Source organism: Benincasa hispida, chromosome 10 (genome assembly GCF_009727055.1).
Source record: "Benincasa hispida cultivar B227 chromosome 10, ASM972705v1, whole genome shotgun sequence".
NCBI classification, from domain to species: Eukaryota; Viridiplantae; Streptophyta; class Magnoliopsida; order Cucurbitales; family Cucurbitaceae; genus Benincasa; species Benincasa hispida.
The window spans coordinates 7,472,872-7,544,960 of NC_052358.1; the positions used below are offsets into that span (position 1 = coordinate 7,472,872).

The 72,089-nt window shown below is 31.9% G+C and overlaps 3 protein-coding genes and 1 pseudogene across 3 annotated transcripts in view; 3 read left to right on the forward strand and 1 right to left on the reverse strand.

Moving 5' to 3' along the window:
• Positions 1-1,094: 1,094 nt before the first annotated feature.
• LOC120088905 lies at positions 1,095-7,293 on the reverse strand (annotated as a pseudogene).
• A 19,499-nt stretch (positions 7,294-26,792) lies between these two features.
• Positions 26,793-29,549, forward strand: LOC120088634 (IRK-interacting protein). Its single transcript, XM_039046051.1, has 2 exons — positions 26,793-27,325; positions 27,759-29,549. The coding sequence occupies exons 1-2, from the start codon at positions 27,110-27,112 to the stop codon at positions 29,274-29,276; spliced, it is 1,734 nt and encodes a 577-aa protein (XP_038901979.1). The 5' UTR covers positions 26,793-27,109; the 3' UTR covers positions 29,277-29,549.
• A 36,193-nt stretch (positions 29,550-65,742) lies between these two features.
• LOC120088082 (DNA ligase 1-like) lies at positions 65,743-69,909 on the forward strand. The gene is made up of 3 exons (XM_039045129.1): positions 65,743-66,282; positions 66,385-67,120; positions 67,796-69,909. The coding sequence occupies exons 1-3, from the start codon at positions 65,957-65,959 to the stop codon at positions 68,747-68,749; spliced, it is 2,016 nt and encodes a 671-aa protein (XP_038901057.1). The 5' UTR covers positions 65,743-65,956; the 3' UTR covers positions 68,750-69,909.
• Positions 69,910-71,076: 1,167 nt separating this feature from the next.
• Positions 71,077-72,089, forward strand: part of LOC120088081 (G-type lectin S-receptor-like serine/threonine-protein kinase LECRK3) — a 2,894-nt gene continuing 1,881 nt past the window's right edge. Inside the window, exon 1 of the mRNA XM_039045128.1 lies at positions 71,077-72,089. This exon is cut by the window's right edge and continues 1,881 nt beyond it. Within this exon, the coding sequence (XP_038901056.1) occupies positions 71,349-72,089 (741 nt within the window). The 5' untranslated portion in view covers positions 71,077-71,348.

The window sequence follows — 72,089 nt, forward strand, 5'->3', positions numbered from 1 at the left end:
AACCTACAAATAGGCATAACTTGAACGATGTTCCAATTTCTTAGGATTTTGTACTAACACATGTGCTGGGCAACCCCAAATTCTAAAGTGACGTAAACTACTTTTACGCCCTTTCCATGGCTCATAAGGTGTTTCTGAAATACTTTTAGAGGGAACATTGTTCAAAATATGGACAGCAAATTCAATTGCATATCCTCAAAAGAAATCAGGCAATTGAACATAACTCATCATAGAGTGAACCATATCTAATAAGGTTCGGTTTCTTCTTTCTGATACACTGTTCTGCTGAGGCATACTAGGTGTAGAGAGTTGTGACTGGATCCCGTTTTCTATCAAATAGTCTTAGAATCGTATGTCCATATACTCTTCACCTCGATCTGATCGAAGTGTCTTTATTGTTTTACCTAATTCATTCTCAACTTCAGCCTTATATTCTTTGAACTTTTCAAGAGAATCAGACTTGTGATGAAACAGATAAACATGACCATACCTTGAATAATCATTAATAAAACTGATGAAATATTCATACCCACCTTGAGCCTTGACATTCATTGGTCCACAAAGGTCCGAATGTACGAGCTTTAAGGGTACTTCGGCTCTGAGACCTTTTCCTTTTCCAGTAAAAGATCTCACTAGAAGAAATTCGGGCTTTAATGTCGGTTGGCAACCGACATTAAAGATAGTGTTATTAAAGCCCTTTAATGTCGGTTGCAACCGACATTAAAACCTGTTTTTTTTTTTTTTTTTTAATTCTTAATGGACATTGAAGTCCGAATCTATCCATTTTATCAATTATTGTCCGTTTTTTAAAGTTCCCTTGCCAAATTCATTTTTTCGATTAAAAAATATAACATGACACATTATCATCGAACGCTATGACTATGACATATTATTCATGTATGGATTGTAAATCTATTACATTTAATCCGCAAATTCTGCTATAGAATTATAATTTAAAAGGCGTACAATAATTCAAGCCTTGAAAACACAAATTACAAGTAATACAAAAATTATGATTTTACAAAGGCAACAAAATCTTCCGTGTAAAGGCAACACAATTTTATTTATCTACAAATTTGGGAGGGTTTAAAAGATTAAGAGGTGTAATATACGTTGTTGAGATGGACTTCATTATCAGGGTTCTTCATCTTCAGCTCATCCAACAACTACAGAAGGATTGGAAAGATTTAGAATTTAACTTCAACTTAAAAAGTAAAGTTACTACACACAGTAAAAGTTAGCAGTAGACCTCGGCCAGGCGCATGGAGGGTCCTCCAAGTTGCATTTTCTCCATAATAATGTTACAAGTTGCCGATAATAAACTCTCCCTTCGCATCCTTTCGCTTGCCGATACTTCCGTGGTAATCAAATCCATGTCGATAATTCCTGAAAGTTTATTGCAAAGAAGCAAAATTAAAGTTAGGATATGAGTCAAGAAAACACACATCACAACACACAAGAACAATATCAAGTTCTAAAACAAAATTCTCTTAAACCTAACTTCTAGCAGAGAGCCATACCTTGAACATATAAATTTATACAACACAAATTAAGCACATACCTTCAAACGATGTTTTCCAAGAGGAGGCCGTAATTCTCCATATGTTATAGGTAATACTTTATCATCAGATGACAAGTTTAAGAGTTTTAACAAATCACCTGTAAGACAAGTGCTATCAGAAACTAATAGAAGAATTTTACTTCCCACAAGTAAATCAAATATTTGCAATTATGGAGACCAAGCTGATGTATTCATAGTGCTACTCACAATGCTGCTTTCCTGTTGTGTACATGCATGCCAAATCAATGGGCTAGATGTATAAGAGAAACCACAAAGCGCACACACCTATCAATATCAGAACAATAATGATTAAATATTTCTTTGAAACTTTGATGATTATTGACCTAATATTGATAGTTGTATGCCTTCTATGGTTTCTTTTATACATCTAGCCAAGTGTGAACTAAGGCACCATCAAATAAATGAAACTAGCATTATACACTAACCAAGTTTAGGGAGCATTGCACCAACAGTCTCTGGATCAACAAGAACTGGACATTCATACATATGTTGATTTCGGAAAGAGTGAAACAAAGGAGAATACACTGATGATCTTTTTGGATCTAACAAAGAAATGCATAAACAAAGTGAATGCACAAGGCCAGACTTTGAATGTGAATCTTCCAAAGCATGATCAAATATCCTTGCAACAAAACTGCATAAAAAGTGATTGATAAGTCAAAACAATGATGACTTATCTACATACTACCATAAAAACTGAAAAATAAAGAAGCGGTTCTTGGTCAACCTGGAGCTAGATAGTTTGGCAATAAGAACAGATGGGGCATTATGGGTTATAACACATAATGTTTCTGCTGCATTTGCATGAACCTTAGGCAGACTCTGATCCGAGGAGAAAAATTAATATTATAACCATAATCACATTTATATAAACATATAAAAGGCCAAATATTAATGAAACTTCAATTTGTCACGCACACATGGACTCAGCTTATCAACAATCATTTCCAGCATATCACTCTCAGACAACCATTGCATCACATCAATAAAATTTGGATAGACGTGATCATCAACACCAACAAGTCGCACCAAAACCTACAGAGAAAACTCCATTTCTTATTAGAGTGCAAACTAAGCAGCATTTAAAGTATTTTTTTATAGGGAAGCCTTCAAAGGCCCACATTACCTCCATAATAGATGTAATTCCAATTAAATCAACTAATTGGCACAGTACATCTCTATGAGCCTGCAAAAGGGGGAATGCATGAGATGGCAGTTTAATTGCTAAACCGTAGAACAAAGAAGTCTCAAAGAAAATTTTTGACTAAAACGCAGCTGTATGTTGGTAAGATTATAGCATCCTACAACCATCAACCTCAGTAAGCTGTAAACATTATTTGATGTTATCTTTTATAGATTGACATACCTAGACATAGTGCATAAGTGGAACTGTCTTCCGTATCATGAGGCATATGATTACCTAATTTATTTGAAAATAAACAACCTTTTATTAAAATAGTGAGAAGTTACAAGATACAAAACTACTCCCTTCAGGAAAATGTAAAGTTCCCCCAACCCAATCCAAACCAAAAAAAAAAAAAAAAAAAAAAAAAAAATCCATGTGATAACCTAGAACTTAAAACAAAATTTAAGAGAATGAGATTAATTCATTTATACAATAAAATTTAAAGGTACCTTGCTGAAATAACCAGCTAACAAAGCACTATGAGGTCGGTCTGGTTTCAAGAAGGAGAAAATCATGTCCATTAGTTGTAGTCAAAAGTAAAGATTATGATGTTATTGTTTATGTTAAACACAACAATTATATCATCAATTAGATAATCAACACAACAAAAGCAAAAAACATAAAAGAACTATGAGCATGTACCTTTTGCTCCTCTACCAGAGTCTTCGAGATAACATCAATTTCACAAGTAAAGATCTCATAAGCAATAAATAGGAACCTAATTCACAATTAGTAATCAATAAAACAGTTCGAATGCATAGTGTACAAAGAAAAATCTGAGTGGTGCATGCAGTGTTAGGGTAAATAATTAGAAAAAAATATTACTTGAATGCCCATTTGCTTTCAGCATCCTCTGGAGGTTTTTCAACAATGTAGCGCAACAGTTGTTCCACCTGGGCTCTGTCCTGTAGACTGAAGGGAAAAAGAATTGTCCGTTAAAATATATGGGTGAATCATAAAGACCTATTCCTGCTCATATTAATCATACATGATACAATTCTAACACCCAAGCTCATAAGACGAGGACATTGAACAATATTGAAATAGACCATATATGATAGCAAAAAGAATCAGATCAGTAGTAATAGACAAGCAAATGATATAATGGAGAAAGTGTCCTACAAGTTAACTAAACGACTGTTGAGGGCTTTACATTATTGGATTATTTCTTCTTCGTCAAGAAGCTCTTCCAATGAGAAATTCTCTGTCTAAAATTGATTCCACCTGAAAGTGAAACAAATTAAAAAAATTAGGCATTGCAAGTATGCATTTGCAGGAACATCAGTCCTTTTTTTAAGGCTTTGACATTTACTTCAATTTACATGCCTCTCTTGAATTTTAAGAAACACCATACAATAGAAAGAATTTATAAGCCTACAATGCAACACTTTCCCAAGGAACATTGGAAACCTATTCAATATCAATCTTTTAAAAGACTATAGTAACTTATTCCCTAAGGCTTGTCTCAAGACAAGGCTCTAGATTTACGCCTCCTTTGACTATAAGAGCCTCACACCTCTCATGAAAGGTTTGAGAGGCTTACGCCTCCACAAAAACGCATTAAGACATAAAGTCTCCACACGCATGTAATGTAGAAGAATAATATGAATATGCCTCCTTAAAAAATATAAAAGTTTGAGTTAACAATTTGAACTATTACTACATTAGTTATTGAGACTTTAAAAGAATTGAAGACAAAATTTATAGCATAAGTCAATCTTATTAATAGTGGTGAGGTTATAGGTATCCTCTTACAAGTTATAATTTTTGAAGTGGCTCGGGGGTGATTCTTTTATACTTTAAGTGGCTGTTGAGTTTGGGAATACTTAGTCATGCCAATTTCGAATTTGTAAAATGTTTATAATTTTGAGGCTTAATCCTTATACACTTCATCTATTTGAGAGGAAAAGCTTCAAGGCTACCTTTAGACTTTTAAAAGGTTGTTCATAATGTGGAGGTACTAAGGTAACATTATATGCTGAGGAACCAAGCAGGTTATATTTTATTCATTCATCCTTCCAAACCAAAGAACTGGTTGCATTTGATTGATATTCTTGTGTCCATTTCTAACATGATATCAGCTAAGAAACGGAGAGAGAGCAAGGAGACATGATAATGCTATTTTGTTTTCAAAAATAAATATTGTGTTCCCCAAACCATGGGCAGACTTTATCATAATTCAAAAAATTAGCAGAACTGCTATTCAATTCAAGAAGTATCCATACAATCATACACCCTAACTTCGGAATTTCTTTGGAAACAGAGTGTAGATGAACATAACAAGTTAACTCTTCATCGGTTAGACTTAAACTAAATAAAAAAGTTAGCGAACGTGCTATATAAATCAAGAAGTATCTACACAATCATGCAGTGTAACTCTAGAATTACTTTGGGAACCAAACGCAGAACATAACAAGTCAACTCTTCAGCACCTGACCCAATCAAGAAAACTTCAAAGGGAAAAAATGGAACTAACGACGAATGCTGACATGTTTCAAATTCTGGAACAGTTTAAAGGGACAAAACAAAAAAGAGACACCTACATGGAGCAACACCGTTTTTCATTTCGCAACACATAATATGTGCATGTAACAAGAATTAAAAACAACAAAGATGACAAGCAATAAAACCTGCTGGCAGTCCAACTCAATCAGTCCAGACTGCAAACAAATTTCTAAAAAGGTATAACTGGATTGATAAAACCCAGATTTAATTAGGGAGCTAGAACAAAAGAAAATGGCCAATGAATTAAATTGAAAACAAAGTAATTGCTCGCGGTAGAAAACAATATGCGTCAACAAAAACAAAAGCATAAATCCATCGCCAAATGATTCAACATAAAACCAAGCTTACTTGTACACAACTTTACTTCCAATAAAGTCAACAGCAGGTTGAGAACAAAATATATGTATTCTTACTTCTCTCACGGACACGGAAGAGAACTGGATCGACGACGTGAAAGAGATCGACGGACACAGACGAGTGACGACGTGAAGGAGATCGACGGACACGGAAAGAAGATCGACGGTGAGCGAAGAAAGATGAAGAACGAGCGACGGCGAGCGAAGAAAGATAAAAGAGATCGACGGCGAGTGAAGAAAGGTGAAGGAGATCCGGCGAGGGAAGAATGGTGAACGGCGCGACACAGAGATAGGATTTGGGCGTAGAAGGACGCGATAAATTAGGGATATATTATTTAATAAAATAAGAAAAAAAAAACATTACACCTAAAACCGACATTAAAGCCCATCTTCAATGTCGGTTTAAAACCGACATTAAAGATCTATTTTTTTTGAAACCGACATTATACATTCGATTTCACTTTTTCCAACCGACATTAAAGCCCGAATTTCTTCTAGTGTCTCTTGGTCATCTTTCCTTCAAGACAGGATTCACATGGAGGTAAAGAGTTATCTTCTAACTGACTTAAAAGTCCACTCTTGACCAATCTCCCAATCCTATTGAGATTTATGTGACCAAGTCTTAGGTGCCATAGATAGGAGTTGGAAGAAAACCTTTGTTTTTTATTCTGAGTTTCTAATGTTCTAAACATTTCAGTATTTAAAAAGAAATTTGCTCTAGTTGGTCTTAACTTATATAATTTGTCTTCAAGTGTAGCAGAATAAATTTGAATACCTTTACAAAAAATGAATGCTTCATTTATATTAAAAGATATTGTATACAATTGTTCTATAATACAAGCGATAGATATCAAGTTCCTCTTTATAAGAGGTGCATATAAAACACTTTTAAGTACTAGATATCTACCTTAAAAAAACAACTTCAGATCTCCCACTGCTTCAGCTAAGACAACCTCTCATGTTCCAACTTTGAGGGTCATCTCACCTTCTTCAAGCTTTTTCCAAGAACTAGTTTCCTGAAACGAGAAACAAATATGATTAGTGGCTCATGAATCTAGTATCTAGGTTGAAGTATCATATTCCACTAAACATGTTTCAACGACCAGTAAATCATATTTACCTTGTGCCGTTTTCTCATCTTTCTTCTCTGCAAGGTACTTTGGTCAATTTCTCTTCCAATACCCATTTTGATTACAATGGAAACATTTTCCTTTATCTGTATCCTTCTTTCCCTTTTTTATCTTGGGAGCCTGGCCTTTTCCCTTCTTTTTCATTTGAGCTTTAGAGGGTCCAGCTTTATTTTTAGAGGACGATCATCTTATAAATCTTTTCCTAGTGGTAGCAACATTTGCTTCCACTTCCTTCCCTTTACCTAAAGTAAGGTTTTGGAATCGTTAGAGCTCGTTAAGAAGGGTAGTGAGGTTAAATTCTATCTTATTTAAAGACGCATTTGTCTTAAAAGGTATAAAACTCTTCGGAAGAGATTGTAAGATAAAGCTAACCTGGTTAGCCTCATCAATGGGTCCGCCATTTACTTCAGCGATATTGAAGTACATCATCATGTCTAGGACATATTCTCTAACAGAGGTCCCCTCCTTCATCCGCTTCGTATAAATGTGCTTAATTGCCTCGTGTCTAAGGGAGCTTGATGGTTGCCCAAACATTTCTCTTAATGAATCTATTATCTCTTTAGCCGTAGCTAAGAATTCATGTTTCTTTGCCAAAACATCAGACATGTTACAAGAATGTAAACACAGGCCTTTTCATTGGCTTTGACCCATCGATCGTATGCTTCCCGAACAGTTTGGTTAGCATTTGAGGCTAGGGTTTGAGGACATTCCTCAGTTAAGACAAATTTTAGATCGTCAACTACCAGTATTGTGTTTAGATTTGATTTCCATGCCGAATAATTATCGCCGTTTAGTTTCTCGGAAGCTAAGAGTTGAATTATTGAGCTATTCATGCTGAAAAAGATAAACATATTCTTTTAGAAAAAACTATAATCACAAAGAAACCAATTTAATTTAACAAAAACTAATAATGTACCCTTCATTATTATATTTTGCAACGATATTTCAAAAGTTTAGAGTAACCTCCACCGAAGGGCAGTCGATTATTCCTCTTTTGAACTAAGACAATCTTCACTAGATGCTAACCCCAAAATAACTCTTTATTCCTATAGCACTTTAGTTATCGCTACTTTGGTCAAGAATATACTAACATCTTAGTAATTCTTGTAAGTGTATCCTTCCTTTTTTGGATTTCAGAAACCAGAATCAACATGCTCCTGAAAGTGGAAAGTCAATATGAAAATTGATCTAAGAGAGCCTATCCAGATTTTGAGTTCGCGATGTTTTGAATCCTATAATACAGCCCTCCGAAGGGAAAGGTCGCTCCAGGGCAGACATGCAAGCGCATTATAGGAATCTCACGGTGCGACCTAATGGAAGAGACCGTGGGATATGTTATTACATACCCCTTACCCACTTACTATGAACTACCCACTTACTATGAACTACTTCCCCTATTCACCTTGGATATTGATCCATGCAAACACTCTCCGAAGGGAGTTCGCTCTAAGCACGACCCAATGCCCTGCATGGACCTCACGATGTGAACTCTTAGGGACGCTAAAGCTAAAAATATGCTACTTCTCTCTAGTTGAAGTGTTCTATAATGGTTTAGGATATAAAAAAAATACTTAGAGATATATTTCGGCTAAAATAAACATATCCTAAGTCTAGGTAATAGATCCATGTATATCTCTTATACTGGATTTTAACCTATGATGTCTAGGTGATAAACAAATTTTATTACCTCACATCTCTCACACATGCTCATTACAATTAGGGTTATTTGTCTTAGATGCCAGTTTGATCTCCAGGTAGGAGGTGTTCCGTAAATTGTCATCTTAAGAACCCCCAACCTTAGACAAGATCTCCCCAGGTAAGTAAATAACTCTTTGTTTAACAAGTAATCGACCTATTCTAACTCTTTAGAAAAGCCGATTGAAATTGCACCAATTTAATCCTAGGTGAGCATGCAACTTTTACCTTTGTTATAGATTTTAAAGTCTAGGTTATTTTATAACAATTACAAAATAGAATTATAACCATTATAACCCTAGAATCATACATCTATAACCTACATTCATACTTAATGATCATGCTTTAATATAACACTTTATATTAAAAAAACTTAACATGCATATTATATACATTATAACAATTATAACATATATCAAATGCATGTACATGTTAACCTATGGTGGGATTTTAAATCTATATGGCATACAACATGCACAACAAGATTTAAAATTTAATTAAAACATACATCAACATGCATAATTAATTAAACACCCTAAAATGGATTGGTTTTGGCTCTTAAATTAAGCTAACAACTAAATTATTACAATAATAATTTGGTGTAGTACAAAAAACCACTCTCGAACCAGCTTCAAACACTCGAACCAACCCAAAAAACAGGTTGAACCAGTCAAACCGGCTCAACTGGACCGATTGGTCAACGTTTGCTGGCGCAGTCAACGGAAGCGGGCGGGTCGACGAAAACGGGCCGGAAAGCTTCGTCGAAAGCGGGCGCACGCGTACGAGAAATCGGGTCGGATCTGGGGGGAAACACAGGCGCGCAGGTGTGAGCAGGCGGGCGGCGAACCAGGTTGGATCTGAGTATGTCTCGGGTCTGGTGGAGCGCGCGGAGCGCGAGAGTCGGATTTGGGCTTCGAGTCGGGTCTGGGAGCACGTCTCTCGGGTCTGGGAGTAACTTCGGATCTGTGAGCCTTTTTTTTTTCCAAATTTGAAGCTGTCCTCTTTCTCGGAACCGAGCAATGACATCCTAATTTCAACTCTAATGACTCTAGAAAATTTACATACCCTTTTTCTACATTAATGCTCATAGATATGTGAGCAATTACAAATTAATACTACAAAAAAAAACTTAATTTAATTGCCAAAATCTAAAAACTATTTTAGTTTCCAATCTCATTTTTATCTAATAAATTGACCCACCACATGCAATTGAGTAAAATTAAAACATGCTCTGATATCACATGATGGAAAAGTAGGCATGCGCAGCGGAATTGAGGATTAATTTTACTCTAATTGCATAAATTAAACATACAACCCTAAATTAGTTAATTGGGGTTTTTTTTAGAAACATTACCTTTGAAGCTCCCGAAACTCATCTATCTCCGCTTGAACACGAACCGGACAACTACTAGAGCTGACCTACTATCCTCTGGACGCAGAACCGGGTTGTGGGACCCCATGGATGAAGAACCCGAGAGAGAAAAAGAGATGGAAATAGTAGAGTGAAATTTGGGTTAGGTTTTGATTTTTTCAGCCCAATTTTTAAAAACTAATTTTTGCAAAATGTCCAAAAGTTTTTAATCCAAAATGACAAGTCCATATTTATAGAAAAGGGTCCTGCAAAATTACATGAAATAACTTCATAAAAACCCAACACCTAGAATCCACTATCTAAGTGGGCTTAATGTCTCCACTATAAGCCAACACCTAGCCTACTATTTTGTTAGTAGAATTATCCAACAAAAGTTTAGATTTTCCTACTAACTTTAGTCAAATGGCAAAATAGTCATTTGGTCAAAGTCAAACTTTGACCTAAAAGTCAACATTTTGACTTTTATGATTTTCCCGTGTTAGACTAATTTTGACCTCCCGAACATGAATTCGCATTAATTTTCTCGAAATTCAAATCACATTTAAATATAAGGTCGGTCAAAGTTTGACTTTTCAAAGTCAAAAGTCAACTCTTTGACTTTTTACATCTTTAACCATTTCCATTATTCTTGAGCTTCCGAATATGAATGTATTCATATTCTTGATATTTAAATCACATTTAAATATTAAAGCTGTATCTCTAAACTGAAAAATCGACCATTATATCACATATACTTGTCGGTTTCTCTCTCTTCACCTAATTCGAACAATTCGAATTATTCTATCATATTGTTCTAAGTTTATTCCATATGAGCTAGTAGGGGAACCTAATGGACCTATAGATCATGGGCTCCAACGATCCGAGATTAGCTGGCTAAACTCTTTAGATGGAGTTAATCAACATTCGTTAACTCACAGGTCATTCCACTATAGTCCAGTAGTTGCACTCCCCTCACTATAGATATATTTGTGTCCATATGATATAACCATGATTAGTAAGCTAATCCTTCACAGGTTTTTTGTAATCTCGGCTAGGTCATAAAAATCGTTTTACCCCCGAGACTACATCTTATTCCTTAAGTTCCACTGATCCTCTAATGAACAATTGGTTTAAAGTCCAATCTATAAACCGAACCCCTCTCGGGCCAATGAAAGGGTGGGGCCCCTTGTTCAAGACCTGGATTCAGTACTAAAGGGAACAACCTATCTACTATCCCTATAACGGGTAGGAGTAAATTCCGTCTTGCACCCAATATTCCCAACTATCCACCTGATCTTACCCCTGAAATGGGAGGCTTATTGGGCCAGCGATAATGAGCTGCCCTCACCTATGCAGATCTAAGGATGATTCCGAGTGAACAGGAGTTCATAGTTAGCTCAGGATTAAGATTAAGTTACCTAGGTCATCATTTAACGAAATAGTCAGTTTTATACATTAAACGACATTTAGAACTTAAATAGTGACTATTTCATGGTTCAGTCTTATGTAAACTCTTTACATAGGATGCCCCATTTTCATGTCTCCACATGAACGGTTTAGGATCACATCGTTTGTACTAATTACAAAATGGGTCGCATCCATAGTGTCCCCTGAATAAGGCACCCAACCTTATTCATATACTATAGACCATTTTGGCTATATATATTTGAACTTAATCCACATTTATGTCATTACATAAACTTCAAACTTAAACTTTATAGCCTCGGAACCTTAGTTTATTGGATTCATGAATATAGAATTTAAATTTACTAAAGATTTTCAATAACAACTTTATTGAACAAGAATATGATATTACAAACTATGAGTTTTAGGACATAAAATCCAACACATTCGAATATAACATTTATATTCTTAAGTAATGTCATGCTCAATGCTTTTCATTTTCAATAAGCAAACATAATATAACTCTTATATTAAGACATCAAAGAAAATCATATAGTAAACATACATTATTTTAATATAACTCTTAGATTAATTAATGAAACTATATAAACATGCATTTAAATATAACCCATATATTAAAATGCATGTGCATGCTTAAAAATTCATACAATCATATAATATAACTCTCATATTATATTAAATATGATGCATGAAACATGTTTATCTTAAGGTTTGGATTTTAAATAATATTATATGACATAAATAAAGGTTTGACTTCCTAAACGTTAATTAAATTAATGTAAGCATTAATTTAATAATGAAAATACAATAAATAATTAATTATTACAAGTTAATAAATAAAAAATGGAAAAAATTGCAAAGAAACTACTAGGAGGCTTCAACCCACAATCTAAAGGTTGCCTAATGCACATGCTAACCATCTGAAGCATCGCAACACTCTAATGCTAATGTTGTGACGTTGCCTTTTAAGTTACTACAACGTAGGGCCACGCTAGAACGTTGCAACGTTGTGGCTGGAGCGTTGGGATGTTGTAAGGTAGAAAGTTTGCTTTGTTTCACCCGTTCATACAATTTGGTCCATTCTTGCTCAAAAAAAAAAAAAAAAAAACACCGAATCGAAGCTAGAACTCCATCACGAACGACCATGACACAGACTCGATTACATGAATTTAAATTCTCAAAACACCAGACAATTATAACNACACCGAATCGAAGCTAGAACTCCATCACGAACGACCATGACACAGACTCGATTACATGAATTTAAATTCTCAAAACACCAGACAATTATAACTTTAAACACTTTAACGTGATAATCTAACACCAATTTCGAAACCATCCAATATGCAAAATCCCATACATTCAAAATACATCATGCACCCATCAAAACTCTGAATTAAAGTTCCAAAAACGAAATTTAGAGATTTAACCTGGCTCTAATACTAATTGAAGGGATTGAAATTTTCGCACCGAAAGCAACTGGATGCATCGATCTCTAGATTTCGTTTTACAAAACATACAAAATTCTAAGTGACAGAAACAATTAATAAACATTATTAATTCAAGCATGCTACTACTGTGAAAATAGAAAAGAGGGATTAAGCAATCACATACCCGTTGAAGACCAATTTTTCACGTTCCTCTTCAAATTGCGTCATCTTCTCCCATCTCACAAACGTTGCAACCGAACACCATCACAGGGTCTTTCCCGTTATTCTCATTGATGAGAATCGTGCAAAGGTGTGGGCTTGCACTTAATTTTGATAAGAGGTAAGGGAAGAAGAGTATTGGGAGATATTTTCTTCTCTGTTAAACTTATATGCATAACATAAAGAGCAAGAGGAGAAAGAGAGGGAATTCCTCTCCAATTTTTTTTTTCTCTAGTTTGTTACGTGAGAGAGAGCTTGAGAAAATAATGGGTGAAGAAGTTATAACTCTCTTTCCTTTAATTTTAATTAAATTAAATTAACCACTTAATATATATACACAAACTATATGAAATATCACATATATCATATATAACCTATAGTTAGTGTTATATCACATATAACATAAAACATATTTTATTATTCTCTCAAATAACCTAAAGTATTAATATGAATCACATTCATATAAATTAATATTTGAATCATATTCAAATAACAACCCCTCTCAATTAATATGAATCATATTCATATCATAACATATAGTTCTAGGTGAATCATAATCACATAATTAATATTTGAATCATGTTCAAATATTTATTTTTCTCGTAAAACTATCTAAATTTAATATGAATCATATTTACATTAAATTTTAACATATAGATTTTATATGAACCATATTCATATAATTAATATTTGAGTCATATTCAAATATTTATTTCTTTCAAAAATTATATAATGTATCAATATATATTATTTAATTGTATCTAATACAATTAATTCCCTTTAATTAATTCAAAAAATTCAAATTAAACCAAAATTAATTTGATTCTCATTAGTTCTCATTGAGCTAACGAGTAGACCTTATGGACCTATAGATTGAAGCTCCAATGATACAAGTTGATTGAACTATTTTCATCAAAATTAATCAACATCATTAACTACCGGTCACTCCACTAAAGACCGAAAATTGATCTCTTCACACTATAGATATATTTTTGTGTCCATTGGATATAACCAATCAACAGTATGTTGACCTTTCACAAATTGCTCGTAAGTACAACTGGGTTAAATTATCGTTTTACCTCTATGGTTACATCTAACTCTTTAAGTATGAATGATCACTCTAATGAATAATTAGTCATAATCCAACTATGAATGAACCCCTCTTGGGCCAGGAGAGTGTGAGGCACCTCATTGTTCAAGTCCCAGAATCAACTCTTTAAGGGAAAAATTTATCTTCTTACCCTAACTATAGAGAAGGAGTGAATTCTTTCTTGTGTAGCTGTGTTCCCAGCTCTCCAATCAGACGAATCTCCAAAATGGTAAGCTTATTGAGTTGGTGAATTTGGCCACTCTCATCCATACAAATCAAAAGATTTCCTTCGTAGGCAAGAATTCACAACTCACTCAGGATTAAGGTTAAGTCACCTATGGTCATCCTAGTGAAATGTAAGTCTCTTCTAGTAATGACGTTATAAATAGAGATTTCACATTTTGTGGTCCGGTCTTTATACAAACTCTTTTGTATAAGATACCCCACGCTCACATGCCTCCACAAGAATGATTAAGATCAAATTATTTATAGTACTTTACAACAATTGTAATAACTACAAAGTGAGTTATATTAGTAATGTTACCAAGATAAGGCACCCAACCTTATCCATATATTACAGACTATTTAAGTTTTCACTTAAATATGATCCACCTTTATATCTCCATATACATGTTTAAGTTACATCAGATAACCTTGGATCTTGGGTTAATGGATTATTGCACAAATAATATAAAACTAATCAACAATTGATTCAACTAATATAAAACTACGAGGCTTTAGGGCATAGACCCCAACACTTTAGATGTTGGTGGAGTTGAGTTGGTATATTTTACCAACTCACCCTAACTCTTCCTTCTTCCAATGCTTTCAATGACTCCACCCATCGGTGATTATCACTGCCACACTCCAGAAACCAATTTTGGACTCCAAAAACCACCTTCGAGGACAACTTCGGTGACTAACTTCGACGACCAATTTCGGGCTTTGGCAACCATCTCCAATGATAATTCCAGTGACCTAACTCCAATGACCACATTCACGCGAGTAACTCTGACGACCAATTTTGGACTTTGGCAACCACCTCTGACAAAAAAACTCCGATGACCAACTTCGACAACCACCTTAACTATAAACTTCGACGAAAATCACCTTCGATGACCACCTTCGAGTGAGCAACTCCGACACCAATTTTGGGCTTTGACAACCACTTTCAACGATAAAAACTCTAGCAACCAATTCTAATACCACCCTCATGCGAGCAACTTTGAGCTTCAACAACCACCTTCGACTAAAACTCTGGCGAAAATCATCTTCAATGATAAACTTCGACGACCACCTTTATGTGACCAATTCCGATGACCAACTTCGGGCTCCGAAAACCACCTCCAACGACAAAATTCGGCTACCAACTTTAATACCACCTTCATGCAACCAACTTCAGACTCCGAAAACCACTTGCAACTACAAACTCTAGTGAAAATCATCTTCAATAATCAATTTCGACAACCACTTTCGACTAATATAAGACCGATGACTGTTAAAGTATGTTGTGGGGTTATTGATTATATAAATAATACTATTTTGTCTACAATACGTGCAATGTTTATACACAGAAATTTGTAAATTATATTTTTATTTAATTGACTCCACATATCAAATGAGTGTTAATAGTATTTAGAAAAGTATGTATATGTAGTTGAATAGTATGGAACACATACAAAAGGGGAAAAAACCATAAAATGAAGATTTTTTTTGGAACATTTTTTGGCAAGAAATAATGAAAAAAGGAGATTTGTTTTCTGATGATCCTCCAAAATATAAAACATCAATAAAAATACAGAGCAAAAACACAGGAAGAAGGAGAAAAAGAAGAAGATAATGATGAAATTATAGAGAAAAGTTAGGAATCAAAAGTTTTGAGTTCTTTTTTGTTTATCATTTTATTTAACTATATTCCTGCAAGAAATATAGTGAGTTAATTATTGTTCATTACCCAAAAAAAGAAAGCAAGAAAGAAAAAGAAAAACTTCAAAAATTAAATGAAAAAAATTGCAACCTATATGTTGAATGAGAAATTTTGGACCGATCGCAAATTCCACTCATTTACTAAATTAATGACGAAATTCCAAATAATTAATTCGAGACTAATTAGAAGTTGACATTTGTCCCAAATTGAAGTTGAAGACATAAATTGGCGAAGTTCGATGATGCCACATGTTTCCTTCGTAACCGTTGGATTTAATAAAATTACTTTGGTCCAATTTGATATTATTATTTGGGCTAAAAGTCCAATTTAGCCCATAAATAGGCTTAATTTGATCAAAATATCAAATAAGGTCCAAATCCTATTAGTCAGGCCCATGGACCGACCAAGCCCAAGACCATGAATTCTAGTAGAGAACTCTATAAATAGAGGAGTTGTCCTCATTTGTGGGGCAATAATTCTATACTCCAGAGAGCTTATAGGGAATTCTTTACAATAAGAAGACTCTTTGACTCCTAAAGCTAACCACACCTGAAGACTGAAATCCTTTGAAGATGCAAGTATTCTAAAGACTAAAATCCTTTGAAGATACAAGCTTTTCTGAAGACTGAAATCCTTTGAAGATACAAATATTTTCTAAATTCAGAGAGCCTAGAGAGAATTCATTAACAAGCACAAGACTCCCAAAACTCCTGAAGCTGCACTCCTAGAAGACAGAAGATCCTTGAAGACCCAAAGACTCTTCCAAGACTTCTACTTCAAGAACGTTTGGTGCTTTTCTTCTTCAAGTCAAGCACATTCGCCCAACTGAGAGAGAATCAGAGGATCAAGTACTAGAGATCGAACCACACCTGAAGCTGACCACACCTGAAGACTGAAGTCCTTTGAAGATGCAAGTGTTCTGAAGACTAAAATCCTTTGAAGATACAAGCCTTCTGAAGACTGAAGTCCTTTGAAGATACAAACATTTTCTACCTTCAGAGAGCCCAGAGAGAATTCATCAACAAGTAGAAGGCTCCCAAGACTCCTGAAGCTGCACTCCTAGAAGACAGAAGATCCTTGAAGACCCAAAGACTCTTCCAAGACTTCTACTTCAAGAACGTTCGGTGCTTTTATTCTTCAAATCAAGCACATTCGCCCAATTAAGAGAGAATCAGAGGATTAAGTACTAGAGATCGAACCACATGAAGCTAACCACACCTGAAGACTGAAGTCCTTTGAAGATGCAAGCATTCTAAAGACTAAAATCCTTTGAAGATACAAGCCTTCTGAAGACTGAAGTCCTTTGAAGATACAAACATTTTCTACATTCAGAGACCCCAGAAATAATTCATCAACAAGCAGAAGACTCCCAAGATTCCTGAAGCTGCACTCCTAGAAGACAGAAGATCCTTGAAGACCCAAAGACTCTTCCAAGACTTCTACTTCAAGAACGTTCGGTGCTTTTCTTTTTCAAGTCAAGCACTTTTCTTTTTCAAGTCAAGCACATTCGCCCAACTGAGAGAGAATCAGAGGATCAAGTACTACAGATCGAACCACATTGCATCAAATCAACTTCAACATCAACACCAACTTAAGTTCAACTCCACGAAACAAGTTTCTTCAGAAGCCTCGTACGAACACTAATCCTCTAATAAGATCAATAAGTCTAAAGGCCGATCATCCAAGAAGATCATCAAGCCCAAAGGCCGATCATCCCAGAAGATCATCAAGCCCAAAGGCCGATCATCCAAGAAGATCATCAAGCCCAAAGGTCGATCATCCAAGAAGATCAACAAGCCCAAAGGCCGATCACCCAAGAAGATCAACAAGCTAAAGGCGATCGCTCAAGAAGATCAACAAGCCCAAAGGCCGATCACCTAAGAAGATCAACTAGCTTAAAGTTTATAGTTTATTTTGAAAGCATCAAAATATTGTGTATTAGAGATTGTACTCACTTTCTAGAAAATTAATACAAATACAAAGTTCAAGTTCCACGAAATAAATTTCTCTTGGAATATCGTGTGAACACTATATTTTATTCAACATAAAGATAGGTAGAATTATTCAATAAACAAATGTAAAAAAATAATCATTATAAAAGCAGATTATTTAGAGTTCAAAGAATTGCACCAAATACCCCAGACATATGAACTCAACTCTGCACCCCAAACACAAACATATGAACTCAGACCAAATAACTCCATACCCTAAACATAGACATATGAACTTCAGACATTATATCTCAACTCAATGCCCCAAACAACCTCTTAATTTGATATGACAATCACACATTTTAAACTTTGAGGGCATTCTGGTCAATTGGCAATTTCAATTGGGTTGAACTTGATAATTTTATCACTTATGCAAACTTTAGAATTGTTGGGTCATGGGCTTAATCTTCATTTCATGTCTACTAATTGCCCTAAAATTTACTTTGAAATTCGCAATGTATCAATTTTAAATGTCCATTTTATTAATTTAATATTTGAAGAAGTCTAGACACGTATAAAAATTGAATGCATACAAGTTGAAAAGGTAAATTGAGACATACTTGGTAAAAAAAATTTTAAAAAAAGTTTAGACAATTATATAGTTAGAGGTATTTATTTAAGTTATATGAAACCCAAATTTATTTTAGGCCTGGCCTAAATTTGTATAATCGCTTTGATTTAGGGCTAGGTTAAGGTGGCCAGTGTCAAACCCCCAAGGAAGTCACATCACATTGCATTCTGCTTTCATTTTTTTTCCTTTGTTTCTTTGTCTCTTTATTTCTCTCTAATAATTAGAAACACCTCAACAAGAAAAATACCCATTGTTTTAAAACAACAAATTTAAGCACCCATAAACATCATGCAAGTGTGTAAACTTTCCATCGTAAAAGAAAACCACTAAATCTTTTATATGAATAATACTTTTAAAAAAATGAAAAAAAAAAAAAAAAACTCTTTTTATGAATAATGTTTGGATTGTAAAAGAAAACTACAAAAGCACAAGTATTTTATATTATACCTTTCAAATTAGGACAAACTGAAAGGAAGGCGATTTGTCTCAAGCTACTGCCTTATTCCGTCTCCAACACAACACAATTAGCCAAAAAAAAGAGTACATCAAGTCGTGGCCAAATCCAAATGTTTAACTAAAACGACAGATTTCTGATATTTGACAATAGCATAGAAACTATAGCAATTTTAATTTAAAACAAACTAACCTCTAGTTTTAAAACTGATATTGCACCTTAATATAATAGGGACCAAATATTTAACTTAGCCTGTTATTATTGTTATTATTATTTTTATTTTGTTAATTGATATACTGTCGGGTATTTTATCAATAATTACCTGAAAGAAGATGGTGTTATAAACACCACCCCCCCCAAACAAAAAAGGTTAGACAATACTTGATTGGTCAACGCTGCTGCATTTTTAGCTTCCTTAATCTACTACATGAATTATATATCCTGAGAGAGAAGCAAAATCTTTAACAAAAGTGGAACTTGGAAGTTAACTTTTATTTAAAATAAAACAAAAAAGTTATAGAGTTTAAATAGAATAACGTGGATTACCACGCGGACTTGGTTTGATTATCGGATACGACAAGTTCAATACAAAAAAATAGTATTACAGAAATCTAATGTCCAAACGAGAGTGAACTCTCTAAAGATATCAACATTATTGGTCCAAAACACATCTTTAGTCATATCATAGCAAATGATAACAAATTATAATTCGTATTAGTAGTGGTGTTCAATTGTTTCTAATGTATGTATATGTGTACTCGTAGAGTGGAGACTAAAGATCACTTATTTTTCTTTATTACATTTTTAGCCAAACTGTCTAAGGGGACTTATGAAGCATAGACATAGATACGAATACGATCAGATACGACGATTCGTCAATTTCTAAAAAACTAAGATACGGATACGTCTAATGATGCATCATTTTTTTTATATAATTTTTAATATATATATATTTATAAAAAACGAGAATATTGATACGTTGAAAATACATTTTGTTTTTCTTTAAAAAAATCTAGGATGTAGATAAATTTAGCATACAAATTAATAATAATAACACAAAATAGAATACAAACACTGAAATACAATACAAAAAAAGCAACATCTAAGATGTTGAAGTACAATAGTTAATAAAATGCATAGAAAAGTGACTCATATTGCAAAGAAAAAGAAGAAGATTAGAGGGAGAAGTATGAAAATAAATGAAGAACTTCTTCATTGAATTGTTGAAGATATCCAAATGGTTTATATTTTGGTGAACTTTGTAGAGACTCAAATGTGAAGATGGAGATTAGATGATTCTAGTCTAGGGTTTGGTCCGTTATTTATTTATTTTCGTTTTAGTTTTGGACTCAAGTAGTGAGTTTTTTAAATAGGTTACCTAGTTTTAGATTGAAAAAGATTGGATGAGTTGCTTGTCTTTTTTCTTTAAAAAAAGTACGCGTAGAAATAAATACATCAAATCGCATATCAGATACGTATCTAAGAAGTATTTGGAAGTATCGATATTTGATACGCGTCTAATACTGATTTTTTGCCTCACATGAAGTATTTGTGCTTCATAGAAGGAGACATTCTCTTGTGGGGTGTGTACTCCATTCAATATGATTACTCATTGAGATATAGAGCTCATTTGGATGTGTCATTTTGATGCAGGTAATCGGTTGAGACATAAAGTTTAGAGATTCGGTTGATGTGTTGTTGTCTATCAATCTATGTGTCCATAAAATTCCGTGCACCATCCTCCCCAATTAGTTAGCAATCACAGATTGTTCGACTTAAGATTTTTCTTTCTTGTTGGCAGTGGCATATGGGGACTTCAATTGTTGAGGGGACTCAAGCTTGGGAGTTATATATGTTTTTTTTGGGGGGGTTTCTTATCTCTCTGAATTTCTTTGGTTGTATGGCTTTAATTGTGCTTGTATTTTATTTGTGTGCATTATTATCGGGGGCAGTTAAGAAGAATGTGGTATTACGTAGGTTTCAAGAAGATAAGGTAAGGATACACAAGTATAAGAAAAGTGGGGTTTTAATTTCCCTTTGAATTATGTGATAAAATATAATAATCAAACTTTGGTTAAAAGGAAGTGAATTAAAAAAAGAAAAAGATATATAAGATAGGGAATGGCCGGAAGGGTAGTAGCAAAATATGAGTATAGATTATTAATAAAGCAAATGAGAATGATTCTCTGCCGGAACCTCCCAAATGTAACAGGACAAAACATTAAAACATGACCTAGCTACGTTCTAGTAAAAAGAAAAGCCCTAGCTACTTTTTACTTTCTAGTTTCAAACTTAAAAAAAAAATGTTTTGTAAATAAAGATGGAAAAGAAAGGCTGCTGCTCGTATTCGGTACCACCAAAATTTTGAAAACGAAAAATGGCAATGAAATAGAAGAAGGGAGATAGATATTAAAAGCTAACACTTTGCATAATCAGTTTTATATTTTCTTTTTGCTTTCTGCAGATATGAGAAGCTTGGTGGTGGGATAAAGTTTTTTAGCTCTGTTTGTGTGGCTGTTTTTATTCCTTTTTGTACATATCAGAAAGAGACTTGGAAGCCTGCCTCTCGAAAAGCAAAAAAAAAAACCCATTTCTTACCTTTCTTAAATCACCGTCTACCCAAAAGCTTAGACTTTGTTCGGTAACCATCTTTAAGTTTTGTTTTGTTTCAAAATTTTTTGTATTTATTTTCTTACAATTTCTGTACCATAAGTATTGTTGGAATATTGTCTTGAATTTGTTATCCGACACTTCAAATGACCAAGTACGAGTCTAGGGGGACACACCCTCATGGAGGCTCGGGGGTGATGCTCCCAAAACCTAAATATTGGGTTTTTATATAATTTCTATTTTTTGGGCTTAGAGTTTAGAGCGGTGTCATATTAAGCCTTCAAGTCTTATTGGCACTTCTATATCTATATTTTATGTCTCTCTTTGTCCGTGGATGTTGTTAACGCATTGTTGGTGAACCACAAAAATATTTATGTTCATTCTTTTTTGTTCTTTATTCCTTACTCTGATATCATATTAAATTAATATTAAATCCAAAAACTTAATATATAATTAAATTTAAAATTTGTGGATTGATGAATGATTTGACGCTCCTTTCTAACTTAATGTGTAAGTAGGGTAGGATTTCCGTACTAAATTTTTTGATATGATATATATTTTTTATAGCTCCTTTTGTTCTAGATTTCCAAAGGAAAAAGAAAGTTATATGATTTTAAAATTGTCTCCACTTTTACCCTATAAAATTTGAAATGCTATATATATGCATGAAAAGTTAATAAAATTGTAAAACATTTACAGTAAGAAAAGATTTGGGTAATCCATCCATGGTTAAGAGAAGTGTACATTTGTGAATTTGAAGGTTGGGATTAATAGGGATATAATTGATAGAAAGTGGAAATTAAAGGGGTTTTAGAGAAAATATTGCAAAAGCTAAGGGGGGGGGACACACTTTTGATTCTTCAAAATATACATATATGATGCTGACTTTCCAATGACATGTTGCAGTGTAGACCACATTATGCAATCATCCATCCTCAAATGCCCAAACCCTAATGTCCTCTCTCTCTAAACTCATACTTTACACCATATGATAAAAATAGTGATTCCCATGTGCTCTTCAAATATATATCATATTTATTACCTTTTCAACATTTCACTAACTTTTAATTTATGTCTATAAAAGCTGAGTGCTGTTTGTGTTACTTATCTTTGACTCCAATTTTCCACCTTACCTTAGCCCATTAATTTTATCAATTCACTACCTTTTTTTTAATATTTAATTCTTTTTTCTTTACTAATATATATATATATATATATATATATAATGTGAATATGGATCATTACGATGTGTTTATATAATAAAAATCATTTTAAGGAAGTCTCGCATGATCATTTTGACTTCAATGCCTTTCTTTTGACTTTTGAGTGAGCTTTAGTTTGGTGGCCTACATCATTAAAAAGAGAGATAATGAATAATGTAATTATTAAAAGTATCTTTTCTCAAAATAAATTATTAATATAACAAATTATGTTTAATAGCTAGCGAAAATTTAAGTACAAAGTTCAGTTAAAATCATAACTAGGGAAGTTTTGATGTCTATTCTCAAATTTATTTTGTCAATCTTCACATCTATATAATAGCATATATTATTTTAGTTTGTTTTTTTGAATTTTGCTACTATAAATAAATTCACTTACAAAAATCCACACATGCAAAAATACAAATAATTAAATTAAATTAAACCGTTATTTTCAAATAAAGGAAAATGAGCAAACTTATTTATAAATATAGTAAAATTAGAATAATTTTAAATGAAATTTAATAGAACAAATTTAAAAATTTATGTCCTGTTTGATAAATATTTCGTTTTTTGTTTTTTATTTTTAAAAATTAAGACTATTTTCTCGCTATTTCTTATCATATTTGCATCTTTTTTAAGTACAATGGTTAAATTTTTAATCAAATTCTAAAAACAAAACTAACTTTTTAAAAGCTAATTCTTTTAGTTTTTAAATTTTGATTGGGTTTTTTAAACCATTAATAAAAAAATAGATTACAAATAAAGAAATTTAGAGAAGAAAGTAGTGTCTATAAACTTTAATTTTTAAAAACAAAAACAAAAATTCAAATAGTTATCAAACGACACTTCAAGGATTAGATTAAAAATTAATTTTTATTATAAGAATATAGTATTATATATATATAATTGAAAACAGTTGTTATAAGTAAAAGAATTAAAATAAATTGAGAAAAGATGGGGGTAGGAAAGTTAAAAAGAGAAATTGATCATGGAAAAAAGAAACCTACCAGATTCACTACCATATTGATATATTGCTAATTTCCTTATAAAAGTCAATAAACAAGCATAGGGGGTGAAAAAATCCAGCTTTAGTTTTTCGGATCCGTTTGATAATCATTTGATTTTTTATTTTATTTTTAAAAATTAAGTTTATTTCATCACATAAAATAACTATTTGAAAGCTTACTTTTCTTTAGTTCTCAAAATTTAGCTTTAGTTTTTTTTTTTTAAACCATTGGTGAAATGTAAATAACAAAACAAGAAATTTGGATGTGGAGATAATATCTATAGACTTAATTTTTAAAAATAAAAACAAAAAATTACTAAACCGAAACATGGATGTGTCACACGGCCCATCTTAACGTCACCCTCCCTAAGACATTAATCAATTAGCAAAATGCATCTGAATTAGCCTTAATTTCATCACAACAAAACAGAAAAGTGTTTGACAAAAATTTGTTGCCCTTTTGAGAGAGTGGTTAGCTTACACATTTGCCTTTCTTTCTTTTTATTCTATAAAATTCATTTCTTTTTTTTTTTTTAAATCAATAAAATTCATTTCTCAACCTAAAGTTTTAGATCAAAACCTTTCTAATTTGCTTTAGAACATGTTTTCCAGTTCTAAAAGGCTGTACTGATCACTGCTCTCTACTTTTCAATTCCTATAATAAATATATTCATGTTATTAATGTTAAGGAATGAATTCATGCTATGTTTTTTTCTTTTTAAAATACTTTCATGCATCTTGGACCCAAAAAAAAAAAAAAAACACAATTCTCAGTATGTCGATGGAAATTTCAGAATAATTATGGAAATTGATTGAAAATTGATATAATTAGTTAATGAAACTTTGATTGTGGCTTAACGAGACTATAATTTATCATTTTTAATCACAATTTCTATAAAATAAGATGACATTTAGATGTTTATTGTAAATTTTTTATGCGAGAGTGGAATTTAAAAATGAAATGGATAATAATTAAAAAATAATTTAAAGTTTAAGATTATTTTGAAGTAAATGATGTGAAAATTATAAAAGTTTTGGATATTTAAAGAAAAAATCATATCAATTCAATTTTGAGGTTAAATGATGTGAAAATTTAATTAAAAAAATTTGAATTAGGTTAAAAATAAGTATATGTTTTTTTTTTTTGTGTGGTTTTTCATGTTCAATTTCTTTATTAATGAAAGTTTTGGGTAGAAAATAAAACTAAAAATTGAGATAAGTTGGAAATTAGAAAAAGTAACACGTGAAAAGGTTTAATAATTTGTTGAAAATGACATTGACGTCTAAAACTAGACTGGTGTGTAATCATGAAATTTTCTCGAAATCTCAAAATTTTGTCGAAATGAGGAGAATAGAAATATTCTCAATATATTCTCAAAATTGGGGATAAAACGAAATTCCTCCAATCAAAATTTTAAGGTCATCCAAATCTCGAAATTCCATTGGAAATTTTAAACCATGATACATAGCAACTATTTTTCTTACTTTTTACAAGTATTTTTGAGTTTTTTCTTGTTGTGCAATTGGAATAGGTTGCAAAAACATGAATGGAATTCAGCATACACCCAAATTTGATTTTTTTTCCTCCGATATATGTAATAAAAATCACCACTAAATTCTATAAGGTATGTTTTTTCTACGCATGTTAATCTAAACAAATTAATTGTTAAGAAAATAATTTTAAAAAAAATATATTTTTGGTTCCAAGATTTTGGATATAGTTTCTATTTCGTTCTTAAGTTTTCAAATATTATATATTTGGTCCGTAAGTTTTGAGTTTTGTTTTAATTTAGTTCATAAATTTCAAAATATTATAATTTTACTTGTGAGATTTGAGTTGTGTTTCAATTTGGCCCCTAGGTTTTATGATTTTACAATTTTAACCTCATTTTTCATTGACAACTCACTTTCAATCATTAACATCAATTTCTATTGATTAATTTAAAATAATTATGAAGTGAAAATTTTAATTTAATCTTAAAAATGATAAACTTAATAAATTATAATTCTTTAATTGATTTTTAATTTATTAAATAAAGCAGTACCGAAAATAGAAAATAAGTATTTCGTGAATAATCAAGGTTAAAAGTGAATCTCGAAACATAGAGAACAAATTGAAAGAAAACTCAAACTTCAAGAGACTAATTAGAAAATAAATCCAAAATTGAAGGACTAAATGTGTAATATTTAAAAATTTAGAGACGAAAGTAAACCCAAAGTTTAGGGATAAAAAATGTATTATTTGTGGATAATAAGGAGAGAGAGAGAGAAAGGTTGATAGGGGAAAGATAAGATGGGGGAGGATTTGGTGGAAGTGGGGTGAGGGTGAGGCTTTTGGAAGGTTTTGAATGCTTTGGTGGTGGTTGCTATGTCCCTCCCATCTCCCTTTCATTTTCTTTCTTCCAACCTTCAATTCTCTCCTTGCAAGACAAATTAATCAATTCTATCATACATGCATAAAACATATTCAACTCAACTCTTATGATCCCATTTACATTATTATTTGTCTCTTCTATTTTGGTTTAGGATATGCTTTGTTTTTAAATCCTATAGAGACCCAAATCATGTTTATATTATGCCTCTTGATCATAGTATAAAAGAAAAGAAGTTGATGGAAAATGATATTTCTCCCCCAAGCGCTTTATGAAATTAGGGGTGTGACAAAGTTTACATGTGTTTAAAAAGTATAATGATGAAACATGAGACATGTTATCATTTAGATGTCTTGTAAAGTGGTTTTTAAGGTATGGGAAAAAATAAATAAATAAATACAACACCCATTTTCATGTTCCTTTTTAGTTCAAAATTACTTCTCGATCATACAATGTATTTTACAAACTAATCTAGCTATGGTAAAAAGTAAAATTTTCACGTGACAGCATATAATTAGGTAAGTTTGTTTTTGAAATGTAATAGTAAGAGAAAATGAATGGGTTTATTTGAAGGGGGAATTTGGTGAAGGGTGTTAAAAAAGTGATGACATGATTCTGCGAGGACAGAGGGCCATATTACACATACGGTTAAAATTAGAAGAACTACTCTGAGCCTTTTTCTTCAAAAATGTTACCCATTTTTCCACCCCACATTCTTCTCTCTCCTTCACATGCTTTCATTCCATTCATTCCCACTCACTACACAGACAAAAACTTCTTTGGATTTTCAGATACCTTCGCTCTTTCTTTCTTTCTTTCAACTATTCTGGTAATCCACCATTCTAAACTTGATATCATCCATGCTTCTGCCAATTCAATCCATGTTTTCTATATCCCTTTCTCGATGTCTCTCTTTGTTCTTTTCACCGTCTAGAAATTGAAAGTTCATATCTTTCTCTTCAATTCTCTTCTACTCTTTTCTGGGTCTATGCCAAACTCTGTTTCTTATGGCTGCCACGAGTGCTACCAAAATGTTTCGCAACGCCGGTGATGTTAGCCGCCAAGAAATTCAGGCCGCCATTGCTAAAGCTGTTGAGCTGAGGGCTCTTCATGCCGCTCTTATGCAAGGAAGTAGCCCTTCTAACCTTCGATTCCCTTCGGCTTCTCCTGTTTCTCATGCTGCTTCTCAATTCTCTGCTCAGGATTACCCTGTTTTCACCCCTGTGAGTTTAAATTCTACCCTTTTTTTGCCATTGATTGTCCTCTTTTTTTTCTTTGTCCTGTTTAATTTTGGTATTTCTTGATTCAAACTATGTATATGAATGTTTGATTATGATTAACGGATCTTATTTGCATCACTGACACGGATGGGCATTTATGGTTAGCATTTAATGGGTTTTTCTCTTGAGTTGAGGACATTTTAGGATCCACCGTCTTTCTCTTTCACATTCTAATATGTCATTTTCTCTTGGTTGGTTTATTTGATTATATTGAAAATTTGGGTATGTTTTTGTGGCTGTGTACGAAGCGATTTAGACTAACAAATATATTTATGAGGGGTTAACTTCAGTCAAAGGTTGAGACAATCTGTTTGGTGAGAGTAATTAAAAACATGGGTTTCTGTGAAATTGGTTGAATTTGAAAGTCTCTTTACAGAGTTATGAAGATGAGCCAACGAATGGATACCATCAAGTTCCGATGAGAATTGGGACTTTTTCAGAAAGCTGGGATGAGTATGGATTAGGAGGAGGAGGAGGAGGAGGAGGAAATGAAGATGAAACAATTTTATCCGATTATAAGAAGGAGATTTCAAAAGGCTTGGCTTCTGACTTTACCAATTTGGAACCCCATATTTGTCCTGCTGAGGATCATAAGCCTCTCACTGGATATGATTTTCAAACATCACCTGCAAATGATTACTTCAAATCATCTAGGAGGAATAGTTTGGGGGACTCGAAATCGGTTTCTTCATGCAACCGATGCAGGCCTGCGATTATTACGAAGGAGAGTGACAATACAGCAAAGAATAGCAGGCTTTCAAACACCATAGTGCCATTGACAGATTCTCACTTGTCTACTCAATCGCAACCAAAAAGTCGGGGAGTGATTTCGAGGTTGTTTCCACGGTTAAAGAAGAAGAATAAGTATGAGAATTCCCCAAACAGGACGGAGTCAGAGGATGTCTCTCAGATATTTAAGGATTTGGGGATAGTGTCAATTGAAACATTGAAGAAAGAATTGATTGATGCGAACGAGACGAGAGATGCTGCATTGATGGAGGTTAGTGAGATGAAGTCGTCTTTAGGTGAGCTGAGGCAGAAGCTGGAGGGCTTGGAGAATTACTGTGAGGAATTGAAGAGAGCTTTGAAACAAGCAACAAATGCAAGAGATCTCCAAACTGCTACCAATTTGCCGAAGAGAATACCATCGAGTGCAGGGACGAACGGAGAGAACCGAATGCCAGTGAGCGAGGAAGTGATGGTGGAAGGCTTCCTGCAGATAGTATCGGAAGCAAGGCTATCGGTAAAACAATTCTGCAAGACACTTGTAAGCCAGATCGAAGAAACTGACAATACCCTCATGGAGAATTTGAATTCAATTCTACAACCTTATAAGTTATCTCTAAATTCCAAGTACTCGAGAGCTGTGCTGTACCATTTGGAAGCTATTATCAATCAGGCACTCTACCAAGATTTTGAGAACTGTGTGTTTCAAAAGAATGGCTCACCTAAGCTGTTAGACCCTCACCAAGATCGCCAAGCACAGTTCTCGTCGTTTGTGGCGTTGCGAAATCTCAGCTGGAATGAAGTGTTAAGGAAGGGAACAAAATACTACAGTGAAGAGTTCAGCAAGTTTTGTGATCAGAAGATGAGCTGCATAATCACAACTCTTAATTGGACGAGACCATGGCCAGAGCAACTGCTTCAAGCCTTCTTTGTAGCAGCTAAATGCATTTGGCTGCTTCACTTGCTCGCCTTCTCGTTTGATCCGCCGCTTAAAATCCTGAGAGTGGAAGAGAACAGAAGCTTCGATTCGAGTTACATGGACGACGTATTTGCAGAGAGGCAGAAAAACGGTCCGAGTCGGGTTAAGATCATGGTGATGCCGGGGTTTTATGTACAAGAAAAAATTTTAAGGTGTAAAGTTGTTTGCAGGTATAAGTCACCTGCTTAAGGTGTTTAGAGATTGTTCTTTAATGTCCTTTGTGAAATTTTTCCAAAGCTATTTAAAATCTTAACTCAAACAGATGTCCATAAGTTTTCTCTTTTCACCACTGCCATTTTGGTTGGGGGTTGTAAGGAGATCTTATATACTTCTTCATATCATGCCATCAAGGTTGTGAAAGTGTATGTAGAAGCAATCAAAGTTCTGTGGATGCTTTGCATTTTTGCAAGGATTGGTAAGCTGTCATATATACATAAGAATAGAGGTAGAAAATCAATCAAATTTTGTGATTCTTTGCTTATATGTTTTTCTAGTACGTTGAGGGATTCGAACCTCTAACATTGAAGTTGATAGCACATATTTTTATGCTAATTGAACTATTCTCACTTTGGCTTTTTGCATATGATCTGAATTACATTTGGGAAATTAGTCTATAATAATGAATGGATATATCAAACTTGTTTAGACTAATTAAACACGAGAGGGAGTTGTTTTAGAGTTGTGTTGAAGTTGAAGAGCCATCTCATAAGGTAACTCTGGCTTGAACCTTATAAGGTGACATTTAATCCAATCCAATGAATCATTGTTAAAATGAGAAAACTCAATTTGGTGGGCTTGCTTGAATTATCTACCAATAAGTGAAAGAGGCCAGAAAGGTTTCTGGAGAAAAGCCCAAGTTTTGAGTTGAATTGGCTAGACTTATGTCCAATTTCTTTGCTTCATACTTGTGATCCAAAAGTCATTTCTCAAGTGGAATTAGAGCTTATGACAGTTTTTAGGGTTTTATTTTGAAAAAATGACAAAATAGATAAATAATAAGATTTATGGCAATTAACATCACATGCATATGACTACAAATTTTCAAATCTCAATTTTACCCTTGTCTAGTTTGTAGCTTTTGTTATTGATGAAACTACAAATACGTGACAAAATCGTAAACAATGACAGAGTTGGTAATTGTTGATGTCTTAATTCTCTACTTTTCTCTCTAATCTATTCATTTGAAAAACTAAAAATAACCACCTTTCTCAATGCAAATTTTATTAGTAATTTAGATTCTATTAACCATTTTTCGAATTAATCTCACTTGAATTAAATATCCATATATTATCAAATTTTCTTTATCTAATCAAATTTTAAATTTATTCAAATGTTTGAGTTATTTTTTCATTGTTTTATACATATTCCTAATAAATTAACAATATATTTTTCCATATTTTTAAGATTTAAATTGTTTTGTATGTGTTATTATATTCAATTGTACATATTTCTTATTTAGTCACTATTTTAGCGGACATTTTGATAGTATCTTACTTTTCCTTGGTTCATATGTTTAAAATATTAAATACATTGTTAGTGTAGGGCTTTATTAATAACCAAGATATAAATAGAGCTTGATTAAAAACTTAGATATAAATATAATGAAATTGGAGAGCTTGATTAATAACCAAATTAATTCTATTATAATCTAACATGTCCAATTCAAAACTAAAAATGAGCGTCATTCCATAATTTTTGCCTTCTTTTGCAATTTAAATTTATTTTTAATATTCACGTTAGAGTTTAATAACTACTCCACGAATTGATTTAAAATAAATCAATATCTTCCTTATTTTTCTCCCCTCATTGATTCAAATTCATTATCTATTTTGATTTGATTTAACCACTTTTTGAATAATTAATCAATTTTTAATTTGTATATCATCATTTTGATTTTAATTTATAATATATCTTTAGAGTTTACATTATTTTATTTGTTTTTTATTATTTTAAATTTGGATTAAATTTTTTATCTTGATTAAGATTTTACTTAATATTTAATATTATTATCCAACACAGTATATTTCATTTAAATTTGATCATTTTTTGTATTTTTTAATCATCTTTTATTCATTATCGTCTTATTATATTATTATAAGATTAATATGTTTTTTTGACAAAATTTGAATTTTATCATTTTTTGTACTTTTTAATCGTCTTTTATTCATTATCATCTTATAATATTGTTATATCATTAATTTGTCTTTATACCTCTACAACTAACTTTCGATTTGTTTAAATGTTTGTTACAAATTCAATTGTTTTTTCATTATTTTATACATATTTGTTATAAAATTATTTGATTATTTTGTTATCACTTTTCCATTCTTTCAATTCTCAGATCTTTCTTTCGATCATTCTCTTTTCCTTCTCAAATCTTTCTTTCGGTCATTCTCGAGGTTAAGAGATCTATAAGCACTACAAAAATGGACCTTTTGCCGACGCTACAAAGTGTGCCTTTGAAAAGCATTCTAAAATGTCGTAAAAAACCGTCGGGATACCTTATCCCGATGGTTTTTCGTCTATACCGACGCTATTTAAGTTCATGGTTTTACATGCATGGCATCAACATAGATTCTCTACGCTAGCGGCATTCATATGTGTCGGTAGATGCTTTCCCAACCCTTACATTTTGTATGCTCGAGATATTTTGTTTTTACAGACGTTGACGTTTTATACATATGCACATACACATGCACACACGCGCACACATGAACAAAAACCACAACCCAGTCCATGTTTAAAACGTAACAAAAACAATTCAAACCTAGTATTCAAAACAATAAAAAAAATTCCCTCCCTTTCAATTTCGATTTAACCTGCCGCCCTTTAAACAATTTTTGCAATTTTTTTCGAAACTGATTCAGGCAATTTTTTTTAATCTCCTTTTCAATTTTGATTTAATCTGCTGCCTCAACACACTCCTTTTTTTTTTTTTTTTTTTAATTTATTTCCTCTCCAGTGCTTTCACAGATTTCAATTCTCTCTTATTTTTTTTATTTCACTCCATCAGTTTCACATATAATTTTTTTCCCAATCAAACACAATTCCACCCAATTCCTTCTCTCTTTTTTTTTTTTTTTTTTTTCTTTTCTCAAAAGAACGACACGGAGAAAAGCTCTAATTAGAAAAATTAGACTCAATAAAGAAGGCAATAGACGAAAAAAAATACAATATATATCCAATCTAGAGTCTAGACTCTAATACCAAATGATATGAAAATCCTAAATTTGAAAATGTAGAACTTAAATGTTGAATCACTAATATCAAATTCTAAAATCCCAATCCAAAGGGGTAGGATTAGATTTGGATTAAATAAAGAAACTAGTTCCTTACTCCAAATTCTAATCCTCCAGCAAGATGATAAGACTTATCTATTCTTGACATGCAACACTAATTAAAAAAAAACTCTGACATCTACTAGAAAAAATTTTATTAAAAAAAAACCCTAAAAATACAAACATCAAAACACCACCCTACAATCTTTTTTCTACTTAATTAAACGGACTTAAAATGTCCATTTTACCCCTAACTAAAAAAAACTAACTCAAACAAAACATATATGGGTCAAATAATGAAAATACCCTAAAATAAATTAATAAAGTTCAACCGTTTTCATCTTGTAGCATCAACTAAAACTAACTATAATGAGAATCCTTCAACTGAGTTCATCTCCTCTTGATTGTGAGAATTCAACACTAATTATAGCTTCTTGACCCTTAAGTGTGTGATTGGTGTTGAAGGTAAGACAATGATGTCCTGGAGGATTCTGGCTAAGTTCAATTAAAGAGGGAAAAAAATATGAATTGTGTTTGAAAAATCATTCTGGAAACAGTTCAATGTTTTTTTTTTACAAATTTTTCTAAAACTAATTTCTAAAATTGCGACCAAATTATTTATAAAAATCAATATTATGTACATTCCTTGTATTGTTTAGTTTAAATTCGTTGCCTTAAAAACAATAATAAATTACTCCTTGTAATATTTCAAATGAGTAATTGTTGAAATATTTTTAAATATGGTAAAATGTCATCATCTATCAATTTCTATATTACTATATTAATTTATAATAAACTAAATATCTTAGTCAACTTTTTTTAGTACAATAATTAAGTTGAAGGATCAAATCTCTGACTTCTATGGTAGAAGATCATGCAAATTACCATTAAGTTCGGTTCAATTTAATATCTTAGTAAACTTTCCTTAGCAATAATTGATGTTATTCCCCTATTTGAGGTCTAAGATTTGATCTTCATCATCACAATTTTTTATTATACTAAAATTGAAAGTTTAAGTTTTTATTGTGGAAATTATATTTGATTGAATAATTTTGTATTAACTTGAAGATTTACCTATATAGAAAGGAAGATAATCGAATTTCTTAATTATAGCCTAAATATATGTATAATACATAAATCAATGGAAACAAGAACTCACAGAGACTCTGAAAATCAATTGATTGAATTAGCTGACTCACTCTGGAAAATCAACTGAATTGGCTGACTAAATTAAACTAATTGGACTGACTAAATGAAACCAAACCAAGTTGAGAAAATTTGACCATGTGTGGCTGTAACGGTTAGAGGTTCACGTATGAAGAATCTGAACAACAAAATTGGAGTGAATTTATGCATAATAGAAAACTTTTAAAGATTGGGCTCTAATACCATGTAGAAACTATATTTAACGGAATAATTTTTTGTATTAACTTGAGATTTAGGATTTAGGATTTTGTATTCATAAATCAAGGCCTAAATATCTCAACATTGATTAAACCCAACTTTTTGAAAAGAAAATATTGCCATAGTGTAATATATATATATATATATATGAAAAAAGTATAGAAATTTATAAGAAACAAAATTCAAATCCATAATTCAAGAATTTATTTGGGTTGCCACTGTAATTTTGAAGAATCAAATAATACTCCGCGTGTGGTAATGTTTCTTCGTTTGCTATATATTTTGTGTACAGACGTACACGAGGTGGGATGGAGAGGGAAACGCTTCTCTCTCCCTGTCCCCTCTTCCATATCAATCTTTATTTCTACGAAATTTTTCGGAGATCAAAGTGGGAATTCTTCGTGAGAAAAATTTTCATTTGGTTCTTTTTAAGATTTTTCTATTTTCTAAACTAGTTCTTAAATTTATTCTCAACCCAATAAAATTTTCTATATTAACGGAGTCATTTTCAATACATTTTATATTCAAATAAAATACCTTAAAATTTTCTAATAATAATAATAATATATGTAAAACAATATAATTAAAATATTTAATCTCATAGTTTTTATAAGTTAAAATTTAAATATTACAATATTATAGTCTAGCTTCAATTTAAATATTACAATATTCATCATATTAAAAATTAAAAAAAAAAATCTTAAATATAAAAATATCCATATCTTAAAAATGTATAAAAATATGAAAAAATTAGGATGAAAATTAGAAAAGAGTTAATTGTTGAAGCTATGGTTTTTCTAATTTCGTGGGATCTTCCGTTACATTGCAATGCAAGCCACCATTCGCTGTTAATAATACTTTTCAATCTGATATTCCATTGAAATCAATTTAATTTAATTTAATATTAGTTATTTTTTATTTTTTAAAATTTAATTTTGGAGTCCACTGTATTTATTTTTCTACTTCAGTTTTCTTCATTTTGTTTGTGAGACCAACCCAATTTGAATTGTTTTTTAATCATCTTGGACAAATATTATCGATGAGGAAATCATCATATTTCTATTTAATTTCAACAATAATTTTACTAAAAACAGAATAAAAAATAGAACGGGTAAAGGCATGGAATCGAAGTTCTTTACCATTGGATTCTTCCTTCGTTCCAATTGGTTTGTTGACTCAGTCCCCATTATGTTAAGGGCCCACCTCTTTCCCATCAAAATGCAAACCGGTTTTGAATTTCATTTCGCAAACAACTCGATCATCCAAAAAATTGATAAATTCAATCCAATTCGTATGATTTGAATTGGGTTATCAACTCATTTGGATTGAGTTGGGTTCAAATAAATAAAAATTTGATGAATTAAGCTGGTTCATGGGTTTACTTAAACCAAACCAACCCGAACAAACCCGAATTTATTATTAATTTTAAAATATTTTTATATTACTTATAACACAATTATTTATACATATATTGATTTTAATTTTATTTAATTTCAATATTTTTTTAATAATTTATTTTTCAACCGTTTTTTTTTCTACTTTTTTCATTATATAAATTGAAATTGAGTAGTTAATCTTAATTCAATATATGAAAATAATTAAATTAGATTTTTACATATTTATGTTTTGCTTCTTTTTTTCGACCTTCCCTCCCTTTCTTAAAAAGAAAACAAGTAAAAAGGGAGAATTTTTTTTTTTTTTTTTGAAAATCCCTTTAATTTTTTTTTTTTTTTGAAGGTATTTTAATTTTTTTGGGATTAACAAGACGAATAGAATCATTTTGAAACAAACATTTAAAAAAATAGCAAACATATTTCAAAATTAGAGAAATAGCAGAATGGACACTGAAAATCCCTCGGGAAGATATATCATTTAAATTTGCTGACAAAGATACAGTTACATTAAATGACACCAGGGACATTTTTGGAAACCTACTAAGGGTACTATCGAAATAAAAGAAATATGAAGCACATGCGGGAGAGGTTGTTTGCTAAAATTCTTAAGAATTCTTTTTATCTTGCCATGTTTCCAAATGCAACCTTAAAAGTTGTTATATGGCAACATTTTTTTTTTTTTGAGTGATAAAGTGCGATGCATAAGAATCTAATCTTAAAAGTTGCTATATGATCAAAATTCCCTTCTTTCCAAATACAACTGTCACATCCGGTCCCAAATTATCCTACCTGAACTTAGGACGGATTGCGACGACAACAAGCCTCAAGCGTGCAGTGGAGTCTATTGTCAAACTGAAACTTACTTGAATTGAATACTTTGTTTACTACATACCACAACCATCTGATTACATTCGCTAATCTCTGTTGAAACTCAAGAACAACTTGGTGGGGAAAACATTTGAATAAAGGTTGAGCTAAAAATGCCCAATGTGTGGTGAGTTTTTAGAAAAATAATTTGAGAAAATCACAATCATGCTAAATAGAGATACAAGTTCCGTAAATTGATTTAAAACATGAGCATTTTCAAGAGAGTTAACATGTATGGAATATCGTAAGCATATTCTTGCAATCATAAGCATAAACTGTAAATCGATGTAAAACATGAACAATTCAGAAGTTTGATAATTATTGCATAAATAAAATCGAGCATTCTATAGTAAATGTAAACGTGAACTTGTAGAGGTCCTTCACCGTTGTCACACCTTGTACCAGATTCCCCTTCTTAACGTAGAACGAAGTGTGAAGACATTTAACATCACTTCTCTCTATGACATCTAACATCCCAACTCTTAACATATCCTGTACTCAAGATCAAACCCAGACTTTCAAACCCAATTTAAAAAATAATCTACGTTCATTGACAAAGTTTAGGAATTTGATTCAGTTTAATTCACAATATTGTTTAAAAAAAATTTACAAACCAACGGTAAGGATTATTTTGAACAAAACCTCCCATGAAATGTAACTCACAAGTTTTAGCTATTCTGGAATACTCTCAAATACATGTATAAACAATATAATAGATGTTTAACAACACTAGTGGCATTTAGAGGCTCAACAAACACTGAGAACTTTGTCGCTACCTGAGGGTGGGGAAAAACATAAAATATTGAAAACATGAGCTAAAACCCAGTGAGTGGTAGTTTAATATAAACATAAGCTATCGCTTTCTAAATCATCAATAAAGTTTATCAAATCATTTAGTAAATCATTGAACAAAGTATAACAGATTCAACAACATCTCAAACACATGCTAGTAAAACAATGGCATGATCAACTCTCATAAGCACATTATAAAGCATTCAGCCGTTATCAGAAAACCACACAAACTCTGTACCAAAATATTGGTTTACAACGGTAGGTTACTCTGGACAAAGAATGCCCCCTGCGGTGTAAACCAAATCACAAGGTCATACGTGCACGCAGAGCTGCCTCAAAGCTAAGCATAGATACACGCCACAGGTCTAGGTTACTCTGGATTCTACTTTGGCCACATTTGAACCCGGTGGTAGCCCCCTGATAGCCTGGGTGGCACTACAGATGCAGGTTCCTTTGGACTTCCTAGTATACTCTAGCCACATCTGACCTTGGTAGCCCTTGATCGCCTGAGCAGTGCTACTGAAACATATTCAAGTAGCATGGAAAAATAACCATCTCTCGGGAACAAGAACCAATAGTTTGAAACCATTTGCATAACCATTCAACAACCTTGATTCCACCATCAAGAGGTTTTCATAAAAATCATACAAATCACAAGTATGTAAACTCCGATTCCAAACTACATTTTGATAAATCAAGATCATATAAAACCATCGAGAGTTTAGAAATCATAATTTAAACATTTTTGAAATGTTAGACAAGTAAAATAGATCATGTCATCACATTTCATAAATCATATCATACTATTATATATAATTAGTTTCTATATCAAAACATTCGAAAGTAAATCACTCGCTGTTAATCGACTCCTCAGATTTTTGGTTCATTTGTCCTGAAATTATATTGATAATCCTCTAATTATCCTTCACATGACCATAATCCAATTATTTGAAAATTATTCTTCAAGTATAACCAATTTCACTTAAACTTTTCCTAAATCCCTAATTTGATCCAAGGTAGAATCTGCTTTGTAATTTGGTCCTTTAATTTCCCTAAAATTAACTCAAGACCTTAAAATTAATCTTCAATAGGAACTAATTCTATTCCAATTTCCCTTAATTTTCTCATTAACTCTAATTAGGGTTTAGTTTAAATTAACTGCATAATCAACTTCAAAGTTGACTTAGTTTCCAATTTCTTCTAATTTCAGGTTTAAGATATCATAACAATATCAATTGGATCCCTAATTATGCTTGAGAACACCTAATTAACCTAAAATTGATTTTCTAGCTTTTAATGATGGACAATAGATGACAGACAGAAGTCAAACATAAAAGTAAACTCTTTCTTCATCCTTCAGCCCAAAAATTTTCGGATTTGACCTCTGTTTTTCCGGTGAGCGTTTCAGACTTAAATTCATCATTTTTCGGCCATTTAAAGCTCAATTAACCTATGAAAACCTTTTACCCATTCTCTTAAGTAACTTACCTCAAAATTTGGACGTCCTAATTGCCCTAGAACTCCCGAATCAACCAATCTTTCCACCGTGCCCCTGTTTTTCCAGCGAGAAGTTGCAGATTTTTTAGAGCTTAAAATAAAACATTCCAGCCAATACGATCAAATAAAAGACAATATAACTCTAGAAGGACCTTAGAAGTAACTTACCCTTAAAGTTGGAGTTTTGAATTAGCTTCTAACTCCACGGATTTTCTAAAAACCCGAGCATCCTCTGTTTTCGCGATAACTCTAGTGCCACTGTTTTTCTTCGTTTCCTTTACTTCTCCAGCAAAATTTCTTCAAATCAAGCCTCTTACGAGCTTCTTCTTTACTTCCTCTTTAATTTGTTGCATTTTGTCCAATTTTCCTTCACAAGAAAGGCCGCAATTCGAAAATTTCTTCCTCCTCTTTTTAAACCGGCCGAACACCCCAACTCTCCAAATCCTTGCTTATTGCCCGATTGCCAGCTCCAGCTTTGGGTTTTTTCATGTATTTGGATGACTCTCCTTTCATCTTTTGGGCACCCAATCAGAAAATTTGAGGAAGACAACCCAATTTGTCCAAATTTCATTCCTTTCATTTTTTCCTTCCTTTCTCTCGGTCCATCCAATTCCCATCCACTTTTCCTTCAATTTCTGGCCCAAATCGAGTCCTACAAGCCAACAACACCTCCAATTCACCATTAAACCCTTGAAATTTCTAAAATTGACGATAAATCAAAAGTATTGATTTTTTTGTTGACTTTGACTGTTGATTGTTGATTTTGACTTATCCGAACATGTCTAATTCATCATTGAATTTACTTTACATGCTTAACTAGGTTCGTTATCCTCAAATTATTCCTCGAATCCTTATTTCTTTTTCCTAAATGAAACAAAAGTCAGTCCAAATATTTTTTATTTTTAATTATAAATCTTAAAGAGAGATCCACGCCAAATTTTATATCAAGTCATCGAGTTCAATCTCAACTATATGCTTCCTAATATTCTAAGAAAGAGTATAAGAAGAGAGGGCTTACAACCATAAACCTATACCCCGACATGGTCATATTAATACGAAGAAACTCAACATATATAATAGAGAAACATGGTCATACTATACACCGAGTAAGCCCAAGATGGATAGCAGAGCAAACATGGTCATACTATTATCTGAGTAATCTCATGGTAAATAGCAGAGAAAACATAGTCATATGTACACACAAAGTAACCCTCAAAAGGCAAACACCCCGACACACAGATGAAAGCCTATGTGTGTGCCAAAGTGGATCTCAAAGACCTCATGTAAATCATGACTACACTATGGAAACACATTCACAGTAGTGTAATGGGAAATCACCATAGATACAACGATTTAGTGGTTTGAAAACCATTTTAATCTTAAACGCATGTATCTGCCTTTTTAAAAATCTTGCTTTTAAAACATATAATCGTGTTGATAGCATGAATTTACTTGAAAATCTTGATAATCATCTTAAAAAATCATAAGATAAATCTTCTAAATCATTTTAAAACATAAAATCATGGAATTGGTAACTTTTTTTGAAATCACTTATGGATGAAATCTCGTAATATTTTGCTAATAATAAAGTATTCCGTAAAATAAACCACTCACCAAACTTTTGACGTGTAAAATTCGGATTTGTACGTGGTTTCAATCCAGCTTCTTCTCCACTTCTGATTTGTAGCTTGCTTGGCCACGGAAGAGATTGGGTTTGAATCTTTCAAATTTTCAAGAGATTTTTATTAGGCAACTTTTTTTCCTTCTTTTTATTACTCCTCCTTCCATTGTTATTATTATTGTTTCTTTTATATCTTTTGCCAGCATACTCCCCTTTTTTACGTGCCCATAAAATTTTCTTTTCATATTTAAAACAATATTTTTCTCTTTTCACCACTCTTCTCCTTTATTTCCCATTTTGCCATTAATTTGTTTTCATTTTAATTATTATTGATTTACATTACTTTTTTTTCATCTTCAAATATTTCTTTTTCATTCAACTATATTTTTATCCATATAATCTTATTCAATTTATCAACTCTTTTAATTAATGAATAAAAGGATAATTTTATCTTTCCAGTTCACTTCAAATTTCCTCACTCAACATAAACAACTCAATATATTTATAATGTATCAAAATATTAGGAAACTTAAAAATGGATCTTATAACAATTTTATCTTCAAATGCACCAAATATTCTTCAATGCGAAAATAACTCTTTTCATAAATTTTTATCACATTTATTGATTTAGACTCTAATTTTTTAAAAACTAATTTTTTAAAAGAAGATAGTTAATGAAATCTTCAAATGCTTTGAAATTTAAACGAATCTAATATATGAATACACAAGTCAAACACAATGTCAAATATTCTACGAGACAATAAATTAAAATGTAAGAATAACAAAAAGATAAACACAAAGATTGATAACCAAATTCAATGTAACCACACCTACGTTTGCGAGTAATGTGTCCATTACAAGAAACATCACTAATAAGAGTTAAGCAATTATAATGAAGTGCCTATTTGATAGATATCAACTACAAAGACTTTTAAGCAACGTACTTCTAATGATGAGTTTAGGCTTCCCTAGACACCATCTTGCATTGCTCTATTACTCTTTTCACCTTCGTGTTGGTAATACACTTCAAAACATGATAACTTAAACTCCCCTAAGAACGAGAATCTAGACTTCTAAATATAGCACCAATAACGAAGATTATTCTTGAGAAGAATAGCAAGATCAACCACAACTTTACTGTGAGGAACGCATACAATTTATTCGGCAAGCTTCCTTTTTTCCAGAAACACCCACCTCTATATTTTATTCAAAATCGGGACCCTAAAAACCATCACCAGCTCAACTAAACATACCCTTGATAAGGAAAAAACTCTACAAAGGCAGTGGATCATTCATATACCGAAAACAAAATCCGCTGCCGATAAGGGAAACATATTTTTCAGTGAAGGATGGTTCAGATGACCAAGATGTTTTTGACAACTATAGCGACGAGATGCAGAGATAAAACCTAGATAAAAGAAAATAGCCAACATACCACAGTAACACACCTGAAATTATAAATACTTGGAATTATAGATATCAAATATCTTTGGATAACTATATCTTATTTTATATGAATATTTTTGTAGATATATTAAAATAATTGGATAACTGAATTTGTTAAATAAGCCTTTTATTTGGAATTGTCTTAAATATACATAATATTTCACAAAATATGACAAAATGAACTGCATATGCAATCTATCATGTTTGTTTCTATCACTGATACTACTATTGTATCCACAAAAACTATGGTATAATATCCCACAATATTAAAGTACTGAAATATCCACAAAAACTAAGGTCTAATAGCCACAACATTTAACTAAGCCACAACTACATTATTACATCTGGGAGATTTTTAGGTCAAAACTAGGGACAATGTCCTTGATTCTAAGAGAATGTCTTGTTTCTTCTGGAGAAGCTTTCTTCTAGTCTTTTGCATTCTCCAACATCTTCTTTGACGGTTTAGGCTGTCTTTTCGGTCTAACATTTTTAGTATTCATCATTGTATTTGCTTTTTATTGAATAACTTGAAATGTCAATACTTAATTATAAGTTTATAAATATATATTGAGTCTATAAGTCATAAAGCAATAGAAGAAATGTGATAATTGTTATACCTTCACTTTTTTTTGCTTTGTCATGCATCATTTTTGACATTTTTCATGCCCATTGACTTCTTCCTCATTGTCTTCTTTTTTGTAAATATATTATATAAGTGTACCAATGCATAAAATTTTAGAAACTATTAATATACTTTGTCTATAATATAGTTTTTGTTGGATCTTATGTCATAAAACTCGTAGTTTGTAAACAATAGAACTTATTCTGAAAATTCAATAAGTTGTTATTGAATTTTTTTTATTTTTAAGAAATCCAATAAACCTAAGTCCCTTGACTATTACATGAGTACTTGAACTTTATGTGAAGACATACAAGTGGATCAGGTTCGAGTAAATAGTCAAAATGATCTATAGTATATGAATAAGGTTAGGTGCCTTATTTTGGTAACACTATTGGATGCGGCCTACTCTGTAGTTGTTACAAAGAGTTGTAAGTGCTACATACGAAGTGATCCTAATTCGTGCATGTTGGGACATGAGGAGTGGAGGTGTCTTGTGCAAATGAGTTTTGTGCAAGATCGAACCACGAAACCAGTCACTTTTACTTTATAACGTTGTTTTCTGTTTAAGACTGACTATTTCAAAGTGATGATCTAGGTAACTTGACCTTAATCCTGAGCTAACTATAAACTCCTGTTTGTTCGGAATTATCCTTTGATCTGCAAATGGTGAGAGTAAACCAACTCCCTCTGCTCAATAAGCTTACCATTTTGGGGATAAGACCGGATGAATAGTTTATGACATAGGGTGCAAGACGAAATTCACTCCTACTTGATTAGGTGTTAGTAGAGAGGTTGTTCCCTTCAAGTGCTGATTTTGGGTCTTGAACAAGAGGCCCCGCCATCTCTTTGGCTTGAGAGGGATTCAATTTGTTGATTGGATCACAAATCAGTTATTCATTAGGGGATCAGTGGGACTTAAGGAATGAAAGGTAATTTCAGGGGTAAAACAGATATTCGACCCAGTCGTTATTACGAACAACCTGTGAAGGGTTAACTTACTAATCATGGTTATATCGAGTGAACATAAGATATCTACAATGAGGGGAATTCAGCTATGGCTTTAGTGAAATCACCCATTAGTTAAAGAATGGGGGTTAGATCGGTCTAATGAATTTAATCGATTAATCTCAGATCGTTGGAGCATATGATCTGTAGGTCCGCGAGGTCCTCCTACTAGCTCGTAAATGGATTAGCTCTAGAATAGTGTGATAAGTTAATTTGAAGTGTTCAAATTAGAATTAAATAAAATTGGAGAAATAATAATGATTTAAATATTTGAAGATGGTATTGTGTAAAATTAATTTAATATTTGATATTAAATTAATTAGAATTGTTTAAATTGTTTAAATAATTATTTATTAAATTTATTAAAAGAAATTAATTATGAAATAATTTTATAAAATTAATAATATTTAGTTTTTAATTAAAAGAAATTGATTTATGAAAATCAATTTATCAAAATTGAAAAAGAAGAAAAATCACAAAATGGAAAATAAGGATTTTCCATTATCTCATGAAGTAGCTCACGAACAATTATAGTCCATAATTATAATAGTTTGTGTTTGCGTGTGGACTATTTTAATTTGAATTTATAATAGTTTAAGGTATCAAACAACCCCTTAAATCTTCACTCCTCTACTCCATACTTTAACGTGTTTCATTGAAAAGAATTAAAAAAAAAATGAAGGATAAATATTTTTTAAAAAAAGTCTTTAAACTTTGTATTGTGTCAAAAATATTTCTGAACTTTTAAAAGTTTAAAAAATGTACACTTAAACTTTCATAAAAGAGTTCAAAATTAAATTGCCATAAATTTCGAATAGAAATCATTAAAGTTTTGTTTTAAAAAATACCCTTAAACTTTAAAAAATTTCAACAATACCTTAATTAAAAAGATTAAAAAAAAAAAAAAAACATCTTCACAATTAGTATATAAACCTAAACTGCTAATACCTCGTTACAAAAATAAATTTTGAATTAAAAAAATTTTAAAAAATGCTTTTCAGCTAACATGGTGATCAATTTGTCTAATGTTTTCTACGTTCGAAAAGATCCAATTTTAAACAAATTATATAAATATCCTCATTTTTTTTATACAGATATTTCTCATTTTTCAGTTAATTTTCCAATAACTTATACCAATTTTCTTAGCAACCAAAATATAACCCAAAATTTTAAGTTAAATTATAAAATCTCACAAAATTCTAAAATCAAAATTTCCCCTTAAAACATCCAAAATGATAAATAGTCGAATAAAAAATATATTAGCTATTAACATACATTCAATTACTAACGTGTGACTTTGTTAAAATATTTAATCCTGAAGTCTCTTGTTTACTTATATTCTTTCTTCTTATCATAGTTCATATTCCTTAAGTGAAGTGTGAAGTTGTATTTATTTATTTATTAGAATAACAAATGTCAACAACTTACAAAAAGAGGAGTAAGAGAGTATTAAAAAAGGGAGGAGAGAAAAAGATGGAAAATAAAATAAGTAAGATATCTCAACGGTATTGTAAGGATATCTTTTCAATTTTTTTTTAAAGTTTAAGGAGATTTTTTAAAATATTAAACAATTTCATAAATTAACGATAAAGGTATTTTAAACCATTTTTTAAGTTTAAGAAAAAAAAAAATTCACACATTAGATGAAGATTATAAAGTATGAGTCTATAATAATTAATGAGTAGAAATAGGAATATTTTGGAAGTATGGAGGGTGGTAGGTGTAAGTAGCAGTGTACGGCTTCATGCTTTTGCTCCTTAATCACTACAAAGGCAAATAATTTATACAGTACAATTATATATATATATATATATTATATATATATATATATATTATTTATATTAATATATATTATATATATATATATTTATTTATTTATTTATATTTAATACTATGCGTTTTGCTCCTTAATCACTACAAAGGCAAATATATTATACTGTACAAAAAGTATATATATATACACCATTGTTTGATGAGAAATTTAAAATGATATTGTCCTTTTAGAAATTATTTAGGAAAATATTGTTGTTTTCAAAATTTTGTAAAAATATTGTTGTTTTTTTTAAAATAAGTCTAGGGTGAAATTCGACCTAATTATTGTTTTTTTCTAAAAATAAGTCGAGGGTTACGTCGAATTTTGAACCTCGACCTTCCTTTCACTTGTACGTCGAACTTTAAAACCCATCGACCTTGCCCTTACCTAACATTATTATTGAGTCTGTTTAATTATCATTCCGGAGACCTTCCTCTATCAAAAGATCGATATTTCTAATTTTTCATAAGGTCCCTTGGAATTCATTCCAAAGCTTGTTGAATAATTTTTACAGATTCTGTATCATCAGCAAGTCGACTAAATAATGAGCTAATGAATCTCCTTCTTTTTGCCACTGAACTCCCAATCAAATTCGAGAGCGGATATGATGAGAGTGAGTGAGATTATGAGAGAGAGCGAGCGAGATTTTGAACGAAAGCGAGAGCGAGAGCGAAAATAGCGAGATTTTTGATAGAGAGCGAGAATACCATACAAATTTTCCTTTTTTTCCTTTTTAATTATTATACATTCCACTTCTTCTTTCTAATCTTTTTTATTATTATTATTTTTCATTTTATAAAAACAATTTCTAAAAATATTTTATTTTTTATTTAAATTTAAAAGAATAAATTAAAAAAATAACTCATAAAAAATAAAAAAATATATAAATTAAATATCTCATTATATATAAAATAATTACAAAAATCAATGTGTCCCACAAGGCGGACATCGTCGATTTCGAGTTGGTTGTTGTCGTCGACTTCGAACTTGAGGTTGCTTGGGTTCTTCTTGATGTTGCTCTGGTACCTCTGCATGCACTTCATAATATAAATATTCATTATGCTCTCCACGACTTCGACCATGTCCATGCCACGTATGAAGACGAAGGACCAGCCTCTGAGTCATAATGTCATGAACCAAATGTTGGTATCATCATCATGGACTAACATAATTAGTTTGACTCTGCGTCTACGTCATAGGGGTAACTCTTCCACATTATGTGCAACCTCATCAAACTCATCCTTTCCGAACAGGTCCTCTACGTCTAGGAGTTGGTGAGGAACAATAGGTATTCATACATATAATGAATTTCTTCCATATAGCTTTGGTTGCATTACATATACAAGAACCTGGTTCAGAATCATTCGTAACCTCAACGGAGTCTACTGTTGTTCGATCTCTGTGAATTAAAAACAATTAGACAATATTTAAATAAATTAAATTAAAAAAATAGATAATATTCATTCATTTACCAGATGACCCACAGCTGCTCCCGGCGAGTGACGTAGCGCTTTGTGATATTATTATACCAATGAATATATTCTGGAGTGACATCTTGTGTCAAACTGTTCAAGAGAAACCCACTGCAATAAACCTTGCACGATAGTGTCATCGCACTACCAAATGTGCAACTTTTTCGAACCAATCTCCAGTCCTTAGGTCAATATCATGCAGTACGGGTTCAGTATTTAAGGCGATGGGACATCCTGCTGAAAACCGAATTGTCTCGTCATCCTGTCAGGAAGATGCCACTCACCAATGTGAAAACATATGAGATGACTCATCGTCTGCCATATGTTTTGACCATTCATACAAAAATTAGGCAAAGTTGCACAATAATTTTGTACAGCTCCCAAATAACTGAAACACAAAATATATTTAGAGAATATTAAAGACAAATATAATAAATGTGAATAAAAATAATCAATTAGGTTTAGTGTAATGTACTTGTTCAGGTTGAAGCAGATCAAACATGTATCTATACTGGTTGACTACATGTGTGGCTGTCCTAGTCACACAAATTTTATCTTTCCACCTAAATTTTTAAATTGATAATTTAGAATTTAAATAACTAGATCAGTGACATAAAAATTAATTGAATTAAAACAACATACTGAGAACCGTAGGATCGCCCAACTAACTGAGCGTCATTAACATGATGTAGCTGTAGAGCCATTGTTGGAAATCGTTCCAAGTCCATAGTTGCAAAAGTATGAAAGGCCCAGTTATCTCTCGAACCTCAGGTCTTGTTGCTTTACATAGTTGTCTATACAACCATGCCAAGCATGCTCCACCCCATGAATACCGCCCCACATCATGGAGGTTAGCTAATAGTGACAGGAACATCAAGTAGAAAAATGACTTGATTTATCTGAAAACAGACTTCACCCATCATTTGTAGTATATATGCCCGCGCATATCTTATGACGGTTTCCTCGTTTGCATCATCTGTGAGCTCACAAAATTGTGTTCCTAACCATTTAAACTTAACCTGATTCTTTAATCTTGTCGGCAGGTGGGGTCGCACCGAGATTCAGTTGATAAACTTCTAACCAGTCATCGTACATCACTCCGGTGACCGACTCACCGTCAACAGCGCCAACACACTTATATGTCTTGTAGAGTGATAGTGCACTCTCCAACAGACATATGGAATGTATGCGTCTCGAGCCTCCATCTCTCGACCAAGGCTGTGATCAGATCCAAGTCAACTGAATAAATCTTGCCTCTCGACGTCGCAAGATATTGCTCCAGTAGTATGATCTCGCCTACAACATATGATCGATATGTCGTAGCATAAACGATGGGGACATTTCGGTCCCGTCCACCATTTGCTGGGTTGTTCACTGCTACAATTATACCAGCATGTCGATATGAAATTAAACACACCTCTCGTGTGTTACATTTTCTCTCAGGTGTTTCATACTTAGTGATCTCGAACAAGCCATCATACCGAGCGGTACATTCATGTAAAAAAGTGGCAAGCATTCGGCATTCTATGCTCGCATTATGGCCGTTTGCTCACATTTAACATGAACTACGAAGATTTTATTGAGAACTACTACAAATTGTCAACGGTATGCTGAATGTTACTCTCCTCAATTTCAACCTGTACCGCATGAAAATTACTGGATCACGCACCCTAAATATGCCTGTCTTACATCCTGATCCATCGTTGTTGAGAATACCTGGTAGACCGAAAAGTTTACGTAATCACAACGAGATAGATTGGACAGAACCAGCCACTCGACAACAATGTGGATTTTGTCACAGTTAGGACATAATCGAAGGAAGTGTCCTTCGTTACTAAGACGGGCTCCAGATAGTTAGGGATTGAATATAAAATATATTATTTTTATTATATATTCATTTTATTGTATATTAATTTTTTATATATAATTTATTGTATATTCAATTTTTTTTTTATTATAATTTATTGTATATTCAATTTTTATTAATAACCTACTATATATTTATTTTTATTTTTTTTTGTAATCAATAAAGTTTTACATTATAATAATCTAATATATTCAATTTATAGTATAATAATCTAATATATTCAATTTATTCAATTTATTATCTAATGATTATTCAATTATAGTATAATAATCTAAATATATTCAATTTGTTGTCTAATGATTATTCAATTATAGTATAATAATCTAATATATTCAATTTGTTGTCTAATGTTATTCAATTATAGTATAATAATCTAATATATTCAATTATAGTATGATTATTAGTTCTTTTTTCTCTTTTTTTTAATATATATTTCTATGGAAAGTTCAAATAAAGTGAAGACTCTCGCTCTCTCACTCTCACTCTCTTCTAAGATCTCGCTCTCTCCTAAGATCTCACTCTCGTTCCTCCTAAGATCTCGCGCTCTCACTCACGTCTTTCTCAAATTCGTCTCTCTGTTATTGTTGTTATTTTTTCCATTAATGATTACTAGCTTTCATTTCTTTTGGAACAATCATTTTTTGATTATGGATCTACTACCAGAAACTCAATGCGTAATCTTAGCATTTATATGTATTCCTGAATAATCTCATTTTTCAATTATTCAACCATTTCATTTTTACCAAGTTCAATGTTAGTCAGATTAATCAATATAAACAAATCTAGCTCTCTCTCCAACATTCTCACTTGAATCTCGCTCTCTCCTAAAATCTCACTTTGAATCTTGCTCTCTCTTAAAATCTCGTTCAACATCTCGCTCTCTCCTACTATCTCGCTTTGAATCTCGTTCTCTCCTTAATCTGCTTAGCCCACTTATTTCCTTAATCGCTTTGAAGTTTCGACTGTGTGTAACCTTCGACAACCTAATATACAAAATTTTGTTCGTAGACAAAGCTAATTCAGAATTGTCTTTCATTCCAAGGCATAACTTGTATCCGTGCGCTTCATATTCGCCTGGAGTTCGCTCTCAGAAATGTAGCCATCCCCACCCCTTCACGTCAATCCCACAAGCCTCCGTCTAATTCGAAATGATAAACAAATGCATAGGTTGTTAGAAGCAGTTCGAGTACACAGGTACATATAGTATACCATCTCATTCATTTATTTCCTTTATGAGGAAAAAAAAAAGGTAATAAACCTGCAATCTCGAGGGTGGATGTGTGTCGAAACTTCAACCTTCGACAACCTAAGCGAGATTCACGAGATTTTCCTTGTCGAGGGTTGAAGTTTCGGCCTATGTATTGTTTCACGTTTTTCTTTGTTCGTCGAGTTCTCAGCGTTCGACCTCCACATTAGTTGAGTTCTCAACGTTCGACCTCTAGCCTCGAACTCCCAAAACAAAATATTCTCTATAAGTTTCAAAACAACAAGATTTCTCTAATAAACTTTGAAAAAAACAATATTAATATCAAAGGTCCTTTGTTTGATGTAGTTAGAGTAGTGATTAGGCACAGTATAGACTAAATTTTAATTCTTGTGTTCTCCACATTTCTACAAAATGAAATTAGATAAAAATTATTTTAAAAAGATAAAAATGTCTCTACTATACAAAAAAAAAAAAAAAAAAGATAAAAAATAATTTATAAAAAGTTAAAAATATCACCGTGACAACATTTTATTAGACTACTAAATGCACCTAAAATCACGTAAATTTTCCTTTTTTATTTGTGTTTCCTGCTAGAGGACTTGGAAAATGGAAGGCGGCGGCGTCAAAATTACCGTCCTAACCCTAATTCCCCATTCACTTTCATCTTTCTGCCTCGCCTTCCACAGAATATTATGTATATTGGGTGTGAGTATATACTTGGAAAATATAAAATTGTATTTATGAGATCTCTTTAAAATACAATTCACATGCTCCAATAAATATTTTGAAAATTGGGAATGGACTAAAATAAATAATTAATGAGATATAAAGGTCGAACAAAAAAAATTTAGATAAAAAATCAAATACGAAGAAATTTAGGAAGTTATGTGAAATAATATCTTAAGTCCCCTTTTCAAAACTAACATGTTTATAAAATTTAATCTTTTCTAAAATTTAAAATCAAAATGCAATCACTTGAGATGTATTTGGATAATTTGTAAATTCTTTTGAAAGTTTGGAAATTCAACTTTGGAAACAAAACTTGGGCAAATTCAATTTTGGAAACAAAACTTGGGTTAAAGATTTGAAAAATTACATATATTTATATAAATTTTGGTAAAGATAACTAAGAAAAAAATTTAAAATATATAGAAGATTCTACGTAAGATTTGGAAAAATTACATTGAAAAACTTAACAGAACTTCAGTGTGCGGTATGAAATGTATCCAAAATGCCAAAAATAATTGATAAGTTAGAAAATGTTAATTTTTTTTAATTATTTTTGATGGTCAATCTCATATGAGATAGATTGAGAAAAACTAATTTAATAAATTTTCAAAAATACATGTTAGTTTTGAAAAGTGAAAATTTGAAGGTGTTATTTTTTATAATTTTCTAAGACATTTACTAAAGAGTTTGCATAAAATCTCAAGAAAATGCTGTTTTACAACATTAAAACATGTACTCACATTGATGATGAGAGAGAAAGTTACCTTCCTAGTTTATTCATTGAACTTTTAAATATATGATTATTTGGTATATCAACTTTAAATGAGTCAAATGAGTATCTTTGAACATTTAATTTCTATCTAAAAAGTTTTTGAATTTTAAATATGTCTAATAAGTCTATAAATTTTCTATTTTGTATCCAATAGATATTAGATATATTTGAAATTTGATTAACTAATCGATTAGATATAAACTCGAGTTTTACATTTAATGAAACCTTAAATTGAATTTTAACCTAACATAAGAATAGAAAAACCATGACATTAACCATAACACAACAAAATCGAAAAGAATTAAAAAAAAAAAGAAAAAGAAAAATCTACAAGTAGATAGAGTTGGAGGAAAAATGAGAGGAATATTGGAGAACTCACATTAATTCAAGTTTAAGGTGAAATAATGTAAAAATTGAATGAAAAATATTTGAACGAAAATATGCGATTTCTTGAAAATAAAGATTTTGTATGGTAAAAGAGAAAAAAAAAAAAAAAAAAAACTTTTTTTGGCACTTTCCTTCCCTTAGCATAACTAATTGCTAAAGAAAAGTTTCAAAAATTCAAAATTCAAAATTTAAAATTTTGATGGAAATTTCATAATGTGGAGAAATTTTGAGAAATCAAGGGAAAATCAAACTCTCCTTCTATCAAAATTTTGAACCTATCAAAAACTCGAAATTTCAAGTTTTTAACCAAAATTTTGATCAATGATTGGTTGTGACATGTGAATAGATACTTATTAGAACCGAAATAATAGAGCTAAAGAATAAATGTATTTATAAAATCTTTCTAAAATACAATTCACATAACACAGTAGATATTTTGAAAATTAGGAATCAAAATTTATGGACTAGAATAAATATTAAGAAAGATAGAAAGATCAAATGATTTTTTTTTTTGGACATTTTAGTCATTTACTGAAGGAATTTGCATAAAATCTCAAGAAATGACTGTTTGACAACATTAAAACAAGTACCCACATTCATGATGAGAGTCGAGAGAGAAAAGTCAGAAAGTTATTACTTAATTTGTGTTTAATAGATTAAAATTTTAAACATGTTTAATAATTTTGTATTTAATAAATATTCGACATATTTAAAATTTGATTAACTGATCGATTATATAAAATTGAATTTTATGTTAATGAAATCGTAAAATTTTCAAATTTCATGTATAATAGGTCATTTATGAACTTTAAAAATGATTGAATAGATTAATGTCTAATAAACACAAAATTGAAAGTTGGTTAAAATACCATTTTTAGTCCAGATACATTGGGCTTCATTCCAATTGAGTCTATGTACTTTTAGTTATAAATATATGCTTCTAAACTAATCAACCAAATTTATCGAAGAAAATACATTGTATATATGTTTTCCAAAAAAAAAAAATAAAACCCTATGTTAACTTGTGTTGAAGTCAAGATCTAGATAAGAGAAAATGAACATGACCTTTAAGTAACAACAATGGTAAATTTGTAATTCAAGAAAGCACATGACTGACAAAATGGAAAGATCTACACATCAGTGTGATGCTTGTCATACAAGTATTGATGATTATGTTAAAAAATGAAAAGTAGGGAGTTTGTGAATTATAATGAACTTACTTTTTCTTACCGCTATCATGGTGTACTTATAGGTGGTTGATGTAAGCCTTTCTCCATAGGATTTTGGAGTTGCATTGGGATTATCTTTTGATTAATATGAACGGACATAGTCATTTGGTATTTTGTTCATCTCCTTTTAGCTATATTTTGGACTTGGGATGATTCTTTGGGTTGAGGCATGCCACATTATGCATTTTGTGAAGTTGAGCACGTTAGCTTGAACCTTCATTTTTCTAGGCCCATTTTGGTATTAAGTTGTCACTTTTAACCTGAATATGTCTTCTTGACTTATTGATAGTTTTTCGTGAGGTTGAACATGTTGGTTTGACCTAATTTAACCTCAAAGTAATTCATTATTACTCGTGAAAATATGAATAAGAGGGAAAAAAAGTTTCAAAAGAAAAAGAAAAAAGAAAAAAAAAAAAAACTATTTTGGCGTTCTACTCGAGAAATAGAAAAAAACTATTTTTCTTATCAATAGAGAATTTGTTTGAGAAATTAACCGTTGACTTTTTATGATTGAGTAGAGCCATGGAATTTGTTTTTGTTTTATTTAATATTTAAATGCAGAAGAGGTAGATAATTAAGATAAATTCTTATAAATAGAAAAATCTCACGAACATTTACATTTTACATAAATTTTTTTTTTAAAAATGCTTTACTTTTTGCTATAAAGTATAATATTTTTAAATATTTTTTTATATTTAAAAAGACTTCGATAATTAAGAGGATGTCAAACATACTCTTATTCCAATAAACAAATAACTAAGCAAGTGGGTTAACCATTGAAGCATTTTGTTTAGGTTCAATATGATTAAATGGGGGTGGCCGTGTGGGATTTTTCAATCTTTTGACTTTTGATCATGTCAAAATTTACTAAGAAATTGAACTACAATAGAAGCACAACTTCAAGAAAACTCAGCTACAAAATCTATTTAACCTCAAGTATAATAATGATTGTTAACATTAACATAACTTTGGAAATAATGGAAAACTAATTTGACATAATCCAAATATCAAAATTATAAACGGTAACCTTTTTTTTTTTAAAGTAAAATTGAACGAGAAAATTTAAATTAATGAAAAAAATAGTGAATTGATTAGATTAAAAAAAGACTTAATTATGCAATAAATTAGGTCTCCTTTGTTAACCATTTCATTTTTGGTTTTTGGTTTTTCAAAATTAAACCTATTTTTTCCTCTTTCCAAAAACAAAAACAAGTAAAAAAAAAATCTACTTTTTAGTTTTCAAAATTTGACTTGATTTTTTAAATTATCGATAAAAATAGATAAAAGGGAAGAAACTTAGAAAGGAAAATAATAATTATAGACTTAATTTTCAAAAACAAAAAAATCAAATGATTTATCAAATGGAGTTTTAATTATAATTTTGGTTTTTTTTTTTTACATAAATCAACAACGGTGGGTCGAGCTCTAAAATGAGAATAAATATTATTCAATACACTACTTTTGTATTGGCTTATTGATAATTTTTTATCCCCTTCATTTTAATAGGCGTGTATTCTCACAAAAAAAAAAAAAAAAAAATCATTTTTTAATTATTCAAATATCCTTCGAAATTTCCTCAACAAATCCTTCGAAATGAATATGGTGTTGCAGTGAAGTGGAAGACACCGTCCCATATAAAAGGTTTTCTTTTCTTAGGTTTATTTCCCAACCATTTTATCCGCTATATACATAAAACTAAAATAGTTTTGGCATTCATTTTTATTCTTATTAAAATTTCAAGAGGCATCTGTAAAAAAAAACTGAAAATACTTTTTCCATTTTGTGGTTGCGTCTGAAGTAATACAATTAAAACGATAATTATAGAAAATCACGCTCACTTAAAAGTTTTTAACTTTTTTTAGAATAAAGATTAACATAAAAAAATAAAAATTCAAATTACTAGTTGAATTTGTCAAAATATACACAAAAAAGAATAGTAGTGTTAATTATAATTTTTAAAGGAAGGTTGTGTGAGGGTGCAAAGAGGGTGGTGATGGGTTAGAAGGGGATNAATAATATTTTCAGTTTTATTAAAAGAAATTGATTTATGAAATCAATTTATCAAAATTGAAAAAGAAGAAAAATCACAAAATGGAAAATAAGGATTTTCCATTATCTTCATGAAGTAGCTCACGAACAATTATAGTCCATAAGTTATAATAGTTTGTGTTTGCGTGTGGACTATTTTAATTTGAATTATAATAGTTTAAGGTATCAAACAACCCCTTAAATCTTCACTCCTCTACTCCCATACTTTAACGTGTTTCATTGAAAAGAATTAAAATAAAAAATGAAGGATAAATTATTTTTTAAAAAAAGTCTTTAAACTTTGTATTTTGTGTCAAAAATATTTCTGAACTTTTAAAAGTTTAAAAAATGTACACTTAAACTTTCATAAAAGAGTTCAAAAATTAAATTGCCATAAATTTCGAATAGAAATCATTAAAGTTTTGTTTTAAAAATACCCTTAAACTTTAAAAAATTTCAACAATACCCTTAATCTAAAAAGATTAAAAAAAAAAAAAAACATCTTCACAATTAGTATATAAACATAAACTGCTAATACCTCGTTACAAAAATAAATTTTGAATTAAAAAAATTTTAAAAAATGCTTTTACAGCTAACATGGTGATCAATTTGTCTAATGTTTTCTACGTTCGAAAAGATCCAATTTTAAAACAAATTATATAAATATCCTCATTTTTTTTATACAGATATTCTCATTTTTCAGTTAATTTTCCAATAACTTATACCAATTTTCTTAGCAACCAAAATATAACCCAAAATTTTAAGTTAAATTATAAAATCTCACAAAATTCTAAAATCAAAATTTCCCCTTAAAACATCCCAAAATGATAAATAGTCGAATAAAAAAATATATTTAGCTATTAACATACATTCAATTACTAACGTGTGACTTTGTTAAAATATTTAATCCTGAAGTCTCTTGTGCTTACTTTATATTCTTTCTTCTTATCATAGTTCATATTCCTTAAGTGAAGTGTGAAGTTGTATTTATTTATTTATTTTAGAATAACAAATGTCAAACAATTAACAAAAAGAGGAGTAAGAGAGTATTAAAAAAGGGAGGAGAGAAAAAGATGGAAAATAAATAAGTAAGATATCTCAACGGTATTGTAAGGATATCTTTTCAATTTTTTTTTTAAAGTTTAAGGAGATTTTTTAAAATATTAACAAATTTCATAAATTAACGATAAAGGTATTTTAAACTCATTTTTTAAAGTTTAAGAAAAAAAAAAATTCAACACATTAGATGAAGATTATAAAGTATGAGTCTATAATAATTAATGAGTAGAAAATAGGAATATTTTGGAAGTATGGAGGGTGGTAGGTGTAAAGTAGCAGTGTACGGCTTCATGCGTTTTGCTCCTTAATCACTACAAAGGCAAATATATTATACCTGTCTCTTATACACATCTAGATGTGTATATATTTATATTTATATACTATGCGTTTTGCTCCTTAATCACTACAAAGGCAAATATATTATACTGTACAAAAAGTATATATATATACACCATTGTTTGATGAGAAAATTAAAATGATATTGTCCTTTTAGAAATTATTTAGGAAAATATTGTTGTTTTCAAATTATTTGTAAAAATATTGTTGTTTTTTTTTAAAATAAGTCTAGGGTGAAAATTCGACCTAATTATTGTTTTTTCTAAAAATAAGTCGAGGGTTACGTCGAATTTTGAACCTCGACCTTCCTTTCACTTGTACGTCGAACTTTAAACCCTCGACCTTGCCCTTCCTAACATTATTATTGAGTCTGTTTAATTATCATTCCGGAGACCTTCCTCTATCAAAAGATCGTATTTCTAAATTTTCATAAGGTCCCTTGGAATTCATTCCAAAGCTTGTTGAATAATTTTTACAGATTCTGTCATCTCAGCAAGTCTGACTAAATAATGAGCTAATGAATCTCCTTCTTTTTGCCACTGAACTTCCCAATCAAATTCGAGAGCGAGATTATGAGAGTGAGTGAGATTATGAGAGAGAGCGAGCGAGATTTTGAACGAAAGCGAGAGCGAGAGCGAAATAGCGAGATTTTGATAGAGAGCGAGAATACCATACAAATTTTCCTTTTTTTCCTTTTTAATTATTATACATTCCACCTTCTTCTTTCTAATCTTTTTTATTATTATTATTTTTCATTTTATAAAAACAATTTCTAAAAATATTTTATTATTTTATTTAAACTTTAAAAAGAATAAATTAAAAAAAATAACTCATAAAAATAAAAAAAAAATATATAAATTAAATATCTCATTTATATAAAAATAATTACAAAAATCAATGTGTCCCACAAGGCGGACATCGTCGATTTCGAGTTGGTTGTTGTCGTCGACTTCGAACTTGAGGTTGCTTGGGTTCTTCTTGATGTTGCTCTGGTACCTCTGCATGCACTTCATAATATAAATATTCATTATGCTCTCCACGACCCCGACCATGTCCATGCACGTATGAAGACGAAGGACCAGCCTCTGAGTCATAATGTCATGAACCAAATGTTGGTATCATCATCATCGGACTAACATAATTAGTTTGACTCTGCGTCTACGTCATAGGGGGTAACTCTTCCACATTATGTGCAACCTCATCAAACTCATCCTCTTCCCGAACAGGTCCTCTACGTCTAGGAGTTGGTGGAGGAACAATAGGTATATCATACATATAATGAATTTCTTCCATATAGCTTTGCCCGTTGTCCCATTAACATATAGCCCAAGAACCTTGTTCAGATCATTCGTAACCTCACGGAGTCTATGTTTGTTCGATCTCTGTGAATTATAAAACAATTAGACAATATTTAAAATAAATTTAAATTAAAAAAATAGATAATATTCATTCATTTACCAGATGACCCACAGCTGCTCCCGGACGAGTGACGTAGCGCTTTGTGATATTTATTATACCAATGAATATATTCTGGAGTGACATCTGTGTCAAACTGTTCAAGAGAACCCCCACTGCAATAAACCTTGCACGATAGTGTCATCGCACTACCAAATGTGCAACTTTTTCGAACCAATCTCCAGTCCTTAGGTCAATATATGCATACGGGTTTCAGTATTATAAGGCGATGGGACATCCTGCTGAAAACCGAATTGTCTCGTCATCCTGTCAGGAAGATGCCACTCACCAATGTGAAAACCATATGAGATGACTCATCGTCTGCCATATGTTTTGACCATTCATACAAAAAATTAGGCAAAGTATGTGCACAATAATTTTGTACAGCTTCCCAAATAACCTGAAACACAAATATATATTTATGAGAATATTAAAGACAAATATATAAAAAATGTGAATAAAATAATCATTAGGTTTAGTGTAATGTACTTGTTCAGGTTGAAGCAGATTCAAACATGTATCTATACTGGTTGACTACATGTGTGGCTGTCCTAGTCACACAATTTTATCTTTCCACCTAAATTTTTAAATTGATAATTTAGAATTAAATTAACTAGATCAGTGACATAAAAATTAAAAATGAATTAAAACAAACATCTGAGAACCGTAGGATCGTCCAACTAAACTGAGCGTCATTAACATGATGTAGCTGTAGAGCCATTGTTGGAAATCGTTCCCAAGTCCATAGTTGCAAAAGTATGAAAGGCCCAGTTATCTCTCGAACCTCAGGTCTTGTTGCTTTACATAGTTGTCTATACAACCATGCCAAGCATGCTCCACCCCATGAATACCGCCCCACATCATGGAGGTTAGCTAATAGTGACAGGAACATCAAGTGAACAAAATGACTTGATTTATCTGAAAACAGACTTCACCCATCATTTGTTAGTATATATGCTCGCGCATATCTTATGACGGTTTCCTCGTTTGCATCATCTGTGAGCTCACAAAATTTGTGTTCCTAACCATATTAAACTTAACCTTGATTCTTTAATCTTGTCGGCAGGTGGGGTCGCACCGAGATTCAGTTGATAAACTTCTAACCAGTCATCGGTACATCACTCCGGTGACCGACTCACCGTCAACAGGCCCAACAACACTTATATGTCTTGTAGAGTGATAGTGCACTCTCCAACAGACATATGGAATGTATGCGTCTCGAGCCTCCATCTCTCGACCAAAGGCTGTGATCAGATGCCAGTCCAACTGAATAAATCTTGCCTCTCGACGTCTGCAAGATATTGCTCCAGTAGTATGATCTCGCCATACAACATATGATCGATATGTCGTAAGCAATAAACGATGGTGACATTTCGGTCCCGTCCAACCATTTGCTGGGTTGTTCACACTGCTACAATTATACCAGCATGTCGATATGAAATTAAACACACTCTTCGTGTTGTTACATTTTTCTCTCAGGTGTTTCATACTTAGTGATCTCGAACAAGCCATCATACCGAGCGGTACTATTCATGTAACAAGTGGCAAGCATTCATTCTATGCTCGCATTTTTTGGCCGTTTGCTCACATTTTAACATGAACTACGAAGATTTTATTGAGAAACTACTACAAAATTGTCAACGTATGCTGAATGTTACTCTCCTCAATTTCAACCTGTTACCGATGAAAATTACTGGATCACGCACACCTAATATGCCTGTCTTTACATCCTGATCCATCTGTTGTTGAGAATACCATGGATTAGACCGAAAAGTTTACGTTATCACAACGAGATAGATTGGACAGAACCAGCCACTCGACACAAAATGTGGATTTTGTAACCAGTTTTGACATAATCGAAGGAAGTGTCCTTCGTTACTAAGACGGGCTCCAGATAGTTAGGGATTGAATAATAAATATATTATTTTTATATATATTCATTTTATTGTATATTCAATTTTTTTTATTATAATTTATTGTATATTCAATTTTTTTTTATATAATTTATTGTATATTCAATTTTTTATAATAACCTACTATTATATATTTATTTTTATTTTTTTTGTAATCAATAAGTTTTACATTATAATAATCTAATAATATCATTATAAATTATAGTTATATAATCTAATATATTCAATTTATTCAATTTATTATCTAATGATTATTCAATTATTAGTATAATAATCTAATATATTCAATATTGTTGTCTAATGATTATTTCAATTATAGTATAATAATCTAAATATATTCAATTTGTTGTCTAATGATTATTTCAATTATAGTATAATAATCTAATATATTCAATTATAGTATGATTTTAGTTCTTTTTTCTCTTTTTTTTAATATATATTTCTATGGAAAGTTCAAATAAAGTGAAGACTCTCGCTCTCTCACTCTCACTTCTTCTAAGATCTCGCTCTCTCCTAAGATCTCACTCTCGTTCTTCTCCTAAGATCTCGCGCTCTCACTCACGCTCTTTCTCATATCTCCTCTCTCTGTTATTGTTGTTATTTTTTCCATTAATGATTACTAGCTTTCATTTTCTTTTGGAACAATCATTTTTTGATTTATGGATCTACTACCAGAAACTCAATGCGTAATCTTAGCATTATAATATGTTTTCCTGAATAATCTCATTTTTCAATTATTCAACCATTTCATTTTTACCCAAGTTTCAATGTTAGTCAGATTAATCAATATAAACTAAATCTAGCTCTCTCTCCAACTTCTCACTTTGAATCTCGCTCTCTCCTAAATCTCACTTTTGAATCTTGCTCTCTCTTAAAAATCTCGTTCAACATCTCGCTCTTCCTACTATCTCGCTTTGAATTCTCGTTCTCTCCTTAATCTGCTTCAGCCCACTTATTTCCTTAATCGCTTTGAAGTTTCGACATGTGTGTAACCTTCGAAACCTAATATACAAAATTTTGTTCGTAGACAAAGCTAATTCAGAATTGTCTTTCATTCCAAGGCATAACTTGTATCCGTGCGCTTCATATTCGCCTGGAGTTCGCTCTCAGAATGTAGCCATCCCCACCCTTCACGTTCAATCCACAAGCCCCGTCTAATTTCGAAATGATAACAAAAATGCATAGGTGTGTTAGAAGCAGTTCGAGTACACAGGTACATATAGTATACCATCTCATTACTTTATTTCCTTTATGAGGAAAAAAAAAGGTAATAAACCTGCAATCTCGAGGGTGGATGTGTGTCGAAACTTCAACCTTCGACAACCTAAGCGAGATTCACGAGATTTTCCTTGTCGAGGGTTGAAGTTTCGGCCTATGTATTGTTTCCAAGTTTTTCTTTGTTCGTCGAGTTCTCACGTTCGACCTCCACATAGTTGAGTTCTCAACGTTCGACCTCTAGCCTCGAACTCCCAAAACAACAATATTTCTCTAATAAGTTTCAAACAACAAGATTTCTCTAATAAACTTTGAAAAAAACAATATTAATATCAAAGGTCTTTGTTTGATGTAGTTAGAGTAGTGATTAGGCACAGTATAGACTAAATTTTAATTCTTGTGTTCTCCACATTTCTACAAAAATGAAATTAGATAAAAATTATTTTAAAAAGATAAAAATGTCTCTACTATACAAAAAAAAAAAAAAAAAAAAGATAAAAAATATTTTTAAAAAGTTTTAAAATATTCACCGTGACAACATTTTTATTAGACTACTAAATGCACATAAAATCACGTAAATTTTCCTTTTTTATTTGTGTTTCCTGCTAGAGGACTTGGAAATGGAAGGCGGCGGCGTCAAAATTACCGTCCTAACCCTAATTCCCCATTCACTTTCATCTTTCTGCCTCGCCTTCCACAGAATATTATGTATATTGGGTGTGAGTATATACTTGGAAATATAAAATTGTATTTATGAGATCTCTTTAAAATACAATTCACATGCTCCAATAAATATTTTGAAAATTGGGAATGGACTAAATAAATAATTAATGAGATATAAAGGTCGAACAAAAAAAATTTAGATAAAAAATCAAATACGAAAGAAATTTAGGAAGTTATGTGAAATAATATCTTAAGTCCCCTTTTCAAAACTAACATGTTTATTAAATTTAATCTTTTCTAAAATTTAAAATCAAAAATGCAATCACTTGAGATGTATTTGGATAATTTGTAAATTCTTTTGAAAGTTTGGAAATTCAACCTTGGAAACAAAACTTGGGCAAATTCAATTTTGGAACAAAACTTGGGTTAAAGATTTGAAAAATTACATATATTTATATAAATTTTGGTAAAGATAACTAAGAAAAAAATTTTAAAATATAAGAAGATTCTACGTAAGATTTGGGAAAAATTACATTGAAAAACTTAACAGAACTTCAGTGTGCGGTATGAAATGTATCCAAAATGCCAAAAATAATTTGATAAGTTTAGAAAATGTTAATTTTTTTTTATTTATTTTGATGGTCAATCTCATATGAGATAGATTGAGAAAAACTAATTTATAAATTTTCAAAAATACATGTTAGTTTTGAAAAGTGAAATTTGAAGGTGTTTATTTTTTATAATTTTCTAAGACATTTACTAAAGAGTTTGCATAAAATCTCAAGAAAATGCTGTTTTACAACATTAAAACATGTACTCACATTGATGAGAGAGAGAAAGTTACCTTCCTAGTTTATTCATTGAACTTTTAAATATATGATTATTTGGTTATCAACTTTAAATGAGTCAAATGAGTATCTTTGAACATTTAATTTCTATCTAAAAAGTTTTTGAATTTTAAATATGTCTAATAAGTCTATAAAATTTCTATTTTGTATCCAATAGATATTAGATATATTTGAAATTTGATTACTAATCGAATAGATATAAACTCGAGTTTTACATTTAATGAAACCTTAAATTGAATTTTAACCTAACATAAGAATAGAAAAACCATGACATTAACCATAACACAACAAAATCGAAAAGAATTAAAAAAAAAAGAAAAAGAAAAATCTACAAGTAGATAGAGTTGGAGGAAAAATGAGAGGAATATTGGAGAACTCACATTAATTCAAGTTTAAGGTGATAAATAATGTAAAATTGAATGAAAAATATTTGAACGAAAATATGCGATTTCTTGAATAATAAAGATTTTGTATGGTTAAAAGAGAAAAAAAAAAAAAAAAAAAACTTTTTTTGGCACTTTCCTTCCCTTAGCATAACTAATTGCTAAAGAAAAGTTTCAAAAATTCAAAATTTCAAAATTTAAAATTTTGATGGAAATTTCATAATGTGGAGAAATTTTTGAGAAATCAAGGGAAAATCAAACTTCTCCTTCTATCAAATTTTGAACTATCAAAAACTCGAAATTTCAAGTTTTTAACCAAAATTTTGATCAAATGATTGTTGTGACATGTGAATAGATACTTATTAGAACCGAAATAATAGAGCTAAAGAATAAATGTATTTATAAAATCTTTTCTAAAATACAATTCACATAACACAGTAGATATTTTGAAAATTAGGAATCAAAATTTATGGACTAGAATAAATATTAAGAAAGATAGAAAGATCAAATGATTTTTTTTTTTGGACATTTTAGTCATTTACTGAAGGAATTTGCATAAAATCTCAAGAAATGACTGTTTGGACAACATTAAAAAAACAGTACCCACATTCATGATGAGAGTCGAGAGAGAAAAGTCAGAAAGTTATTACTTAATTTGTGTTTAATAGATTAAAATTTTAAACATGTTTTAATAATTTTGTATTTAATAAATATTCGACATATTAAAATTTGATTAACTGATCGATTATATAAAATGAATTTTATGTTTATGAAATCGTTAAAATTTTCAAATTTCATGTATAATAGGTCATTTATGAACTTTAAAAATGATTGAATAGATTAATGTCTAATAAACACAAAATTGAAAGTTGGTTAATAATACCATTTTTAGTCCAGATACATTGGCTTCATTCCAATTGAGTCAGTACTTGTACTTTTAGTTATAAATATATGCTTCTAAACTAATCAACCAAATTTATCGAAGAAAATACATTGTTATATATGTTTTCCAAAAAAAAAAATAAAACCCTATGTTAACTTGTGTTGAAGTCAAGATCTAGATAAAGAGAAAATGAACATGACCTTTAAGTATAACAACAATGGTAAATTGTAATTCAAGAAAGCACATGACTGACAAAATGGAAAGAATCTACCACATCAGTGTGATGCTTGTCATACAAGTATTGATGATTATGTTAAAAAATGAAAAGTAGGGAGTTTGTGAATTATAATGAACTTACTTTTTCTACCGCTATCATGGTGTACTATAGGGGTTGATGTAAGCCTTTCTCCATAGGATTTTGGAGTTGCATTGGGATATCTTTTGATTAATATGAACGGACATAGTCATTTGGTATTTTGTCATCTCCTTTTAGCTATATTTTTGGACTTGGGATGATCTTTTTGGTGGAGGCATGCCACATTATGCATTTTGTGAAGTTGAGCACGTTAGCTTGAACCTTCATTTTTCTAGGCCCATTTTGGTATTAAGTTGTCACTTTTAACCTGAATATGTCTTCTTGACTTATTGATAGTTTTTCGTGAGGTTGAACATGTTGGTTTGACCTAATTTAACCTCAAAGTATATTCATTATTACTCGTGAAAATATGAATAAGAGGAAAAAAAGTTTCAAAAGAAAAAGAAAAAGAAAAAAAAAAAAAAACTATTTTGGCGTTCTACTCGAAGAATAGAAAAAACTATTTTTCTTATCAATAGAGAATTTGTTTGAGAAATTAACCGTTGACTTTTTATGATTGAGTAGAGCCATGGAATTTGTTTTTTGTTTTATTTAATATTTAAATGCAGAAGAGGTAGATAATTAAGATAAATTCTTATAAATAGAAAAAATCTCACGAACATTTACATTTTACATAAATTTTTTTTTTTAAAAATGCTTTACTTTTTGCTATAAAGTATAATATTTTTAAATATTTTTTATATTTAAAAAGACTTCGATAATTAAGAGGATGTCAAACATACTCTTTATTTCAATAAACAAATAAACTAAGCAAGTGGGTTAACCATTGAAGCATTTTGTTTAGGTTCAATATGATTAAATGGGGGTGGCCGTGTGGATTTTTCAATCTTTTGACTTTTGATCATGTCAAAATTTACTAAGAAATTAACTACAATAGAAGCACAACTTCAAGAAAACTCAGCTACAAAATCTATTTAACCTCAAGTATAATAATGATTGTTAACATTAACATAACTTTGGAAATAATGGAAAACTAATTTGACAATAATCCAAATATCAAAATTATAAACGGTAACCTTTTTTTTTTTTAAAGTAAAATTGAACGAGAAATTTAAATTAATGAAAAAAATAGTGAATTGATTAGATTAAAAAAAGACTTAATTATGCAATAAATTAGGTCTCCTTTGTTAAACCATTTCATTTTTGGTTTTTGTTTTTCAAAATTAAACCTATTTTTTCCTCTTTCCAAAAACAAAAACAAGTAAAAAAAAAATCTACTTTTTAGTTTTCAAAATTTGACTTGATTTTTTTAAATTATCGATAAAAATAGATAAAAGGGAAGAAACTTAGAAAGGAAAATAATAATTATAGACTTAATTTTCAAAAAACAAAAAATCAAATGATTTATCAAATGGAGTTTTAATTATAATTTTGGTTTTTTTTTTTTTACATAAATCAACAACGGTGGGTCGAGCTCTAAAATGAGAATAAATATTATTCAATACACTACTTTTGTATTGGTCTTATTGATAATTTTTATCCCCTTCATTTTAATAGGCGTGTATTCTCACAAAAAAAAAAAAAAAAAAAAATCATTTTTTAATTATTCAAATATCCTTCGAAATTTCCTCAACAAATCCTTCGAAATGAATATGGTGTTGCAGTGAAGTGAAGACACCGTCCCATATAAAAGGTTTTCTTTTTCTTAGGTTTATTTCCCAACCATTTTATCCGCTATTACATAAAATCACTAAATAGTTTGGCATTCATTTTTATTCTTATTAAAATTTCAAGAGGCATCTGTAAAAAAAAACTGAAAATACTTTTTCCATTTGTGGTTGCGTCTGAAGTAATACAATTAAAACGATAATTATAAGAATCACGCTCACTTAAAAGTTTTTAACTTTTTTTAGAAATAAAGATAACATAAAAAAATAAAAATTCAAATTACTAGTTGAATTTGTCAAAATATACACAAAAAAGAATAGTAGTGTTAATTATAATTTTTAAAGGAAGGGTGTGTTGAGTGAGGTGTGCAAAGAGGGTGGATGGGTTAGAAGGGATCAAAAGGAGGCCAAATTATACAATAATTAATAATAATAATAATAATAATAATAATAATAATAATAATAATAATAATAATAATAATAATAAAGGGGGAGAAAAAGGAAAAAAAAACAGAGATTACTCACTCTGATACACAAAAACGCTACCAATGACCAAAATAAAATCCCAAATTGAAAACAAAAAGAGAGAGAAAAGGCTTTTTGGATTTATTTATTTTTATTTGTATCTTTTTGAATTGAATTGAATCGCCATAAACCCTAAAATTCGAAATGCGAATGATGACGTGAGAGTGGCTGGAAACATGGTTAAGCAACGCGAAACCAACGCGAAACGATGGGGCACGCTGGAGGAGCTTTTGCTAGCCTCCGCCGTGAACCGCCATGGGACCACCAGTTGGGAGTCCGTCGCCATGGAAATACAAACTAGATGCTCTCAATCTCAATCCCCTTCCTCTTTTCTAACTCCCCAAGATTGTAGGAATAAATTCTACGACCTCAAGCGACGATTCCTCTCCCAAAACGTCCTCGATTCTGATTCCACCTCCCTCATGTCCATGCTCGACGAGTTGAGAAAGATTCGAGTCGAGGAGCTCCGCCGTGATGTTCAACGTCGGGATGTCTTGATCGTGTAAAATTCTTGCTCTTCCACTCAGAGATCTGATCTGACCCCAACTGATTGGTCGGTTGAGAGATCTGAACATCTTTCCCTCCATTTTGTTTGTGTCAACAGGTCATTGGAAATGAAGGTGAAGCGATTGGAGGAGGAGAGAGACCGCAGTTTCAACCAACCCCATCAGGGATCTGATCTGGACACCGACAAAGCGATAACTAACCTCCACCCTCAACCTCAAAATCCGGCCGCCTCTGTAGACGAATCCGACGATCGCGAGAACCGATCCCTCAACGAATCCAATTCCACGAGTAAAAAACACGATGTTCGACAGAACGGCGTCGTTCAGGGAAACCCGATAATCGAATCAGTCAAAATCCCAAAGATCAAAGAAACCGGGCCGCCCCAAACCGGGAGTGAACCGGGAAGGGAATGGTCATTCAACAGCACAGCAGCGGAGCCGGAGCCGGAGCCAGAGCCGGAAAGAGAAAAGAACTCGGCGATGGGGGGAGGATATAAACGAAGGGAAAAAGAAAGAAACTGGGGGAATTCGAAAGGGAGTCAGACGGCGGTGGGCGATTCGAACGAAGCGTGGGAATCGGTGAGCGAGTCGAAGCAAGAAGGGAAAGAGGGGGCGGTGTCGAAGCAGCAAAGCAGCGACGTGCAAAGCTCAGGCAGTTTGTCTCAGAGGAAACGGTGTCGTAACAGAGGAGGAACTAGCAGCGGCGAAGAGCCCGAGGTTTCTCCCGCCAAGCCCAAGCCCTTAGCCGTTAAATCTGAACCGTTGCTCAAACTCCTCGAGATCATTCGCTCCCATCGGCTTGGCTCTACCTTTGAGCGCCGCCTACGGAGCCAGGTACGTTTGCCGCATTTTGGGGGTTTTTTTTTTTAATAACCGTTAATGAATAAATAAAATCGAAGTAAGAAAATTATAAAAAAAGAATTGGGAATGAAAAATGGGAGACTGGATAAGAAAAGGTAACGTGTAAAGAAGGAATCACATTATGAATATGAACGGCCTTGATGATTCATCATGAAGTCATCCAGGTGGATGTTAAATCTACGGCTTTGTACTTGCCACTTGGGTGCGTCTAAGGACTTTTTTGGCCATTCACACCGAGAAATCGAGGGTGTTTTGGTCCTTACTATAGGACAGTTGGGTGGGATCTGAGCCTTGTCAGCTTGACACGCTGACCATATTTGGCTAACGGTGGTGTACCCCCGTAAACCCTTCCGTTAGCGGAACTGCGTGGTTTTAACGTGGCTAAATAAGTCTAGTGGCCCAAAGTTTTTAATTACGTGGCAATTCAGAAATATCCCAACCGTTCATTTCACAAATAGGTTCCGGTTCGATGAGATGGACATATGTCCCGGTTTGAGCCAAGTCTGTACATTGGGTTAAGTCTTTGTTTTGTTTGGCGTTGGATGTTGTTGTATGTGTAGTAGCGAAAGTGATGGTTACTTGGTTAGTAGTGCGGGCGGACTGTGGAGGAAGTGGGTCTGAATTTCTGTTTGTTTTAATTTCTTGCAGGAATCGGATAGATACAAAAAATTGATTCGGCAACACATTGATCTGAGAACGATTCGTTGTCGAGTGGTTAAAGGTGCGTATGCGGATTCAATTCACCGGTTCTTCCGAGATCTCCTCCTCCTTTTCAACAATGCCATCATTTTCTTCCACAGATCTTCCCCCGAAAATGGTGCAGCACTTAAGCTTCGGGCTCTGGTGTTGAAAGAAATGAAAGACAAAATAAGAAACCCCCAACCCATAGTCCTAAAATCAAAGCCCAATCAAGAAGCCGATCTTTCATCGTCAAAGCCTACCACCAAGCCATCTACTACCATAATGGGGTGTCGTAAACGCGACTCCGTTGCAGTGGTATCGGATGTGGGTGGCAAAAAAACCGAGAAGAACTCTAAAGATGTTGAAGGGAAACCCAAGGTTGCTGATTCTTCTGAGATTAAAATATACGAGAAGGGTACATGGAAGAAGGGCTTGAATTCGAAAGAGAGACCAAGACCGGCAGGGACTAATTCAGGGCCGAGAAGCTCAAGAACATCATCGACGAGCAAAAACAATGGGGAAGTGAAGCACGAATATGGAGGGAACGAATTGAGCTCTCATGATGGGATGGACAAGAAAGAGAGAGTGACGAAGAAGAAGCAAGGTGCTGTAAGCTTCTTGAAGAGAATGAAACAGAATTCTCCAAGTGAAGGCACAGATGAAGATGGTGAAGCTTCAGAGGACGAGAGTTTAAAAGAAGAGGAGGAGGAGGAAGAAGAAGAAGAAGAAGAAGAAGAAGAGAAGAGGAAGGTGAAGAAGCAGAATGAAGAGAAAAAAGAAAGGGTAAGACGGAGTAGTGGAGGAGGGAGAGGGAAGAGAGGGGTTGGGAGGCCGCCGAAGAAAACTGAAACAGTGACAGTAAAGAGGCAGCAGAGAGAGGAGGTGGGCGGTGGTAAACCCCAGAAGCGTTCAAAGAGATAGCTTAGTCATCATTATAATTCATTCTTATTGTATAATGTAAATTATGCAGTTGTCATACGACTGTTTTCCATTTTCTTTAGCCTTACAGGTTACTTTCCCAGGGAAACAGGAAAAGGGACAAACGAACGAACCCTCCCTTTTTTGTTTTGTGGCCGCTGATTCATCATATACATGTCCAGATTAATGAAATTGGAAGTTTGATTGTTTTTTGTTCTTGAATACCACAGAAAGTGATGTAAAGAAGTGTATTGAATGAATCTATTAGCCGTGGCTGTGAGAAAGGAAAAATATTGTGTTAAAACAAGTTGAGTTGTGCAAAAGACAGAAGTGGAGTTCAAATTTTTAACCAATGCCATGCCATTCAGCTATGACAGCCTGGGCCGACCCAGATTAAGGGGAAAAAGTCTTCCCACTTCACATGCAAGCCGAGTTCAACTTTTTGAATGGTTCAGTGGAGAAATTGAGGTGTACTTCAGTTCAAAATTTAACAAATAATTGCATCCTAAACCAAAGATGCAGTGTGATTTTGAAAGAAGGTACTAAGTTGGCCAAACTTGGGCCGTATCAGCTCCTCACATGACCCATGTGACAAAAGACAATGTTAACTATGTTCATTTTCCAATGACCAAACACACTTGCCTTGATTCCCTGCATTCAAACCCACCAAAAAACACAAAACCCTCTCTTTTTTGCCTCCAAATCAGATCTGTAAACTCTCACTCACTATGAAAATTCCTCGGATTGCAGCTCTGGTCTGTTTCTTTGGCTTCATTCTCATCTCCATTTTGATTTGTTTTCCCATGAGAATCCACAATCACAGATCTGCTCATCTTCTTCCCACAGGCCTAATTGAATCCCGAAGATTGCTCCTTTCTTCTCTCTCCTCTTTCTCCACAAATGGGAGCAAGATGAAAAATGGTAGTAGATCTGCAGAGACAAGTCTAAGAGTGGCGCCGCCCAGCAAATCAAATCCCACGCAGAACAAGTAATGCATTACTTAGTTTAATACTCTACACTCATTCTTGTACAAACATCTTAGAGTGCAGGTGAAAGAGAGAAGATTGAATCAATCTCTTTTCTCTTTCCAAATTTTTGCAGTTTCTCATTTGTTTTTGCTCATGCATTATTGATTAGTAAGTGGATGGGGGAGGCTTTTGGAATTATTGGATTTCCTTGTTACTGCATCCTTGAGTTAGGAGTAGTTAATTATGACTTGCAGAAACTCCAGATTTGATGTTAAGCACTTGGATTCATAAGAAATAACTCACCGTTTAGCTTCTTTTCTGTGACGGTCGATTCTTAGTATATTCACATTGGAAATACGAGACATAGGAGTCTATAATTACAAACCAATTCAGGTGACATGAGATGACAAAATGAAGTTAGTTTTAGAATTTGATTAATTTGTTATCAAATGGAGCCTAATCAAACAATGCATAAAATTACTTCATTAAACACTCATATGTTTGTTACATTTTCTCACAAATGTTTTTATATACAAGTTCATTTGGTTTGCTATACACATTTTAAATGCTTTTAAGATATTGAATTAATATAAAGGAACTATTACACACATTCAAATAATGACTTTAAATTTGCATTGAAAGCACTATAGCGGACATCACTAATGGTGGGCGATGACAGTCGCTAAAGGTCTGATAGTTGTAATTTGAGGTAGGAGGCGGTTGTCACTTGTAGTAGGCAGAGCTATTCAACAAGGAATTGACAATTAGCATGATCTTCCTCCCTAGAGGTTGAATGTTTGATCTCCTATCCCATAATTGTTGTATTAAAAAGAGTGTAACCTGAATTGCATGCATCTTCGTGCATCCCTTCAATCAATGATATACCAAAATATTTTTTTACGAGTTTGAATTGATCCACTAACCTAAGCGTAGAGGTAGAAACTGGGATTTCACATATCATATTTCAGAATTCAAGTCATTCCCATCCTGAGGCAGAAGGTAAAGTGAAAAATGATGCAGATTGAATTTGAATTAAATATTTGTTTTGCTAAAATGTGCAACTAATGGATTTAATAAGATGTGAATCATTCAAACCAAATTGGACTAATAAAAAAAAAAAAAAAAAACAGTACAAATAAAACAATATGGTTTTGATTTCTTAAAAGCCATTGATGGTAGAATATGCAGAAGTCGTGGAATGGTGATAGAGACTTAGAGTAAATGAATTGGTTGCATAGGTCATTAAAATAAAATATAGTTCATTAGATAAACTAAACCCCAGTTAGAAGAAAAATATATATTTTTCATTCCCATAATTTTCCTTATTAGTTGAAACTAAAAAACCGTTTAATTTATGGGTAGTGGTCAAGGTCAAGTGGATACCATCCTTGCTCTGCAGATTCAAAAATTCCAAGTCAACAACGGAACGAGGAAACTGAGTTTCCCCTGTTTGTCTTCTACATTCATTCTACTCTCTGCCGCTTTGCATTTCCACCGCAACTTTCTTCTCATACCTCCAATCAATCTGCCCCGCCATTCTCTTCTCAATTCTATTCCCCTCTCATCTTAATTACCCACTTCAATTTCCTTATGTAAATTCGAAAACTCTTAATTCTTAGCTATCCTCTGCTTCCATGGCTTCCCTCTGTTTCCCATTCCTACCTATTCTTCTACTTCTGCTTCCTTTTTTTCCCCCATCCTCTACTGTTGCTCAGAAGCCAAACCCAAATATAACTTTAGGCACATCTCTCACCGCTCGTGACGGCGATTCCTTCTGGTCCTCTGCATCTGGTGATTTTGCTTTCGGTTTCCTACGCCAATCTGAAGGGGGAGACTATTTGTTGGCAATTTGGTTCAACAAAATTGCTGAGAAAACCGTGGTTTGGTCTGCTAATCGGGACAAACTGGCACCGAAGGGATCTACTGTTTTACTTTCAACAAGTGGTCGGCTCGTCCTCAACGACCCTGGAGGCAACCAAATTTGGCCTACAACTTCCTTTGCTACTAATCAATCTGTTTCCTATGCAACCCTTCTTGACACTGGAAACTTCATTCTCGCTTCTAAGAACTCTGAAATTCTGTGGCAGAGCTTCGATTATCCTACCGATACGATTTTACCGTCACAGATTCTTAATCGGGGGACCAGTCTGGTTGCACGATATACAGAAACGAATTACTCAATTGGAAGATTTCAACTTACGATGCAAATTGATGGGAATCTCGTGCTTTACACCAGAAATTTCCCTACGGATTTATTAAGTAACAGTTATTGGGCAACTAACACTGTGAACTTCGGCTTTCAACTCGTCTTCAACCTCTCTGGTTCGATTTATCTCATCGCAGAGAATAAAACCATTCTTAACACTTTGTCATCA

What these genes read in the sequence shown, in the direction of transcription:
- LOC120088634 (XM_039046051.1), top strand. Translation starts at nt 27,110, where the DNA reads ATGGCTGCCACGAGTGCTACCAAAATGTTTCGCAACGCCGGTGATGTT. An exon ending in ATTACCCTGTTTTCACCCCT is followed by an intron (nt 27,326 to 27,758) that starts GTGAGTTTAAAT and finishes GTCTCTTTACAG; the next exon opens with AGTTATGAAGATGAGCCAAC.
- LOC120088082 (XM_039045129.1), top strand. Translation starts at nt 65,957, where the DNA reads ATGGTTAAGCAACGCGAAACCAACGCGAAACGATGGGGCACGCTGGAG. An exon ending in CGTCGGGATGTCTTGATCGT is followed by an intron (nt 66,283 to 66,384) that starts GTAAAATTCTTG and finishes TTGTGTCAACAG; the next exon opens with GTCATTGGAAATGAAGGTGA. An exon ending in AGCGCCGCCTACGGAGCCAG is followed by an intron (nt 67,121 to 67,795) that starts GTACGTTTGCCG and finishes AATTTCTTGCAG; the next exon opens with GAATCGGATAGATACAAAAA.